This window comes from Panthera uncia, chromosome D1 (assembly GCF_023721935.1).
Source record: "Panthera uncia isolate 11264 chromosome D1, Puncia_PCG_1.0, whole genome shotgun sequence".
Classification (NCBI taxonomy): domain Eukaryota; kingdom Metazoa; phylum Chordata; class Mammalia; order Carnivora; family Felidae; genus Panthera; species Panthera uncia.
The window spans coordinates 49,666,818-49,738,906 of record NC_064808.1 but is presented as its reverse complement, the minus strand read 5'-3'; the positions used below and the strand labels follow the sequence as shown (position 1 = coordinate 49,738,906).

General features: G+C 38.2%; 1 protein-coding gene across 2 annotated transcripts; it reads right to left on the bottom strand.

Annotated features, from left to right (window-relative positions):
• Nucleotides 1–14,220: 14,220 nt before the first annotated feature.
• LOC125936687 (interferon-induced very large GTPase 1-like) lies at nucleotides 14,221–69,971 on the bottom strand. Of its 2 annotated transcripts, XM_049650932.1 has the most exons (3): nucleotides 69,764–69,971; nucleotides 56,955–57,051; nucleotides 14,221–22,898 (listed from the first exon to the last, which is right to left on the bottom strand). In XM_049650932.1, exon 3 carries the CDS (start codon nucleotides 22,894–22,896, stop codon nucleotides 15,604–15,606), a length of 7,293 nt encoding a protein of 2,430 aa, XP_049506889.1. In that variant the 5' UTR covers nucleotides 22,897–22,898; nucleotides 56,955–57,051; nucleotides 69,764–69,971; the 3' UTR covers nucleotides 14,221–15,603. The 2 variants fall into 2 exon arrangements, with proteins under 2 accessions (XP_049506889.1, XP_049506898.1); XM_049650941.1 differs by lacking the exon at nucleotides 56,955–57,051.
• Between the last annotated feature and the right edge of the window lie 2,118 nt (nucleotides 69,972–72,089).

Genomic DNA, 72,089 nt, shown 5'->3' with positions numbered 1-72,089 from the left:
ATGTTTTTTGTTTTTTTTTAAATTTACATCCGAGTTTCTTAGCATATAGTGCATCAATGATTTCAGGAGTAGATTCCTTAATGCACTTTACCCATTTAGACCATCCCCCCCCACAAACCCTCGAGTAACCCTCTGTTTGTTCTCCATATTTAAGAGTCTCTTATGTTTTGTCCCCCTCATATTATTTTTTCTTCCCTTCCCTTAGGTTCATCTGCTTTGTATCTTAAAGTCCTCATATGAGTGAAGTCCTATGATATTTGTCTTTCTCGGACTGACTAATTTTGCTGAGCATAATACCCTCTAGTTCCATCCATGTAGTTGCAAATGGCAAGATTTCATTCTTTTTGATTGCCGAGTAATACTCCATTGTGTGTGTGTGTGTATGTATGTGCATATATATATATATATATATATATATATATATATCTCACATCTTCTTTATCCATTCATCTATCAATGGATATTTGGGCTCTTTCCATACTTTGGATATTATTGATAGTGCTGCTATAAACATTGGGGTGCATGTTCCCCTTCAAAACAGCATACCTGTATCTCTTGGTAAAATACCTAGTAGTGCAATTGCTGGGTTGTAGGGTGGTTCTATTTTTAATTTTTTGAGGAACCTCCATACTGTTTTCCAGAGTAGCTGCACCAGTTTGCATTCCCACCAGCAGTGCAAAAGAGATCCTCTTTCTCTGCATCCTCGCCAACATCTGTTGTTGCCTGAGTTGTTAATGTTAACCATTGTGACAGGTGTGAGGTGGTTTCTCATGTGGTTTTGATTTGTATTTCCCTGATGATGTGTGATGTTGAGGATTTTTTCATGTGTCAGTTGGCCATTTGGATGTCTTCTTTGGAGAAGTGTCTGTTTCTGTCTTTTGCCCATTTCTTCCCTGAATTATTTGTTTTTTGGGTGTTGAGTTTGATAAGTTCTTTACAGATTTTGGATACTAACCCTTTATCTGATATGTCGTTTGCAAATATCTTTTCCCATTCCATTGGTTGCCTTTTAGTTTTGCTGATTGTTTCCTTCACTATGCAGAAACTTTTTATTTTAATGAGGTCCCAATAGTTCATTTTTGCTTTTGTTTCCCTTGCCTCCAGAGACGTATTGAATAAGAAGTTGCTGCGGCCAAGATCAAAGAGGTTTTTGCCTGCTTTCTCTTTGAGGATTTTGATAGCATCCTGTCTTACATTTAGGTCTTTCATCCATTTTGAGTTTATTTTTGTGTATGGTGTAAGAAAGTGGTCCAGGTTCATTTTTCTGCATGTCACTGTCCAGTTTTCCCGGCACCACTTGATGAAGAGACTGTCTTTATTCCAATGGATATTCTTTCCTGCTTTGCCAAAGATTAGTTGGCCATACGTTTGTGGGTCTATTTCTGGGTTCTGTATTCTGTTCCATTGATCTGAGTGTCTGTTTTTGTGCCAGTACCATACTTTTTTTTTATATTCTTATAATCAGTAAATTCTCTTTTTTTTCACATTTTATTTTATTTTTTTCAAAATATGAAATTTATTGTCAAATTGGTTTCCATACAACACCCAGTGCTCATCCCAACAGGTGCCCTCCTCAATGCCCATCACCCACCCTCCCCTCCCTCCCACCCCCCATCAACCCTCGGTTTGTTCTGTTTTTAAGAGTCTCTTATGCTTTGGATCTCTCCCACTCTAACCTCTTTTTTTTTTCCCTTCCTCACCCCCATGGTCTTCTGTTAAGTTTCTCAGGATCCACATAAGAGTGAAAACATATGGTATCTGTCTTTCTCTGTATGGCTTATTTCACTTAGCATAACACTTTCCTGTTCCACCCACGTTGCTACAAAGGGCCATATTTCATTCTTTCTCATTGCCACGTAGTACTCCATTGTGTATATAAACCACAATTTCTTTTTTTTTTTCAATATCTGAAGTTTATTGTCAAATTGGTTTCCATACAACACCCAGTGCTCATCCCAAAAGGTGCCCTCCTCAATACCCATCACCCACCCTCCCTTCCCTCCCACCCCCCATCAACCCTCAGTTTGTTCTCAGTTTTTAAGAGTCTCTTATGCTTTGGCTGTCTCCCACTCTAACCTCTTTTTTTTTTCCCTTCCCCTCCCCCATGGGTTTCTGTTAAGTTTCTCAGGATCCACATAAGAGTGAAACCACATGGTATCTGTCTTTATCTGTATGGCTTATTTCACTTGGCATAACACTCTCCAGTTCCATCCATGTTGCTACAAAGGGCCATATTTCATTCTTTCTCATTGCCACATAGTACTCCATTGTTTTTATAAACCACAATTTCTTTATCCATTCATCTGTTGATGGACATTTAGGCTCTTTCCATAATTTGGCTATTGTTGAGAGTGCTGCTATAAACATTGGGGTACAAGTGCCCCTCTGCGTCAGTACTTCTGTATCCCTTGGGTAAATTCCTAGCAGTGCTACTGCTGGGTCATAGGGTAGGTTATTTTTATTTTTTTGAGGAACCTCCACACTGTTTTCCAGAGTGGCTGCACCAGTTTGCATTCCTACCAACAGTGCAAGAGGGTTCCCGTTTCTCCACATCCTCTCCAGCATCTATAGTCTCCTGATTTGTTCATTTTGGTCACTCTGACCTGTGTGAGGTGATATCTGAGTGTGGTTTTGATTTGTATTTCCCTGATGAGGAGTGACGTTGAGTATCTTTTCATGTGCCTGTTGGCCGTCCGGACGTCTTCTTTAGAGAAGTGTCTATTCATGTTTTCTGCCCACCTCTTCACTGGATTATTTGTTTTTTGGGTGTGGAGTTTGGTGAGCTCTTTATAGATTTTGGATACTAGCCCTTTGTCCGATACGTCATTTGCAAATATCTTTTCCCATTCCGTTGGTTGCCTTTTAGTTTTGTTGGTTGTTTCCTTTGCTGTGCAGAAGCTTTTTATCTTCATAAGGTCCCAGTAGTTCATTTTTGCTTTTAATTCCCTTGCCTTTGGGGATGTGTCAAGTAAGAGATTTATGGCTGAGGTCAGAGAGGTCTTTTCCTGCTTTCTCCTCTAGGGTTTTGATGGTTTCCTGTCTCACATTCAGGTCCTTTATCCATTTTGAGTTTATTTTTGTGAATGGTGTGAGAAAGTGGTCTAGTTTCAACCTTCTGCATGTTGCTGTCCAGTTCTCCCAGCACCATTTGTTAAAGAGACTGTCTTTTTTCCATTGGATGTTCTTTCCTGCTTTGTCAAAGATGAGTTGGCCATACGTTTGTGGGTCTAGTTCTGGGGTTTCTATTCTATTCCGTTGGTCTATGTGAATGTTTTTGTGCCAATACCATACTGTCTTGATAATTACAGCTTTGTAGTGCAGCTTGAAGTCTGGGATTATGATGCCTCCTGCTTTGGTTTTCTTTTTCAAGATTGCTTTGGCTTTTTGGGGTCTTTTCTGGTTCCATACAAATTTTAGGATTGTTTGTTCTAGCTCCGTGAAGAATACTGGTGTTATTTTGATAGGTATTGCATTGAATATGTAGATTGCTTTGGGTAGTATTGATTGCTTTGGGCAGTATTTGTTCTTCCAATCCAGGAGCATGGAATATTTTTCCATGTTTTTGTGTCTTCTTCAATTTCTTTCATAAGCTTTCTATATAGTTTTCAGTGTCTAGATTTTTCACCTCTTTGGTTAGATTTATTCCTAGGTATTTAATGGTTTTTGGTGCAATTGTAAATGGGACTGATTCCTTGATTTCTCTTTCTGTTGCTTCATTGTTGGTGTGTGGGAATGCAACCGATTTCTGTGCATTGATTTTATATCCTGCAACTGTGCTGAATTCATGAATCAGGTCTAGCAGTTTTCTGGTGGAATCTTTTGGGTTTTCCATATACAGTATCATGTCATCTGAGAAGAATGAAAGTTTGACTTCCTCCTGGCTGATCTGGATGCCTTTTATTTCTTTGTATGTCTGATTGCTGAGGTTAAGACTTCCAATACTATGTTGAATAACAGTGGCAAGAGTGGACCTCCCTGTCTTGTTCCTGACCTTAGGGGGAAAGTTCTCTGTTTTTCCCCATTGAGGATAATATTAGGGTTGGGTCTTAACATATATGGCTTATATGATCTCGAGGTACGATCCTTCTATCCCTACTTTCTTGAGGGTTTTTATCAGGAAAGGATGCTGTATTTTGTCAAAGGCTTTCTCTGCATCTATTGAGAGGATCATATGGTGCTAATACATACTAACTAATTCTTGTAGCTCTCTTGGGATGTAATCTCAGTAATCCTTGCAGGTGTCCACTGAGATAGCCCATCCCATGTTCCAGGTTCCAGGTTCCAGGTTCTAGACTTTCCCAGTCAGGGCCCTGACCTTAGCAAAACAGACTTTTCCTGGCTGAACATCTCTGGATATCTGTGACTCTAACTGTTAAGTCCTGAGTCTGTGTCTTAAATGTGCTCATTCTTCCACTGCAGGGGACAATGGCTTCTTTGTAAGCTGCATAAGAGTCCCTTAGACTCTTATACACAGCCTTTAATTATTTGTTAACTACCCCTAATTTCTCATTATTTCTCTGCAGGGTGGCAGTACAACTTTCTAATAACCAGTCAACCTCACTTTCCTATAGGGAGTGTTCTCTCCATATTTTTCAAATATCTGAATCATCACGCTGATAACAATGTTATGAAATTGCCACTGGTAAATTATTTAGCAATTTGGTTGCCATCTTATGTGAGGGACTGTGCTTTACAATCTACTCAAGTTGGGTCCTTCTTGTCAGCTGGGTGGTGAGTGAGCCAATTTCTAAACTCTATTTTATTTCCCATTTCTGGGACCATTTCCGTACCATCTCTGTAACTTTGAGCTATTCAAGAAACATACACTAAAATAAGATTAGACATATAAGAGATTTAATGAGAGACATGCATATGAAGGATAAAGTGGTGGGAGCAAGTAGTCTATCAGTGAGCACCTTGAGATCATAATCAGTAAAGGAGAGGGGGAAGAAGGATAAGGTAGGAAAAGTTTCAGATTACAGCACACTTCTGGCAAACTCTCAGGTCCTGAGCAAAGATCGCTTGCTGGAGGAGCTTGCAGTGGGTGGGAACAGTGCAGCTCTAATAATCCCATCATGCTCAGTCATTGGCTGGGGGTAGCCCACATCTGAACACCATTTGTGACTTTGGTATGAACACCATAGTGGATCCAAAAGGGTAGCACCTTGAAGCTGTCCTTTAGCAGGTTCTTTTGAAGGAGAACTAAGTGGTGCACCTCTATGGCAGCAGTAGGATGCAACATTGGATATGAAGCAGGTATATATGTGTTTTGTTTTGTTTCTGTTTTTGCAGTCAGGCATTGGGTGAGAGGAAATACAAATGGAAGATAATGGGAGCAGAAATGAAAGCAAAATTAATTACTAGAGAGCTTATGAGAATAAAGAAGGAAGCTCAGGGAGGTGACCAGGCAGGTTAATCAATAGAAAACTCATAAATTCTTTAACAGGTTGGGATCAAAGTCAGCATATTCTAAATGGCATTCTTTAGGGGTGCCTAGGTGGCTCAGTGAGTTAAGTGTCCAACTCTTGATATTGGCTCAGATTGTGATCTCGTGGTCATGATTTTGAAGTGGTGAGATGGAGCCCGGCATGGGCTCTGTGCTGGGTGAGGAGCCTGCTTAGGAGTTTCTCTCTCCCTCTTTCTCTGCCCCTCCCCCACTTGCATGGACATGTGTTCTCTCTCTCTCTCAAAAATAAATATTTTAAAAAATGGGATTCTTTTTTTTTTTTTAACATTTATTTATTTTTGAGAGAGAAAGAGAGAGAGAAAGAGAGAGAGAGGATACAAGCAGAAAGAGAGGAAGACACAGAATCCGAAGCAGGATTCAGGCTCTCAGCTGTCAGCACAGAACCTGACCTGGGTGAAGGGGGGTTCGAACTCACAAGCCCATGACCTGAGCCAAAGTTGGATGCTTAACTGACTGAGCTACTCAGGTACTCCTAAATGGCATTCTTAAATCTGTTCCTTAACGATTCCACAAATCTGTACCATTTTAGATGAGTTCTACGTTTTTTTCTTTTTCAAATTTTTATTTAATTTCTAGTTAGTTAACATATAGTGTAATATTGGTTTCAGGAATAGATTTTTTTTTTTACAGTTTATTTATTTATTTTGAAAGAGAGAGAGAGAGTGCATGAGTGGGGAAGAGGCAGAGAAAGAGAGAGAGAGAAGGAGAGAATCCCAAGCAGGCTCCCCACTGCCAGCATGGAGCCTGATATGGAGCTCCAACTCACAGACTGTGAGATCATAACCTGAGCTGAAATCAAGAGTCGGTCGCTTAACTGAGTCACCCAGGAGCCCTGTCCTTCAGGAGTAGAGTTTAGTGATTCAACATTACGTATAATACCCAGTGCTCATCATAACGGGTGCTCTCCATAGTACCCATCACCCATTTAGCCCATCCCCACTTACCTCCCTCCATCAACCCTCAGTTTGTTCTCTATTGTTAAGAGTCTCTTATGGTTTGTTTCCTTCTCTCCTTTCCCCCCACTTCCCATATGTTCATCTGTTTTGTTTCTTAAATTCCACATATGAGTGAAATCATAAGGTATTTGTCTTTCTCTGATTGACATATTTCGCTTAGCATAATATATTCTAGCTCCAACCACATCATTGCAAATGGCAAGATTTCATGGTTTTTGATGACTGAATAGTATTTCACTGTATATATATTCCACATTTTTTAACCTTTTTTTTTTTTTTTGAGAAAGAATTTGCAAGTGTGGGGAGGGGCAGAGAGAGAGAGAGAGAAACAGGGAGAGAAAGAATATCAAGCAGGCTCCATGTTCAGTGCAGAGGCCCAACACAGGGCTTGATCTCATGACAGTGGGATCATGACCTAAACTGAAATCAAAAGTCTGATGCTTAACCGACTGAGCCACCCAGATGTCCCAATATACCATATCTTCTTTATCCATTCATCAGTCAATGGATATTTGGGCTCTTTCCATAGTTTGGCTATTGTTGATAATGCTGCTGTAAACATTGGGGTGCATGTACCCCTTCGAATCTGTAGTTTTGTATCCTGTCCTTTTGCATACGTAGTAGTGCAACTGCTGGATTGTAGGGTAGTTCTATTTTTAACTTATTGAGGGACCTCCATACTGTTTCCCAGAGAGGCTGCACCAGTTTGCATTCCCACCAACAGTGTTAAGAGGGTTCCCGCTTCTCCACATCCTAACCAACACCTGTTGTTTTCTGTGTTGTTAATTTTAGCCATTCTGACAGGTGTGAGGTGGTGTCTCATCATGATCTTCATTTGTATTTCCCTGATGATGAGTGATGTTGGGCATCTTTTCATGTGCCTGCTGGCCACCTGTATGATTTTTTTTTTTTTTTTGAAAAATGTCTATTGATGTCTTCTGCCCATTTCTTAACTGGATATTTTGTGTTTTTTTGAGTGTTGAGTTTGATAAGTTCTTTATAGATTTTGGATACTAACCCTTTATTAGATATGTCATTGCAAATATCTTCTCCCATTCTGTAGGTTGCTTTTTAAATTTTGTAGATTGTTTCCTTCACTGTGCTGAAACTTTATCTTGATGAAGTCCCAATAGTTCATGTTTGCTTTGTTTCCCTTGCCTCTGGCAATGTGTCTAGTAAGAAGTTGCTGTGTGTGAGGTGAAAGAGGTTGCTGCCTGTGTTCGAAGAGGTCTGCTTCTAAAATGGCAGTGTGAGGAACTTCATGGAACCATTTCTCAGTGAAATAGTATAGCTGGTGAAATTTATTTAAAAAATCAACCAATGATAAGTTTCTGGGAATTATCTTAAGGCCATACAGCAAATGAAGGACATTTTATTCAGGAAACTCTATGAAAAGTTGGTAAAAACAGCAAAAGAGTCTGTGGCATGATCCATGACCCACTCCTTCCTTCCACTGTAAGCAGATGTGGATGAGAAGATGGGGTTCCCTCTTCCCTCAGCTCCCAGTGAAGAGGTGTAGGGTATTTTACTGGGAGGGGCAGGTGGCCAGCATTTTTCATCCCCTCCAATTTTGAGTTGTAGAGGCTAATTTGTAAGAGACTGCTGCTGAGAAATTAGGGCTCCCTTCTTCCACCTAGCCCCACCCATAGGTGTGGAGGTTCTACCACAGGGATGGCAGGCTGAATATATTGGGACCTCAGCTCACTTGTAGGGAATGTGTTCTGTGCTGGGAAGGGCAAGCCAAGAAGACTGAAGACTGCTGCCCTTACTCAGTGCCTATGGAGTAGCTCAGAGATTTTTAGGTGAATAGGCAGTTCATAAGAACAGAGAGCCCTGAAGCTCTCCCCTAAAGAATTGACTTTATTTAAAAGAGTGTGAGGGGAAGTTAAAACCTAAGGGTGCTTCTGAAAACAATGGAGATTTTTGTGGTAAGAGTTAAGGAGAGGCTAATAACTCTATGACAGTAACATGCTAAACTATAGGTCAGGAAGTTTGACAAAGAGAATTAGGGAAAGAGACAGGAAGACTCACCCTGGGGTCAGGAGAAAACCCTCAAAGATTGGTCTTAAAAACTAACCCTGCTCACAGTTTATTGGAGCAGACTGTGAAACCTCTTATGCCCCAGGGCACTGTTGGAAAGAATGGAACCTTCGGAGAGGAATTAGTGGAGTCCAGCTGGGTGTCATATTGAAGGTGGTGGTAAACTGAACAGATCAGAGAAAGAGACAAATAGAATCCTGCTAAAACCAGTCACCCCAGGGTGATTGTGTTTATCACTGGCTGCATTCTCTGAGGAAGAGCATCAGAGGCATAAGACTGCAAAAGAGGTAGAATGGGGGGAAGAGAATAGAGAATCCACTTCATTAAAACAGTCCAGCCAGTCACTAAGCACACAAATAATAACAAGACCCATAAAGGGGACCAATATCCACCTTGCTATAATATATTGCCTAAAATGTCTACTTGGCAACAAAAAATTACAAGATGTTAAAAGAAAGAGGAAAGTATGACTCATACAACAGTAAAAAAAAGCAGACAACAGAAACTGCCTATGAGAGCAATCAGATATTAGAATTAGAGTAGAAGACTTCAAAGTAGCCATTATAAAATGTTCAAAGAACTAAATAAAAGCAGGATTAGAGAAGTAAAGTATGATGACAATGTCACATCAAATAAAGAATATCAATAAAAACAAATTATAAAAACCCATTGAAATTCTAGAGTTTAAAAAGTACAATAGAACAATCCACCCCCTTCCCTCTATCCATGCTTTTGCTTTCTGTGGTTTCAGTTACCCATGGTCAACTGTGTCTGGCAGCAGATGATCCTCTTTCTGATACATCAAAAGAAGGTCAGTAGTAGCCTAGTGCTACATTGCAATGTCTATGTCATTCACCTTACTACATCTCATCACATTGGCATTTTATCATCTCACGTTATCACAAGAAGAAGGAGGTAAGTGCAGTATAATAAGATATTGAGAGAGAGACCACATTCACATAGCTTTTACTACAACATATTATAATTTTTCTATTTTATTATTAGTTATTATTGGTAATTTCTTACTGTGCCTAATTTATAAATTAAACTATCATGGGTGTGTATGTATCTGAGAAAACATAGTATATATAGAATTTGGAATATTTGTGGTGTCAGGCATCCACTGGAGGGCTTGGAATATATCCCCTGTGGATAAGGTGGGGGACAAATATAGCTGAAATGAAAAATTCACTAGAGGAGCTCAACAGTAGATATGAACCAGCAGAAGAAAGAACTAGCAAACTTAAAGGTAGACTGATAGAGATTATGCAAGTATGTATAATCTGAGAACAGAGAATAAAAGAATGAAGAAATGTGAACTGAAACTCAGGAAAATGTGGGACACATTAAGCATGCCAACACATACATAATGTGCAAAAAAGTATTTGAAGAAGTATGGCTAAAAACTTTTCAAATTTATTTATAAATATTAATTTACATGTCCAAATGCTGAAAACTAAAAAGGAGGAGAAAATTTTGAAGGCAGCAAGAGGAAATGGATTTATCTTGTATAAGGGAACCCTGATAAGATTAATAGTCAACTTCTCACCAGAACCAGTGGAGGCCAGGAGGCAGTGGGATGGTATGTTCAAAGTGCTAGAAGAAAAAAAAAGGTATTTATCAAGAATCTTATTCCAGAAAAACTGCCTTTAAGTAAATGAAGGCAAACTACATTTCCAGGTAAACAAACGTGAGAGAATCTGTTGCTAGAAGACACATCTTAAAGAAATACTAAAGGAAGTTCTTTAGGTTGAAAGCAAAGAGCCTGAGAGAGTAATTTGAAATCACATGAAAAAACAAATCTGTTCAGTTTTTTTTTGTTTTATTTATAATTTTGAGAGAGAGAGAGAGAGAGAGAGAGAGAGAGAGAGAGAGAGAGAGGCACTGAGAGAAGGAGAGCAAGAATCCCAAACAGGCTCCACACTGTCAGTGCAGAGGCCGACGTGGGGCTCAAACTCACAAACCATAAAATCGTGACCTGAACCGAAATCAAGAGTCAGACGCTTAACTGATTGAGCCACCCAGGCACCCCAACTCTGTTCATTTTAAAACAGATTGATTCATTTATTTATCCATTCAGCAATATTTATTGTGTACCTTTATTGAACTAAGTATACATTGTGGTAGGTGCCAAGGGTGTCACAGTTAACAAAAGAGATCTCTTGCTCTTATGGACCTTATATTCTAGACAATAAAATGAAATAACAAATGAGTATATGATAGAGTCCAGAAGATGGTAAGTTTAAAAACAAAAAAGTCATACATAAGGACCTGGATGCCAGAGGTAAGGTAGGGGTGCAGACTGTTTTATTAATTAGGGGGTTCTAGGAAAGGTCTCATTCATAAGATGAAGTACGAGCAAAGACTTAGAAGTATTTGGGAGCATAAGGGAGTTTTCACATTGGATATCTGGGGGAAGAATATTCCTTCAGGTAGAGGTAAGACCTACAGCTAAGGTCCGAACAATGAATGTTTGAGGAATAGCAAGTAGTATGGTTGGAGTGAGTGACCAAAGAGGATAGGAGTAGGAGAGTAGATCAGAACAGTAACCAGGAGCCTTGATGACTCTTGTGACTTTGGCTTTCACACTGAATGAGAAATGGAGCTATTTCAGGGTTTTGAGCAAAAGATTGAAATGATCTAGCATAAATTCTTAAGAAAGCTTTCTGACTGCCTTCTGGAGAATAGGCTATAGATATGGCAATCTGTTAGCAGGCTGTTGAGCCTCAGTGCTTGCAGTGGAGTGGTGATAAATGGTTAGATCTTGATATATTTTGAAAGTAGATCCCACAGGATTTACCAATGAATGAGAGGGGTGAGATGAATTATGGATGAATCAGAGTATTTTTTGGCCTGGGGGATTGACACAATGAATTTCCCTTTAAATGAGATGAGGAAGGCTGTGGGTAGAGCAGGTTTCAGGTGAGGGGAGATTTAAAATCCAGTTTTGAGCGTGTTATACTTGAGATGTCTTTAAGACTTCCAAGTGCAGGTGTTGAATAGGCAAGTGTTTGACATTTGGAAAGAAGTATTGGTGAGACATATATATTAGGAGTCGTCAATGTATGGGTGCTCTTTAATGCCTTGGGGACAGGTGACACATTAAGAGGGAGAGAGAGTCTAGATATAGAAGGAAGACCAAAGATTGAGTCCTCAGAGTATGCTAGCATTGAGAGTTCTAATAGTAGAGGAAGAACCAGTAAAGCAGAGTGACTGGAGGAGGAAAACAAGGGTGCAGTATTCTCAAATCCTAGTGGAGAAAGTGTTTCAGGGAGGTGAGAGTGATAAAAGGATGTTGGTAGATCAAATAAGATTATTGAAAGTAAAAAAAAAAGTGGATTTAACAAAGCAGAGGCCATTGGTGACCTTTATTTAGTTAATTTAGCTGCATTATCACTTTGTGAAATATTAGAACCATCTTCAGTTTCTTTCTTTTCCTTCCACCTGTCATCACCTTCACCTCCAATATGTAGAAACCTTGTCCATTATATTTAAGAGTCATTATTTATCACCGACACTTGTGGTAAGTACCATTCAAGATACTGAGCATATGGAAATGAGCAAGACATGGACCCTCTTTTTTCAGAACTTAGAGTTCAGAACAAGTTACAGGCATAACTACATTTTAGTAGAATAGCAATGATAACAATAATGTTAATAATTACTGTAATTCTATTAATGTGACTTATGCTGCTGCTGTTGCTGCTGCTGCTGCTGCTGCTAATGCTACTACTACTGCCACCGAATGTCATTAGAACGTGTACTGTGTGCCAGTCATGTACGTTGTCCCAAGTCATCCTCGCACCTCCGTGAGCTGGCACCCTTTTATAGGTGAAGAAAATAAAGCAGAGACAGGTTGAGGAACTCATTCAAGATCACACAGCCAGGAAATTGTGGAGGCCCTATGTAAAAGCAATCTAACTTCTGATTTTGTGTTCTTAACTACAACTGCAAGCTACACTCCCTAACTCTTAAAACTTGACTTAAACCTACTTATTTATTTATTCCCTCACCTTAAATTACCTTTCCCTCATTGCTTCCCCTTATTCATTTTTACTGGGATAAGTTTTGTAATTAGTCACTTTTATGTCAGTCTATGCCTTAGGCCTGCTTCTGAGGAATTTAAGACATATTGTTTTCACATTGCTAAACAATTTTGGCAGTGACTCCTCTAAGTTTTTGATTGGTTGATTAGTATTTGAAATCATTGTAACTACTCATAAAGTATCAAAGGACATTGATATCTTGAGATGCATTTTGAGCTATAAGTGATAATCACATTTATTGAGAACTTACTATGTCCTAATTATGATTTCCCAAGGAGTCCTTGTTAAATATTCCTGCCAATGAACCTTAGTCACATGAGGCTATCTTAACCTATCAATGTGATTCTAATAAAATGTTACGCAAAAGCAAAGGAAGAAGGAACCTGAGAGAGGGAGTATAACATAATAATTACTTATAGGGTACTTACTATGTATATGCCATTGTCCTAAATGCTTTATATACAGCAATTCATTTATTTCTCTCAACAACTGCATGAGAAATGTACTATTTTACAGATAGGGCACTTGAGCACAGAGAAGTTAAATTACATGCCCAAGGCCTCACAGGTACCACTGCTACAAAGATAGCAGTATTAGTAATTATCATGATAATATCAATGGTGATACACACACTTTCCTTCCCTTCCTTGTTCACTCATGTACCACAACACTCCCAGACCTTACTAAAGGGTTAGAATGATTCAAGGGAATTACAATTTTGAGGCAAGGGGAAAAAAAATAAAAATTGTATGATTCATGTGTCTTTTCTTATAGTCCAAGGGAGGAGTCTGCCAGAACTTTAGGGGGTGAATTTTTAGGCACACACTGTCTTGGTTTGGGCTGCTGAAACAAAATAATCATAGACTGTGTATCTTAGAAAACAGAAATTTATTTCTCAGTTCTGGAGCATCTAAGATCAGCGTGCTACCTGGTTAGATTTGTGGTAAGCAATATTCCTGGCTTGCAGGTGGCTGCCTTCTCACTGTGGGCTTACATAGCCTTTCCTTGGTTCATGACACGGGGAGAGAGAGGTCTCTCTGGTGTCTCTTCTTCTAAGGGCACTAATCCCATCATGAGGGCCTTGCTCTCAATAAGTTATTTTACTCTAGTAATCTCCCAAGGAAGAATCTCTCACTATAATCTCTTTAATCCTGACTACACCTTTATGGCAGCTTTACACTCTCCATTACTATCATAGAAAACTCCATTCCTATACAGTCATCTTTTCCCTATCCCAATTTACTTCTTGCCAGTTTATCTGGGATTTCTTGAGCATAGTGTCTGAATCTCATTGAATAATCATACTGCTTAAATGCCTGAGGAATTTGTCAAAGATCTTCTTTATTTACACACAATTTTGGCTTGAAAATCAAAGTTAATACATGACATGTAATACTTCTTAAAGGTGATTTTGGATTCATTAAACAAATACAAAAAACATTCAGCAAATGTTAACTGAACATTGCAGTTTTTGAGGATGCAGTGATTTGCGAGACAGGAACCATGCAGGGATTCTGTTTCCATCACCATTTCAACTTAATCATATTGGTAGGTCCTTCCAACTCTTAAAGCGATTATTTTCCAGAGAACAAAAGGAAAATTGTGCTGTTCAAGAATACCTGTTTCCTTTATCCTTTATAATTTTTCTGTTCCAGGATTTCTTTTGGAGACATGGGTCATTTTACCTGAAACTGATAGTATTCTGGAAAAATTTTTGAGTAATAAAACAGCAGAGTCATTACTCCTATCTTCTAACTTTAAAGATTCCAGTCCTTTGACTATGGTTCCCTGTGCTGTTTGTTTTCACTGGCTATGGAGGGGTTGATAGTGTGTCTTAAATAGAAGCCAATGGATGCCCTTATGTCCGACATAAATTTTCTTCTTTGTATCAGGATTCCTTTAGATCATCAGCTTTGAGAACCTAGTGTAAGTCATTGTTTTAGAAGGTGTAGGTTTGTAGAATGGCTATTTCTTTCCCCTCTCACGTCCTTGATTAGCTTCAGAGTGATTGTCATTTTTATTCTGATCATGACCCTATGACTTAAACAGTATGAAAAGTTACTTATCACCTAATGTGGAGATGAGTATTTCCTTATACTTGAATGTATAAAAAGAATTACTTATTAAAATATTAGAACCAAAAAACTGTATAGTTTTTGGTATTTTATTCTTAAAGGAATAGTTGATATTTTATTCTTAAAGAAATAGTTTTTTTAAAAAAAATCATCAATGGCTTAATCAGATTTGACCCTATCCACAGCTTCAATTAAAATGGCCCTTTTTAGCTGGTCATAAATTATGTTAGCTGGTCATAAATTATGTTCCAAAAGCCAGTTTATCTTAGACTTGTATATAGCACCAAGCTTTGAATACCTAAGCTCTTGTGACCCCCCCCCCCCCGCTTTTTAACATATATAGGCAAGATGCCAGGGAAGAAGAGGGTGAGGATTAAATGAGAAGAACAGTTATTTGATTTCTGTTTTCTATATTTGCTTGATAACATTTCTTGAATTGATGCAGACTTTGTTCTGGTAAAGTCTCTGTTTTATTCCTCTCCAGAACAGTATTCTGTTCTGCCTAAATATTGCTATGCTTGGGGATCATGAATTTTCCATGAATGTTTTTCCATTTGAGGATTAGTAACTTTTTCTCACAGTTTCAGAGGATTAAAGAAAAAAAGGCTTTTGGTAGCTTCCAGTCAATATTGTATGAAATATCCATATATTTATTCTATAGAAATTTGTAAATTTGTAGTAGTCTGCAATGATTTTGTTTTCCTCCTATGAAAATGACTTTCTCTGAGACTTTATATAACATTATATATTTCAAAATAAAAACATTCTGAATAATAGTTTAAAATGTACAGTAGATATTTTAAATGGGTTTTATTTGATTTTATCATATGTTCATATATTTTAGAAATATGTTTTTGAGCCAGAAGGAATTGAGGCAATGAAAAATGAAGTCTTTTCACAAGACTTAAAGTTAATTGATTGATTTTTAGGTTTTTCATTTGAAAAAATGTAATAATGAGGATTCTTACTGTGAGGAGGAGGTATTTTAGGATTGTCTGAGTATTGGGGTTCATTGAGTTTTACTGTTTTTTCAAGTCATCGAGCACATCCTGCTTTTTTATATTGTCCCATGCATCAGGGATTTTACCTTTATTTATAAATTTTTTCTGATATTTTTCTTCTAGCTTTAATCTGAAGTGAGAGACAAACCATTTCCAGTATGGCTGGGTAGATGAGTCTGGGGTGATGCTCCACATGGCATACTCCCCTCCTGCCTGTCGATAGTTCTTATATGGGACTTTCCAGTCATCTCTCAAAACCAATAGAAGATCGCTTGCTACCAAATTAGTACAGCAATCAATGACAAAATTGTCTGTTTTGTAAAAATACCCTCCACTAACAGCGTGAGGACGGTGGAAGGGAACACTGTGGTCTCCTTCATGTTTAGGGATTGTGTTTGTACAAATTGCTCCACAGCAGGGACACTGTTTCCAGCAGCCAGAGAGATGTTCAGAGAGCATTTTCTGAACTGCCAGAACCATTTCTTGTTCAGACATATTCAAATAGTTCTCTTCTACTCTCTTCATTGTGGGATCCAAAGCTTCACTCATAGCTTCTTTGAGAAACTCAATATCTTTTATCTCTTGGTGTTCAATGCTTATCAAGTCTTTTCTTGGAAAGATCACATTACTCCCCAGGTGATCACAGAACAAATCCAACCACCCAGACACAGTGCTGCTTTTATCTTTGGCTATTACTGTGGATTTATGAATAGCTGAGAGGATGGCAGTCTTGATGTCACCTAAAGTTGTTTTTAAAAAAGTCTTTATTTTTTCACTTCCTTTGTCTGAACAATATGTTTTAATATGGTTTTGAATGTAATTCCTAAAAAATGATTCTGAATTATGAAGGTAATCCCAGTAATTATCAAAATTTTCTTCTTCTGCCAGAGAGATGAGAATATGTTTCTCCAGGTTAGACTTGTTTCCGTTGAATGCTGGGCAGTTAGCTCGCATGTCCCCAGCAATTTTGAGGACCATTTGTTCCCATATGGTGGTAGAGACAGCAGGAGTGAGTTTGTGCCACAGAAAATCAACAAATGTTTTGACTGAAGTTGCTCCTTGACAAGATATCTTAAAACTCATGAAGAAATCCTCTTTCTTACTTTCCAGATAGTTTACAGGATCATTTGCTCTCTTGAATGCCCTGTGCATCTTCTTAAAAGTCTCTGATGCTTTTTGGAATAAACACAAAGATAAATCAATTTCATATTTACTTGTAAATGTGTATCTTCCATCAGTGTTTGCAGATTTCACTTCCTCATCTATTATTCTCAGGATTTCATGGAAATAATTTGGATTGTAATCACGCTGTTGTGTCCAAATATTCTTAATAGTTTCAGTATATCTTGAAATAATGTGGTCAGTAGTCTTATCTATGGACATTTTATCATAGCCCTCTAATGTCCTTGTAATTATGTAATATTTCATGTTCATTTTGACATGTTTGTCATATTTGATTTGAAACTTTTCTCCAGGATTTTCCTTCAGTGTGTCTACAATATTTCTCTCCTTTTTGAAATACTCCAAAAGGATGTTTTCAGAATCCACATCAATGTTAGGCTCTGTGACTGGAGGGAGAGTTGAGGACACAGCATAGACCCATTTTTGCCAAAGTTGATTGAACTTCTCATGTAGCTCTTCCTCACTCAATTCTGTGCCTTTGACAGTTAAAGCCAACCTTCGGCTTTTTTCTAATAATTCCTTTTCATAACCTGACTTTTTGCTGTCCAGTTTTTCTTGACTTTTCTTAAAACTAATAAGTTCATCAGCTTTTTTTTGGCTTTCTAAAATAAGTGCCTCTGTAAGGATCATTAGCTTATTTTCAAAATTTGCTTTCCACTGAACCAGTATTTCACTATCTGGATCTTCATTAAAATATTTTTCAAGTTCTTGCTTGATGGCTTCATATTTTTCTGTGACTGGAGCCTTAAATGTGCTTTTTCTGAATGTTTCGATTTTCCCATTCTGAATCTGGTTGATTAGCTGGTTCTGCAAGCCCAGCACATGACTCCTCAGCTCCCAGGTCCAGTAGTTATACATTGTTTCCAATTTGCTCATGGCCATGACTTCTCGTGTGTTCCTGAAACTGAAAATAAAGTTCTCATTGACCAGGGCTCTCCACAAATCTTGGACTCGGAATTTTACATCTGATATCTTCATGATGCCTCCCCTAGATTCCTGTTTGGCTGTCAGAAGAATTCTACTCTTCAGTTCCTGGACATTGTGGCTGTAGCGAGGATTGGGAGGGGCCATTGGAGGATTGCCATCCCAGAGGTGAGCAAAGTAGTAGACATGAGTATTGACATCAAACTTAATGACATCACTAAATCGGGTTACATCTGAATACTGTTCTTGTTCAGCTGCTTTTGCTGCCATTTCATCTAATCTCTGCTCTAGCCGCCTTCGTCCTTCCATAGTTTGGTCTTTAGCTGTAACTTCCCCCACATTCTGATGGACAAAAAGGCAGCTAGGAGAGATTTTTACTTGTTTCATCCTCAGAAAGGCTTGGACAACTATTTGTAGAATATCTTGCATTTCTGATGGATTTTCCCCAAAAATGTTAATCAGAGTCAAGTTTCCAAGTCCAATAACAAAGGTTGCCAGCTCATTGTCACGATTCTGGGATTTGCTGCTGAGTTCTGGGGCCCGAAGTCCTTCTGTGTCCAAAACAAGCACAAAGTCAAAGCCCAGTTCCTCTGTGAATGTCTCCTCCACCTTCAGGAGCTGCATGTAGGCACCCCGGGTACACCTCCCAGCACTGACAGTGAACTGCAGCCCAAAAAGGGCATTCAGCAGGGTGGACTTCCCTGAGCTCTGCAGGCCAAGGATAGAGAGAACAAACAGTCGTTTGTCTCCAAGTTTCTCAGAGACCTTGTCAAAAATAGCTGCTACCCACTTTAGAGGCACATATGAAGCATCCCCATCCATCAGCTCAATGGGAAGACCAGATATCATTAGATCTGCAGCAATCTGGGGAAGGGAGAGAAAAAGGTTATCTTTTGTGGAGAAAGTTTCTTCCAGAACTTCATAGATCTGGCCTATTTCTCTGAGAAGTTGTTCAATTCCCAAGGTGCAGTCAGTAATCTCTGTAGAAATAGCTTCTATCTCATTTTGCCAGTGTTTCAGGGAGGTGTTCTTTGGTGCTTTTTTCTTTTCTGTTTGTACCAGTGACCACAAAGCCTTTTTCTTTTCATTCAGTTTTTCCAAGTGTCCTGCAGTCAGGTTGTCCAAAGACACACTCAGCCATTGTAAGAAGTAGAGTTTGGTATGAGTTTCTGAATGGTTTTGGATAATTTCAAGGACAGATTGCATTAACTCATTGAGAGGAAAGGCTCTGGTCAATTGTTGCTGCCGTATTATTTGTTTTTCTGCCTCAATCTCACTCTTGTGTTGTTCAATGCTCCGATTTCCCTTTTCTCTCAGATGATAGAGTTCTTTGTCCTTTTTACACCAAAGATGCCACAGGTGTCCCTGAAGGGGTAGTAAGTTTTCCTTCATCTGAGATATCTGCATTTCTCCTAATAGGGCCATGAGAACCTCTGCCTTTTCTTTGGCTTCCTTGCAGTCTCTCTGGTCTTCATCAATAAGGAATCCTTGCTTATGAGCAATCTGGGCACAGTCCTCTAAGCTAAAAGTAGTGTCAGAGAGCTCTAGCAAATGTCTGATTGTAGTTTTGAGCTCCTCTGTTAATTCTGCCTCATTTCTGTTCCTGATCCCAATTCTCACTTTTTGGCCAGAATTACTGGCTGTGGTTTTTTCTTTGTCATCAAGCAGACAGATCAAAGGTTTGGATAGCTCACACAGGCCACGGATAATTTTTCGGTTTTCTTGATTGCCATCAGAAGTTGCCATGAGGACTACAATGAGAGAAGAGATCTCCTGCAGGAAGGTGAGTTGCTTCTCATGTTCCTTGGCATCTCCATGAAGATTGGTGAAGGTCAGACAGTTGTCAAATCTGTCCTCATCTTCACCCCCAGGACAGAACCAGCAGATTTCCACTACACCCCCCATCAAGAGACAGTCTTTGCTACTCCCTCTGCAGTGGCGATGAAAAAAGATATCATGTTTACGTTTACTGAGAATACAGTTCATAATCTGAGATTTGGAAGCGGAGAAGCCATTTCCAACCCTAACAAAGGACACAATGGGGGTAGAGACACGACACATTTGCTGATTCTTGTAATTGTTCTTTGCCTCTTTTGTTGATTTCCTTGCTTGCTGCCAGCTTCTCCTAATTTGACTGAGAGACCAAAGAGAGAATTCAATTTGAGAATTGCAAGGATTAGGTATAAGAAGAGGGAGGGCAAACTGGCAAATGGAAAGTTTGGCCAGAATATATTGTCTAGCAAAATCATCAGCACAGTGAAGAATTGCCATCTGAATATCCATAGGGTGAATATGGGGTCTGGAATTAGTATCTGAAGGATTAGTGGGACTATCATTGTCTTCAAAAAAATCATCATATGGATCAAAAACCTCATTTTTCTGTTTTGAGGCACTTAGATAGACTTGATTCTCTGTGTTTCCATCATCTTTGAAGACCAGATATCTCAGCCCATAATCCAACATCAGTAGCTTCTGTAGGAAGTAGAAGGGAAGCTCCCGTTCAGAGCTGGGCTGGGTGTTGTACACAGAAGTCTTGTAGATCAGATGGAAATTAGCTCTGCTCATCCTCTTTGGGTAGTAGTGTTCTAGGCCTAGACGCTGGAGCAATTCTAAGAAAGCTCCATTTTCTGTGGCCTCCCATTTGTTGTTTTCATTATCATGTGGTTCATGAGGCAGTTCCTTTTCATGGAAGATACTTTGCAAATGTTTTCTCACTTCATCCATTTTCAATGAAGGGGTGGTGGCTTCATAATTCCCATCAATGAGCAGACTCAAGTCTTTCTCTAGGTTTACCCAGTCATGATCTGCTCCAGGTTTGGTGAGGACATCTACAACTTCTTTAGTCAATGATTGTCCCATGTACTGTCTTATAAATGTCAAACGTTGTGTTTTCTCCTTTGGAGAAACAGCTGTAACTCCAACAGTGGCTGTCAGACCTGTGAGCACCAGGAATGCCTGAGCCCTGTGGCTGCAAATATTTTTGAGCTCCTGGTATTTATCTTGGGCAGTTTGCATTTCATGCACTAGAAAGTCTAACTCATCACACCCCAGGAGATACTGAAAAGTCTTATTTACCATGTGGTAACCTGCGCCAGTTGCAATGGAAAGTAGCAAGAGCTGTATGTCTGGCTGCTCTGTTTCTTGGAGGTAATTCAAGAAGCATCGAAGAGACAGGCTGACCTCATACGTGGCCTTTCTTTGTGCTTCCTCCACTATTTCCGGGGACTCGGACTTAATCTTCACTTCCATGAAGTCATTTTTGGTTTTTTGAAAGATTTTAATTAATTCAGAAAATTGGGAGATTTTGATATACTCCTGCTCTGACTCTGACCTGAAGATCCACTGCATGATGGAATGAGCCTGAGGAAAGTTTGTCACGCTATAGATGTGAGGATCCAAAAGGCTGCGCAACTGAGATTTAATAAATTTTGTTTCATAAATGGAATACCTTTTGCAAAAGTTGACAGTGTTTACCAGAAAATTCTGCAGATCCCTATCTGTCAGGCATATGTGAATCCAAGTGTCATAACTTTTTAGTTTTTGACTCAACATTTGCATGAAATTTATCAGTTTTTTAAGCTGCTCTTCAGGGTCAGATACCTCCCAGGATTTCACATCCTCTAGGAAAACCCTGGCCTTCTTCACAACACTGAGTAATTCTTCTCCACTCTGGATCTGGGTAGTGAGGCCAGTCAGAGCAGTGTAGCTGTCTTTCAGGCACATAGCTACCTGAAGAGGATCTTTAAAATCACTTCTGTGGCTGGAGAGGATGATGTCCCAGACGGGCACCAGTTGAATTCCCCGGTCAATGACACACCAGGTTCGATTACTGGCAACTAGGCCAGCTTTCCACTGGAAAAGGTCATTTGCTTCTGGTGGGCCACCTGTCTGGGCCACAGATAATTGGATTTTGGTTTGGAGATTTTGGGAGCTTGTGCTCTGAGAGTCTTCTTTTGAATGAGAGTCTGTCACAGCCACGTCTGTAGCAACTTGAATTCCAAAGCCACTGTAGCTGCCCCTTATGTAAATATCCAGGGCCTTGGCTGACTGCTGTTTCACTTCTGCCAGCTGTTCACTTTGGAAACCCTCTGAAATGGCTTTCCACCAGTAGATTCCTCCCAAGTGCAGAGGGCCCTGGTTAGCATGAGAGCCAAACCTGTGGAAGAAGGCTTCACTCCTGGACTTTAGCAAAGGGAGTCTGTCTGAGCCTGCAGACTGACCCAGAAGGTCTTCGATGCATTTTAGTTCCTGGAGAGCAGCCTTGGATAACTGGAGCTGATCAGTGGGAAAGTGGCAGGAAGCCAGCGGGATGTAGCTGAACTTGGTTGAGCAAAAATAAGAGTGCTCAGAATGTGATTGTTGGGTTTTCTTAGATTCTGAATGTATGCTGTGATGTACACTCGCTTTCAGGCTAAATCCCCAACCTTTACCTTTGGCTGAGGCAGTTGCACTGAAGCCCAGCTTCTCTATAGTCTGGGTGAATGTGGATTCTGCTTGAGAAGATGTAAATTCTCTTGTTTCCATCCGTGTGCCCTGCTCAGGGCCAAAGAGTGAGAAGTTCTTTGGGACACTGAGTAGCTCCTCTCTCTTCTCTATCAAACCCCTTTCATCGCTAGTTTTGTAAATTCCCTGCAGAGCCAACCCTCCAGATGCCCATCTCACCAGATCTCCATCTGGGAGGTTCTGCCTGTGAGACAATGTCCCCTCCATGAGGTTGAGTTGTTTCTGAATGTTTTCCATGACTTCTTGTAGGGACTTTTGGGGAGGTGGCCAGTATTCGTCAGGGATCCCCATTGCCTGCCTCAGCTCTGCCTGTTTTTTCCTCACTGCTTCTTCCTCTTGCTGCCTCCCTTCTGACAGCAAGTCTCTTAGCTCTTGCAGTGTCTGCTCTGCATGCTTCTGCATTTTCTTCATCATCTCCAGCCGAGACTCCTGTAACTCTGAAAGACTATTTGAGTGTGACATGTTAAGAAGCATCTCCAGGGCTTTTTTCTCCCAGGAATGTCGTGCTTGAGATTTCAGCTTCTGGAGGTCTTTTTCTTCCAGGTGTTGTAAGGCCTGGGCACAAGTCACACCTAGGTGTTCCTGCAACTTGGGCAACCAGTACTCGAGTGCCAGTCCTACTTCTGTCAACATCTCCTGGAGATCATGTGTTCTTTTGCCTCTGAGCAGGGGCTCATCAGGGGTGGACTTCGCTGTGGCCATGGCTGTGGAAAGAAAAGACACTGTTAGCCTGTGTTATGACCTTAGAAGTCACATAGCCAAAGGGTGAATGTACTAAAGATCCAAGTCTCCAAGGCTTTCTCATTTCCTCCTTTCATTGTTCCAATGAATATATTTTGTTAAAACAACAACTACTACTTCTTCTTCTTCTTCTTCTTCTTCTTCTTCTTCTTCTTCTTCTGGCAAGACATCCTTGTGGGTGTTCTCAACATGGATTGCCTTTTAGTTACCAGGGTGAGTTGCACCTTGAAGCCTGGCTTTTGGCATTTCCTATTACACAGAATTGATTGCATGGAAAGCATTAAGCTGAGGGTTGGAGTTTGGAAATATGCATGAGTTTGATAGCCTGATGTTTGTTTTAAAACCAAGAGTGGCCAAAAAAAAAAAAAAGGAAAAAAAGAAAACAAAAAGAAAAAAAGATGGAATCTTGCCATTTGCAATGATGTGGTTGGAGTTAGAGTATTATGCTAAGCGAAATAAGTTAGAGAAGGACAAATACCATATGATTTCATTCATATGGGAATTTAAGAAACAAAACAGATGGACATAGGGGAAAAAAAGACAGGCAAACCACGAAACATACTCTTAACTACAGAGAACAAACAGAATTACTGGAGGGGAGGTGGGTAGAGGGAAGGGTTAAATGGGTGATGGAGAGTAAGGAGACCACTTGCTGTGATGAGCACTGGGTGTTGTATGTAAGTGATGAATCACTAAATTCTATACCTGAAACTAATATTATACTGTATCTTAACTAACTTGAACTTAAATAAAAACTTGAAAACAAAAAGAAAAAAATTAAAAAAAATTATTCAATAGCAAACAAAAAACAAGAGTGGCACCACCAATTATATTTCCTCTCAAGTTTCTGTGAAACCTGTGTTGAGTGGTTTCTTTCCTGTCTTTCTGTCACTTCTTCTTAGGCCATTTTATGATATTTATTTACTGTCCTGTCCTTTAACTTACTTGCAGATATCAGCATCATGGTGGTATAAGATGTTCCTCTTTTTTGGCTCCCTTTTAAAACAACTTATTAGACATCCATCTGTGAACAAAAGTGCCTCAGTGGGAGTTGTGAGATACAGCACCATAGGCCAAGGGACATGGGAGTAGTCTCATCCTCCTGTGAATCTGGTAATAGGCAGAAGACCTCAGTATGGGCCATGGAACCAGCAAAACCAGCAAGTCTGCCCCAGCCCCCTGGCCACATTCCGAAAAAAACCTGGAGTGTGCTGTCCTGGGCAGATACTCACAGATGAAAGAATTTGCAGAAATCCAGCCCTCTTGATGGGAGATACCTGCACAAATTTGCTGACACTGGTGGACTGGAACTGTCCATTGGCAGTGACCTCTCCACTGGGGCTAAAGGATAGTAGATAGCCCATCTACTCCCAATTGTGTGGGACATGGCTGGAGAAATCCATTTCTGGGTATTCATCCCAGAGTATCAAGTCAGGACTGGGAGAAGGGAGAAGAGATTGGGAAAGAAGAATATCAAAGGACTTTAAAGGGACATGGTCCCTGTTGATTACACTCAAGAATTCAGCAGGAAGTTCCCCCCCCCCCCCACCATGAGCCTCTTGGGAGAACCTTACCCAAGGATCTCCCCAGCAGGTCCAAGGGCACCCTCAATGACCAAGTGCTAAGCTGACACATACACCCCACCTCCCATTGTGGCTGACTTCCTGTGCATGCTCCTGAGTTCAGTGGTGAGAGCTAGTCTTTTAGAGTGCTGTGAGCAAAACAGATCAGGATTTGTGAGGAAGAGAGAAACCATACAGTTGAGCCATAGCACCACCTTCTGGAAAACAAAAGAGAAGTTTCCAGTAGCCAATCTGCTGAATTGTAACAACCAGACAAGACCTAAAAGATTAATAATTCTGCCACAAGAGAGAGCAAGACAATGGAGCAGTTGTATCCATACAAAGGTAGAGAAAACCCCAGATATAATAGTACCAATACACAGAATACTCTGACTGAAGGGAACTAGTAAAGATTTAAGGAAGTGTCTTCCAACTTAGGATGCAAAGCAGCAAAACTACAAGGACATGAAAAATGTCATTAACATGTCATTAACAAAAGATAATAATTCTCAATTATCTAGTTCAGAGGCATGGAATTTTGTGACCTTCCTGATAAAGAATTTGAAATACCTGTTTTGAAGAAAATCAGTGAGCAACAAAAACTCAGAAAGACTATTTAAGGAAATCAGGGGGAGATACGTAAATAAAATGACACTTACCAAAGATACTAGATCATAAAAAAGAAACAAGCAGAAATTCTGGAGCTGAACAATTTTTATCTTATTTTATTATAATTTTTTAAATAAAATATTGTGTTTCTTTGAAAATAATTGTTTATATAGAAAAGCCAAAAGAATCTACAAATTACTGAAATTAATAAAGTTATAAGCTGTAATTTATAAGATTAAGAAACATGAGTAATAAACATTCAATATTATTTTTACTTATTTTATTAAATTTAATAAATTATTTATTAATAAATACATTTAATTTATATAATTAATATATATTTATATATAATTATTATAATTTAATATATATTTATTTAAATAAATAAATTTAATAAATTATTTATTTAATTAAAAAATTTTTTATTTTTTAAATTTTTGTTTAAATTTCAGTTAATATACAGTGTAATATTAGTTTCAGATGTACAATTTAGTGATTCAACACTTACATACATCACCTGGTGCTCGTCCCAACAAGTGAACTACTTAATCCCCATCAACTATTTAACCCATCCCCACACCCATCTCCTCTGATGGCCATCAGTTTGTTCTCTATAATTAAGAATCTGTTTCTTTGTTTGCCTCTCTCTCCTTTTTGCTCTATGCTCCTTTGTTTTGTTTCTTAAGTTCCACATATGAATGAAATCATATGGTATTTGTCTTTCTCTGACTTATTTTACTTAGCATTATACTCTCTAGTTACATCACCATCCTTGCAATTGGCAAGATTTCATTCGTTTTTATGGTTGAGTAATATTCCGTTGTATATATATACCACATTTTCTTTATCCATTTGTCAGTCAATGGACATTTGAGTTCCTTCCATAATTTGGCTGTTGTAGATAATGCTGCGATACACATAGGGGTGCTTTTATCCCTTTGAATTAGCGTTTTTGTATCTTTTGTGTAAATAGCTAGTGCAATTGCTAGATCATAGGATAGTTCTATTTTTACCTTTTTTTTTTTTTTTTTAAATTTTTTTTTTTAACGTTTTTTTATTTATTTTTGAGACAGAGAGAGACAGAGCATGAATGGGGGAGGGGCAGAGAGAGAGGGAGACACAGAATCGGAAGCAGGCTCCAGGCTCTGAGCCATCAGCCCAGAGCCCGACGCGGGGCTCGAACTCACAGACTGTGAGATCGTGACCTGAGCCGAAGTCGGACGCTTAACCGACTGAGCCACCCAGGCGCCCCTATTTTTACCTTTTTGAGGAAACTCCGTACTGTTCTCCAGAGTGGCTGTACCATTCGCATTTCTACGGATAGTACAAGAGGGTTCCCCTTTCTCCACATCCTCGTCAATACTTGTTATTTCTTGTGTTTTTGATTTTAGCCATTCTGACAGGTATGAGTTGGTATCTCATTGTGGTTTTGATTTGTATTTCCCTGATGATGAGTTATGTTGAGCATCTTTTCATGTTGGCTGTCTGTGTGTCTTCTTTGGAAAAATGTCTTCATGTCTTCTGCTCATTTTTAAATTTGATTATTCATTTTTAAAATATTGTTTTATTTTTTAAAGTAATCTGCACCCAACATGGGGCTCAAGCTCACAACCCCGAGATCAAGCATCACAGGCTCTACCGACTGATACAGCCATGTGACCCTAAATTTGATTATTCATTTGTTGAGTGTTGAGTTTTATAGGTTCTTCATATATTTTGGATACTACCCTTTATCAGATAAATCATTTGCAAATATATCTTCCCCCAGTCCATAGGTTGTCTTTTAGATTTGTTTCCTTTGCTGTGCAGAAGCTTTTTATCTTAGAGAAGTCTCAATAGTTTATTTTTGCTTTTGTTTCCCTTGCCTAAGGAGACATATCTAGTAGGAAGTTGCTATGGCCAATGTCAAAGAGATTACTGCCTGTGTTCTCCTTTAGGATTTGAATGGTTTCATGTGTCACATCAGGGTGTTTCATCCATTTTGAATTTATTTTTGTGTATGGTGTAAGAAACTGGTCCAATTTCATTCTTTTGCAAGTTGCTGTCCAGTTTTCCCAACACCACTTGTTGAAGAGACTGTCCTTTTCCCATTGGATATTCTTTCCTGCTTTGTCGAAGATTAATTGACTATAGAGTGTGGGTTCATTTCTGAGTGTTCTATTCTGTTCTATTGGTCTATGTGTCTATTTTGGTACCAGTCTTGAAAACTGCATTTTGTAATATGACTTGAAGTTTGAAATTGTGATGCCTCCAGCCTTGCTTTTCTTTTTCAAGGTTGCTTTGGCCATTCAGAGTCTTTCATGGTTCCATACAAATTGTAGGATTGTTTGTTGTAGCTCTTTGAAAAATGCTAGTGGTATTTTGATAGGGATTGCATTGAATGTGTACATTGCTTTGGGTAACACAGACATTTTAACAGTATTTGTTCTTTCAATCCACATGAACATGGAACGGTTTTCTATATCTTTGTGACCTCTTCAGTTTCTTTCATCAGTGTGTTTTACAGTTTTCAAAGTGCAGATCTTCTACCTCTTTAGTTAGGTTTATTCCTAGGTATTTTATGGTTTATGGTGCAGTTGTAAATAGGGTTGATTCCTTAATTCCTCTTTTTGCTGCCTCATTATTGGTGTATAGAAATGCAACAGATTTCTTTACACTGATTTTGTAGTCTGCAAGTTTATTGAATTCATGTATCAATTCTAGTAACTTTTTGGTGGGGTCTTTCAGGTTTTCTGTATAGAGTATCATGCCATCTGCAAATAGTGAAAGTTTTACTTCTTCCTTGCCAGTTTTGATGTTTTTGATTTTGTTTTCTGATTGCTGAGGTTGGGACTTCCAGGACTGTGTTGAATGAAAGTGGTGACAGTTGATATCCCTGTCTTGTTCCTGATGGTAGGAAAAAGCTCTCATTTTTTCCCAATGAAGGATGATATTAACTGTGGGTTTTTCATGTATGGACTTTACTATGTTGAGGTATGCTTCTTCTAACCCTACTTTGTTGACAGTTTTTATCATGAATGGATGTTGTATTTTGTCAAATGCTTTTTCTGCATCTGTTGGAAGGACCATATGGCTCTTGTCATTTCTTGAATTAACATGGTGTATCACATTGATTTGTGAATGTTGAACTACTCTTGCAACCCAGGAATAAGTCCCAGTTGATCATGGTGAATGATTCGTTTAATGTACTGTTGGATTTGGTTTGCTAGTATTTTATTGAGAATGTTCGCATCCATGTTCATCAAGGATATTGGCCTGGTGTCTTTCTTAGTGGAGTCTTTATCTGGTTTCGGTATGGTATGATTTCAGTCTTTTTGTATGTGTTGAGGCCTGATTTGTGACCTAGTATGTGATGTATTCTGGAGAATGTCCTGTGTGCACTTGAAAAGAATGTGTATTCTGCTGTTTGAAGATAGAATGTTCTGAATATATCTGTTAAGTCCTTCTGGTCCAGTGTGTCATTCAAAGCCATTGTTTCTTTAGTGTTTTTCTGCTTAGATGATATATCCATTGATGTAAGTGGGGTGTTAAAGTCCCCTACTGTTGTATTATTGTCAATGAGTTTCTTTATGTGTATTATTAATTTTTTGATGTATTTGTGTGCTTCATGTTGGGGGCATAAACATACAATTGTTATACCTTCTTGTTGAATTGTTTTCTTAGTCACAATAAAGTGCCTTTCTTCATCTCTTGTTATAGTCTTTGTTTTAAATCTCATTTTCCTTATGTAAGTAAGTATTGCTACTCTGGCTTTTTTTTTTTTTTTTTTTTTGATATCCATTTGCGTTATCAAGGTTTCTTCATCCCTTTACTTACAAGCTGCAGGTGTCTTTAGGTCTAAAATGAGTCTCTTGTAGGCAGCATATAGATAAGTCTTCTTTCTTTCTTTCTTTCTTTATTATTTATTTATTTATTTATTTCCATTTTCATATCCTATATCTTTTGATTAGAGAGTTTAGCCCATTTTCATTTAGAGTAATTATTGATAGATATGCATTTAGTGCAGTTTTATTACTTGCTTTGTAATTGTTTCTGGGTATTTTCTCTGTTCCTTTCCTGTCTTTGTCAGTTTTGGTCTCTCCTTTGCACTAAAGAGTCCTCTTTAATATTTCTTGCAGGGCTGGTTTAGTGGTCATGAACTCCATTAGTGTTTGTTGGTCTGTGAAACTATCTCTTCTTCTGTTTTGATGATAGCCTTGCTGGATAGTGTATTCTTGGCTGAAGATTTTTACCATTCAGCACTTTGAATATATCATACCACTACCTTTTGGCTTGTTAAGTTTCTGTTGAGAAATCTGCAGCTAGCCTTATGGATTTCCCCTTGTAAATTAAGGACTTCTTTTGTCTTGCTGCGTTTAGGATTTTTTCTTTATCACTCTATTTTTCAAATTTAATTACAATATGTCTCGATGTTGGCCAGTTTTGTTGATTTTAAGGAGTTCCCTGTGTCTCCTGGATGTGGATGTCTGTTTCCTTACCCCAATTAGGAAAATGTTTGCTCCTTGGTCAGAATGTGGCAAGTTTTAACTAGGTGGGGTCTGGTCTGCTTGTTAAATGAGACCTGATAATATTTCCACTAGAACTGAGACCCTGCAGAACTCTGTGGTTAGGAGATGTGTTGGTAGGGGTTTCTGCTGGTCTTCTGGGGTAGGCACCCACTGTGCTGGGACTGAGTCAAGCTTGATTGAGAAGGGCAGTCCCGCCAGACCACAGCTGTGTGGGACTAGATGTAAGCAAGTTAGGCAGCTAGTGTCAGTGCTGGACTGCTACCCAGGGTAGCTTTTTGTTTATGCTGTCGGGTGGGGAAGGGAAATGGTTCCAGCCAGTTTCTTTGTCCCCTTAGAAGCTTCTCCATGAATGCTGCCTCTTAGGGAAGCACTCTGAGAAGAAGGAATAATTCCCCCGTGTACATTTTTCCAATCACTGTTTCCACACTGTGTGCCCCTATGTTGTTTACCTGCCTTCTCTCCAGGAGCAGGACAGTGCCCTCTGAGCTCTAGCCCAGCCTGATAACTTTTAAAATTTCAGGCTTTAGGGAGTGGCATGGACAGGGGTTTGTACTAGTCTTCTTGGGGAGGGGCCTGCTGCACTGGGACTGAGGCAAGCTTGACCAAGAAGGTCAGTCATGTCAGAGCACAGGTGTTTGGGGCTTGGTGTAAGAAAGTTAGGCCCCAGTGTCTGTGCCGTGCTGCCAGCAGGTGGCTCTGTGCTTATGCTGAGGGGTGGAGGAGGGAAATGGTGCCAGCCAGCTCCTTTGTCCCTGTAGAGGCTTCTTCATGAATGTTGCCTTTAGGGATGTGCCCCAAGGAGAGAAAATAATCTCCCTCCTTGTGTGCCCCAGGTATTCTTCAGGTCACTGTTTCCAGGCCATTTCCCCTAGGTTGTTTGCCTGACCTTTCTTCAGGAGCAGGGCAGTGCCCTCAGGGTTCTATCCCAGTCCAGCCTGCTGACCTTTAAAACTTTGGGCTTTAAGACTCACTGGTTGCAAGAACGTATAGAAAGCAGCCCTGTCATTTTCTCACCCTATGGCTTTGTGGAAATCTTGTCTTTTTGTGTTCCCTTGTGTGTTCTGACCTCTCTCACCCTTCTCCACAACCATGGCTCCCTACTCTCCACAGCACCTGTGATCCTTTTCTCCCCTGAACCATGTCTCCACACTCCCTACCTTCTTTGATGTGGCTTCTTCTCCCCTTTTAGGTATGGAGTTTGTTCTGTCAATCTTCAGATTGGTTTCTTGGGAATTTAGAATAATTTGATAGTTACCTAGTTGTATTCCTGGGATGAGACAAGCCTGAGGTCCTCCTACTGTGCCCCCATCCTCCTCTAGGTGAATTTTTTAAAAATATGAATGGACTCCCTTTTGATTGGCCGAAGACAATGGAGGCAATTGCCTGTTCTTTCACAATGGCGCTTGCCCATCTCTCAGGACCAACTGACCCATGTTCAATTGCTGTTCACATGGAACCTTTCTCCACTTCAGCCTTCAAAGTCTTTTTTTTTTTAAGTTTTTAAAAAATTTATTTATTTTGGAAGAGAGCGAGAGAGCATGCTTACATGTGCATACATGAGAGCAGGGGAGGGGCAGAGAGAGAAAATTACAAGCAGGCTCCATACTGTCAGCTCAGAGCCCAACATGGGGCTTGATCCCACGAACCATGAAATCATGACCTGAGCTGAGATCAAGAGCTGGGAGCTCAACCAATGAGTCATGCAGGTGCCCCCAGCCCTCAAAGTTCTCATTTGAATATTTGCTACTATCACCAAGATCTGCACCAGTGGCAGCTCCACCTGGGCCCATGCCCAAGGCTTCAAGTCTCACCACAGTGGCCTTCCTACTCATTGTGGCATAGTGGCTGTGGTGGCCCTGGGGGGAACCCATGTTCCCTGCCCCCACTTGCTTCCATCCTTCTTGCATGCATCACCAAATGCCAGCCATGGCTGTGTATGGGCCTATCACTCCCAACATTTTCAGGGCTAGGTCATTCAGCAAGTGGGTGTTTACATACTTCTTAGTGGGTTCCAACTTCCATTGACATTATCCTGTTTATATCAACCAATATCTTTTCTGGGGTCTAATCAGTTTTGGCATTGGGTACCTTAACCAAGCATTTGATTCATCTTGTAGCACTACTTCTGCTTACCAAAAGTAGCCCACTAGGCACTTACATTCCTCTCCCGGCTCCATGCTAGCAAGGCAGGCTTCTTAGCCATTTGAAGTTTGAGAATAGGTTGAAATAGTTGTGGTTGAAGACCCTAGTCATTCACTTTACTAGATAAAACTTGTAGGTTTGTGTGTGAGCATGCCAGCTATCCTGAGGGAAACTTTGGAGGGAACCAGTTACTAAATGGTTCGATTAGTCTTTTGCCCCTATACACAGGTCAGATAACCAATTTGCACATCAGGACCATTACAGACCATTACAGACATTACAGACCTCCACCAAGTTTCCTTTGGCTTCACCCTTCAAAGACATAGTTCACCATCTTTCAGTCCTAGTACGTGTGCTCGTGCTTTACTTCCCTGGTGGATGAGATGGTCTGGTGATACACCCTCAACAGACTAGAGAGTAGAGCTGAGGAACTTAATGAATGAAATGGAAAATGCAATAGAGAGCATGTACACAATAGTAGAACAAGTGAAAGACAGAATAAGTGAGTTAGAGGACAAGAAAATTAAATAACCCAATGAGTAGAGATTAAAGAAAAAAGATTGAGAAAAGAGTGAAATCTGTATGATGCATAGGATTTTATAAAAAGAAAAAAAAATCAGAATAATAAGGATTCCAGAAGGAGAAGAGGGAAAGTTGCAGAAAGTTTATTTAAATGAATAATAGCCAAGAACTTCCCACACCTGAGGAGAGAATTGGACATCCAAGTTTATGAAGCCAAGAGATTACTCTATTATCTCAGTGCAAAAAGACCTCCAAGACACATTATAACGAAACTGTCAAAAATCAAAGATAAAGAGCAACTCCTAAAATCCAGTGAAAAAATGATGGTAGTCTACAAAGGAACCCCCATTAGGCTATTAGTGCATTTCTCAGAAGAAACCCTACCGGCCAGGAGAGACTGGAATGACCTATGTGAAGTGTTGGAAGAAAAAAATTGTTAATCAAGAATACTCTAAGTGGCCCCCAAAATAAGAGTTATGGACCAGATGGCTTCCCAGGGAAATCCTACCAGACATTTAAAGAACAGTTTAATACCTATTCTTCTCAAAGTGTTCCAAAAAAAAGAAATGGAAGGAAAGCTTCCAAACTCATTCTGTGAAGCCAGCCTTACCTTGATTCCAAAACCAAACAAAGACCTCACTAAAAAAGAGAATTACAGGCCAAATACCTGATGAACCTGGATGCAAAAATCCTCATCAAGATACTAGCAAATTGAATTCAACAGTGCATTAAAAGAGTTCTTCACCATGATTAAGTGGGATTTACTCTGGGATGCAGGACTGGTTCAATATTTGCAAATTAATCAATATGATACACATAAATAAAAGAAAGGATAAGAACCATATGATCCTTTCAATAGATGTAGAAAAAGCATTTGACAAAAATACAGCATCCTTTCTTGGTAAAAACCCTCAAGAAATTCGGGATAGAAGGATCATACCTCGAGATCATAAAGGCCATATACAAAAGACCCACAGCTAATATCATCTTCAATGGGGAAAAACTGAGCTTTCCTCCTAAGGTCAGGAATGTCCACTCTCACCACTGTTGTTTAACATAGTACTAGAAGTCCTAGCCTCAGCAATGAGACAACAAAAAGAAATAAAAGGCATCCGAATTGGCAAGGAAGAAGTCAAACTTTCACTCTTCTCAAATGACATACTCTGTGTGGAAAACCCAAAAGACTCCATCAAAAAACTGCTGGAGCTGATACATGAATTCAGCTAGTGGCAGAACATAAAATCAAAATACAGAAATTGGTTACATTTCTATATGCCAATAATGAAGCAGCAGAAAGAGAAATTAAGGATTCAATCCCACTTACAGTTTCACCAAAACCCATTAAATACCTAGGAATAAACGTAATCAGAGAGGTAAGAGATCTGTACACTGAAAACTATAGAAAGCATATGAAAGAACTTAAAGAAGACACAAAGAAGTGGAAAAACATTCCATGCTCATGCAGTAGTAGAAGAACAAATATTGTTAAAATGTATATATTACCCAAAGCAATGTACACATTCAATGCAATCCCTATCAGAACAACACCAGTATTCTTCACAGGACTAGAACAAACAATTCTGAACTTTGTATGGAACCAGAAAAGACCCTCATTAGCCAAAGTAATGTCAAAAAAGAAAACCAAAGCTGGAGGCATTACAGTTCCAGACTTCAAGCTGTAATCATCAAGAGTGGCAGTATGATATTGGCACAAAAATAGACACATAGAGCAGTGGAGCCAAATAGAGAACCCAGAAATGGACCCACAAATGTATGGCCAACTAATCTTCAACAGAGCGGGAAAGAATATCCAATGGAAAAGTCTCTTCAGCAAATGGTGCTGGGAAAACTGGACAGCACCATGCAGAAGAGTGAAACAGGATCACTTTCTTATACCATGCACAAAAATAAACTCAAAATGGATGAAAGACCTAAATATGAGATAGGAAACCACCAAAATCTTAGAGGAGAAAACAGGCAGCAACCTCTTTGACCTCAGCTGCAGCAACTTCTTACTAGACATGTCTTTGGAGGCAAGAGAAAGAAAAGAAAAAATGAACTATTGGAACCTCATCAAGACACAGACTTCTGTATAACGAAGGAAACAATCAACAAAACTAAAAGGCAACCAATGGAATGGGAGAAAATACTTGCAAATGACATATCAGATAAAGGGTTAGTATTCAAAATCTATAAAGAACTTGTCAAACTGAACACCCAAAAAACAAATGATCTAGTGGAGAAATGGGCAGAAGAAATGAATAGACACTTTTCCAAAGAAGACATCCAAATGGCTTACAGACGCATGAAAAGATGCTCAACATCACTCATCATCAGGGAAATACAAATTAAGACTACAATGAGATACCACCTCACACCTGCCAGAATGGCTAGATTAACAACTCAGGAAACAACAGATGTTGGCGAGGATGTGGAGAAAAGGGAACACTTTTGCACTATTGGTGGGAATGCAAACTGGTGCAGCCACTCTGGAAAACATTATGGAGCTTCCTCAAAAAATTAAAAGTGGAACTACCTTACAACCAAGTGATTGCACTGCTAGGTATTTATCAAAAGGATACAAACGTGCTGATTTGAAGGGACACATGCACCCCAATGTTTATAGCAGTGCTATCAATTATAGCAAATTATGGAAAGAGTCCAAATGTCCATCAACTGATGAATGGGTAAAGAAGATGTGTGATATATATATGTATATATATGTGTGTGTGTGTGTGTGTGTGTGTGTGTGTACATATATATACATACACACACACACACACACAATGGAATTTTCCTTGACGATCAAAAAGAATGAAATCTTGTCATCTGCGACATCATGCATGGAATTAGAGTGTATTATGTTGATCAAAATAAGTCAGAGAAAGACAAATATTGTATGATTTCCCTCATATGTGGAATTTAAGAAACAAAACAGATGAACGTAGGGGAAGGGAAGGAAATATAAGATAAAAACAGAGAGGGAGGCAAACCATAAGAGAGTCTTAAATGCAGAGAACAAACTGAGGGTTGCTGGAAGGGAGATGGGTGGGGGGAATGGGCTAAATGGGTGATGGGCATTAAGCAGGGCGCTAGTTGGGATGTGCTCTAGGTGTTCTATGTAAGAGAGGAATCACTGGGTTCTACTTCTGAAACCAATACTACACTGTATGTTAACTAACTTTAATTTAAATAAATAAATTAAAAAAAAAGAATGCTTGGGGCACCTAGTGGCTCAAAGTTGAGTGTCCAACTTTGGCTCAGGTCATGATCTCATGGTTCATGAGATCGATCCCCATATCAGGCTCACTGCTGTCAGCCTGTCAGCACAGAGCCTGCTTCAGATCTTCTGTCTCCCTCTTTCTGTCTCTCCCCCACTTGTGGTCTTCCGAAATATAAATAAATATTAAAAATATTAAAAAAATAAAACAGAATACTCTATCTGGCAGTTAACCTTTCTATATGAAGGAGAAATAAAGGCTTTCCCAGACAAACAGCAATGAGGGATTTCATCACCACTAGCCCTGCCTTGCAAGAAATACTGAAAGGAGTTCCTCAAGCTGAAACAAAATTCTAATTAGTGGCATGAAAACTTATAAAAAATATAACATACTGGTAAAGATAAATATTTAGAAAACTCTAATTCTCTAACATAATGTGTTTACCACTGAATGCTATAAGAGTTAAAAGAATATTAAAAATAACTATAGCTATTATAATAATATATACTATAAATAGAGGTAAATTATGGTATTAAAAATGTAAAAGAAGGAAGAAAAAGGGGGGACCCTTTGTAGGCAATGAAAACTAAATTGCAACCAACATAAAAGACTTTTATTTATGAGATGTATAAGCCTCATCATAACCACAAATCAGAAACATAGGGTAGATTCGCAAAAGATTAAAGGGGAAACAGAGTATATCACCACAGAAAACAACAAATTTACAAAGTACTCGGAAACAGAAGGAAAAAGAAACAATAGAAATATAAGGCAAACAGAAAGCAATTAATAAGATGGCATTAGTAGATCCTTACATATCAGTAACATTCCTAATGTAAATGCATTGAACTCACCAATCAAAAGGCACAGAATGGCTGGATGGATTAAAAAACAAGACCCAACTATATGATGCCTACAAGAGATTCACTTCAGCTTTAAGGAGACACATAGGTTCAAAGTGAAGAGATGGAAAAAGATACTCCATGCAAGTGGAAACCAAAAGAACGTGGGGGTAGCTTTACTAATATCAGACAAAATAGACTTTAAACAAAAAATGGTAACAAGAGACAAAGAAGGTAAATATATAATATATGATAAAAGTGTCTGTTCATCAAGAATATATAACCGTCATAAAAAGATAAGCACCCAACCTCAGAGCACCTAAATATATTAAGCCAATACTAACATATCTGAAGGCAGAAATAGACAATAATGCAATAATAATGGGACATCAGTACCCTGCTTTCAGCAATGGGTAGATTATCCAGACAGAAAATCCACCAGGAAACAGTGGGTTTGAAATACACATTAGACCAAGTGGACCAAACAAACGTTTATAGAACATTCTATGCAACAGCAGCAGAACATATTCCTTTCAAGAGTACATGGAACAGGATACATCATATGATAGGACACAAAACAAGTCTTGGGAAATTTAAGATTAAAATTATATCCAGTATCTTTTCTGACCACAATGGTATGGTACTAGAAATCAATAAGAGGAGAGTTGGAAATTTCCATATATGGAAATCAACCAACCCATTCCTGAACATCTGATGAGTCAAAAGAAAAATTGAAAGGGAAATAGAGAAATATCTCAAAACGAATCGAAGAGGAACACAACATACCATAACCTATGGAATGCTTCAAAAGTAGTTATGAGAGGGAGGTTTATAGCTATAAATAGGTATATTAAGGAAATATAAAAATCTCAAATAAAAACCCTGCCTTTACCCCTCAAGGACTGTAAAAAGAATAAACAAAGCCCCAAATTAGTAGAAGCAGGGAAATAACAAGATCAGAGTGGAAATAAATGAATTAGCAGAAAAATAGTAGAAGAATCAATCAAATGAACAGCTGGTTTTATGAAAAAGACAAAATCGACAAGCCTTTAGTTAAACTAAGAAAAAAAAGACTCAAGTAAATAAAATCAGAAATAAAAAAGGAGTCATTAAACCTAACACCACAGTAATGCAAAGAACCATAAGAGATTATGATGAACACTTATATGCCAATGAATTGGATACCTGAGAAGAAATGAATATATTCTTAAAAACAAACCAACCACCAAGACTAAATAAATGAGAAATAGAAAATTCTGAACACACAAACAATGAGTACGGAGATTGTATTGATAACCAAACTCTCTAGACACAGTACACCCCAGGACCAAATGTCTTGACTGGTAAATTCTACCATACATTTAAAGAAGAATTAACACCTTTTCAGACTCTTCCAAAAAAAATGAAAAGGAAGGAATACTGTCAAACTGATTTTATGAGGTCAGCATTATTCTGATGCCAAAGCCAGATAAAGGCACTACAAGAATACTATAGACCAATATCTTTGATGAATATAGATGCAAAAATTCTCAACAAGATATTAGCAAACTGAATTTCAGAACACATTAAAAGGATCAAGAAAAATTAAAGATTAAAAGAAAATTAAAAGGCTATAATGTCATGTCAATTATACCTCAATTTAAAAATGGAAAAAAGGCAAACCAAAGAATGGAAGAAAATGTTTGCAATGTATATGTATGACAAAGGACTGGTATCCAGATTATATAAAGACTCTTTCAGCTCAACAGTATGTAAGAGAATGTAATTAAGATGGGCCAAAATCTTGAACAGTTAACAGAATAATACATTTAATGTTCAATAAGTAAATGAAAAATTGGTCAACATCAGTCATCAAGGAAAGGCAAACTAAAACTGCAATAAGGTAGTACTCCTCATTAGAATAGTTAAAATTAAAAAGACTGACAATATCCAGTGTCAAGGAGAATATAGAGCAACTAGAATTCTCATTACTGTTGGTGGTAACTATTTTAGAAAATTGTTTGGAAATTTCATAAGAGGTTACATATGCACCTGCCACACAACAATGAAATTTCATAGGTATGCATTTAAGAGAAGTAAAAATCTATGTTCATACAAAGATTTTTGTATAGACTTCATAGCAGCTTTTTTCGTAATAGCCCCAAACTGGAAATACCCTAAAATATCAGTCAGTAGGTAAATAGAGAAACACAATATGATGTGCAATGAAATTCTACTCAACAATACAATTGAATAATTACTTATACTTGCAACAACATGATTGAATTTAAAAATTATGCTGGGCGGGGGGGTGCCTGGGTTGCTCAGTCTGTTACATATCTGACTCTTGATTCTGGCTCAGGTCATGATCTCATAGTTCATGAGATCAAGCCCTGTGTTGTGCTCCATTCAGTCAGTGCAGAGCCTACTTAAATTTCTCTCTCTGTCTTTTTCTGCCCCTCCCCCACTCGTTTGTTTTCTCTCTCTCTCTCAAGATAAATAAATAGGGTTGCCAGAGTGGCTCAGTTGATTAAGTATCCAGCTCTTGACTTTGGCTCAGGTCATGATCTTATGGTTGGTAGGTTCAAGCCCCACATCGGGCTCTATACTGGTATTATGGAGCCTGCTTGGGATTCTCTCTCTCTCTCTCTCTCTCTCTCTCTCTCTCTCTGTCTGTCTCTCTGTCCCTCTGTCCCTGCCCTGCTTGTGTGCTCTGTCTTTCATTCTCTCTCTCTCTCAGAAAAAAAAAAACAACCTTAAACATAAATAAATAAACTTGAAAAAGTAAAAAAAAAAAATTAGGCTGGGCAAAAGAAGCCATCAACAAAATAATACATAATGTATTATTCCATATATATAATACATAGTGTATTACACATAAATATAAATATAAAATATATAAAAATATATAAAATATATATGTATATCGAAATAATTTATAGTAACTAAAATCAGTGGTTTCCTAGGGGTGGGACAGAGGGAAGGATGGACTGCAAAGGAGCACTGAGAATCTTTTAGGAGGATGAAAATGTTTTTTGTGCATTGATTGTAGGAATGGTTTCAAGGTTTCAGTGGTTTCAAGTTGGTAAAATTCATCAAAATATGGAAGGATGCATTTTATTGTGCACAAATTATTTCTCAATAAAGTTGACATAAAAAATTTCTGTCCTCTAAATCCTGCTCATACTTATCTCTATTTCAGTCTTGATTTTTATATCTGGAGTGTACAATATCTTGAGTATCTTACATTCATGGTTGCTTTGCTTTGGACAAGAAAACCATTCTTCCCATTCCATTTAAATGAAAATTGGATCCTGCCTCTTCCACAAGCTTTTAGCTTCCTCATTTTCTTTTTAATGATAGATTTCTTAAAGAAAAATAGGAAGGAAACTTGAAATTTAGCACTTCTGGCTCAATAAATATTTGTTGATGACATAAACTGATGAGTGCATCCCATGCACTTATTATTTAGTCTCACTTCTGCCCTCACAATTTTTTGGAAAAATTCTTCTTAAGCCGTATTGATACATTCCAATTACCCAGTCTAGGGTGTATCTCCAGTGTATTCATCCTGCTCAGTCCTGTCTAGGGACCTTCTCTTTGTTGACTATCTCTCCTCTCCTACCCATCATGATAATGTGCCTTTAAGTGAACTAGATCATATAAGTACCATGGATCAGAGGCTTAGCAAAGATATGTTTAAAATCCCAGCATCTATTCCACAAATACTTATTGAGGTTTTTCAGTATGCCTGGAAATGTTCTGGTGCTGTGGGTTGATTGATGAATAAGACTCCTTTGTGGAGTTTACATTCTAGGTGAAGGAAGCAGACCACAAATTTGTAAAGGCTTGAATAGGCAAAATAACTTCAGATTTTTTTAAGTGCTAAGAAAGAAATAAGCAGGTAATAGGAGGGAAAGTAACTTGAGGTTACATTCAATCATGTGGTTAGAGAATATGTATTTCAGGAATTGTGTCCCTACTGCTCATTATGAGTTGCTTTAGGCTCTTTTTGCAGTGTCCATCCTATTCCAGGTTCTATAAAATTTAATGATCCAGCAATCCCACTTCTGTGTGTTTATCCAAGGGAAAATACTAACTCCAAAAGATCTATGCCATTATGTTCATTGCAGCAAAATATGGAAACGACCAAGTCTCCATTGATGGATGGATGGATAAAGAATGTCTGGTATATACATAATAGAATATTATTCAGCTATAAAAAAGAAGGAAATCCTGCCGTATGCAGCAACATGGATGGACCCTGAGGGCATTAGGTTAAATGAATTAAGATAGAGAAAGACAGGTATTTATGATCTCACTTATATGTGGAAATTAAAAAACAAAGAACTGAACTCATAGATACAAAGAACAGATTGGTGGTTGCCAAAGGTGGGGGTGGGGTGGGGGATGGACAAAAGGGTGAAGGGGGCCAAGAGGTACAATCTTCCAGTTATAAAATGAATGAGTCCTGGGTATGCAAAGTATGTATAATATGGTGATATATATATATATATATATATATATATATATATATAGTTGATATATATATCAACTATATAGATATATAGTTGATAATGCTGTATTATATATTTGAAAGTTAAGAGAGTATACCTTAAAAGTTTTCATTGCAAGAAAAAAATTATAACTATATATGGTGATGCAATGTTAAGTAGACTTATGGTTGTGATCATGTTTTAATACATACATATATTGAATCATATGCAACTGATACTAATATAATGTTATATGTCAATTATATCTCAATTTTTTAAATCTGGGAGTGTGATACTTTTAGCTTTTTTTTTCCTTAATATTGCTTTGATTACTTGGCGTCTGTTTGTGGTTCCATACAAATTTTAGGATTTTTTTTGGTTCTAGTTCTGTGACAAATACTTGTGGTATTTTGAAAGAGATGTCATTGAATCTGTAGGTTGCTTTGGGTGGTATGAACATTTTAACAACGTTAATTCTTTCAATCTGTGAGCATGGTATGTATTTCCATTTGTGTTGTCTTCGATTTCTTTAATCAATGTCTTAGGTATTTTTCAGAGTAGATATTTTACCTCTTTGGATAATTTATTTCTAAGTACTGTATTTTATTCTTTTTGATACAATTGTAAATGGGACTGTTTTCTTAATTTCCCTCTCTGCTCTTTCGGTAGTTGTATTACAGCAGATTTCTCTATGTTGATTTTGTTTTCTACAACTTCATTGAATTCATTTATTGGTTCTAATAGTTTTTTGGCGGAGCCTTTAGGATTTTCTACATATAGTATCATGTCATCTGCAAATAGTGACAGTATTACTTTTTCCTTACTATTTTGGATGCCTTTCATTTTTTTCTTCTGATTGCTATGGCTAGGACTTCCAGTACTATAATGAATAAATGTGGTGAGTGGACATCCTTGTCTTGTTCCTGATCTAAGGAGAAAGAACTTCCAGCTTTTCATCATTGAGTATGATGTTAAGCTGTGTTTTCTTATATATGGCCTTTATTGTGTTTTTGAGATATGTTCTCTCTATACCCACTTTGTTCAGAATTTTTCTCATGAATAGATGCTGAATTTTATCAAGTGATTTTTCTGCATCTATTGAGAGGATCATATGATTTTTATTCTTCATTTTGTTAATGTGGAGTATCACACTGATTGATTTGTGTATATTGAGCCATGCTTGCATTTCTGGAATAAATCCCACTTGATTGTGGTGAACTATTTCTTTAATGTATTGTTGAATTTGGTTTGCTAATGTTTAAAAAAATTTTTTTTAATGTTTATTTGTTTTTGAGAGAGAGACAGACAGACAAAACGTGAATGGGGAAGGAGTAGAGAGAGAGGGAGACACAGAATCCAAAGCAGGCTCCAGGCTCTAAGCTGTCAGCACAGAGCCCAACGTGGGGCTTGAACCCACGAGCTATGAGATTGTGACCTAAGCTGAAGTCAGACACTTAACTGACTGAGCCACCCAGGCACCCCGGTTTGCTAATATTTTGTTGAGGATTTTTGCATCCATGTTCATCAGGGATAATGGTCTGTAATTTTCTTTCTTTCTTTCTTTCTTTCTTTCTTTCTTTCTTTCTTTCTTTTTCTTTCTTTCTCTCTCTATTTTTCTTTCTTTTTCTTTCTTTCTCTCTCTCTCTCTTTCTTTCTTTTTCATTTTTCCTTCCTTCCTTCCTTCCTTCCTTCCTTCCATAATGCTTTTGTTTTTCTTGGTATCAAGGTCATGGTGGCCTCATAGAATGAATTTTGTAGCATTCCTTTCTCTTCTATTTTAGAATAGTTTTGAGAAAGGTTATGTATTAACTCTTCTTTTTTTTTTTTTTTGTATTAACTCTTCTTTACATGTTTGGTAGAGTTCACCTGTGAAACCATCTGATCCTGACTTTAGTTTGTGCTGACATTTGTTTGTTTGTTTGTTTTATTTGTTTATTATCAGTTCAGATTTGCTACTAGTAATGGGACTGTTCATATTTTCTGTTTCTTCCTGGTTCAGTCTTGGAAGATGTATGTTTCCCTGAATTTATTTTTTCTAGATTATCCAGTTTGTTGTTATATACTTTTTCATAGTAATCTCTTACAATTTTTTGTATTTATATGGTGTTCGTTGTAACGTCTCCTTTTTTATTTCTGATACTGTTTATTTGAGTTCTCTTTATTTCTTGATTAGTCTGGCTAAAGGTTTATACATTTTGTTTATCTTTCAAAGAATCAGTTCTTGGTTTATCTTTTCAAAGAATTAACTCTTTTGAAAAATCAGCTTTTGATCTTTTCTAATTTTTTAAAAAATTTCTCATTTATTTCCTCTCTAACCTTTGTTATTTCCTTCCTTCTACTAAATTTAGGCTTTGTTTGTCATTCTTTTTTAGTTCCTCTATGTGAATGGATAGATTGAGTTTTTCTTCATTTCTTGAAGTGGGCCTTTATTGCTATAAACTTTCCTCTTACAACTGCTTTTGCTGTATCCCAAAGATTTTGAATGATAGTGTTTTCATTTTCATTTGTCTCCAACAATTTTATAAATTTTCTCTTTGATTTCTACATTAATCCATTGATTGTGTAGTAACAGGTTATTTAGCCTCCACTTTATGTTTCTTCTAGGTTTTTTCGTTGTAATTGATTTTTAGTTTCAAACCACTGTGTTTAGAACAGATGTTTGATATGATTTTAATTTTAAATTTATTGAGACTTGTGACATATTATGTGATCTATTTTGGAAAACATTCCATGTGCACTTGAAAAGAATGTGCATTCTGCTGTTTTTGGGTGGAATGTTCTCTATGTATCTGTTAAGTCCATCTGGTATAAGGTGTTGTTCAAGGCCACTATATATTTTTTTTTTTTTACTGATTTTATATCTGGATGATCTATCCCCTGTTATGTAAGTGGTTGTTAAATGCCCCTACTATTACTGTGTTATTGTAAATTTCTCTCTTTATGATTGTTAACATTTGCTTTATATATTTAGGTACTCCTATGTTGGGTATATAGATATTTATAATTGTTGTATCCCTTTGTTGGATTGATCCCTTTATCATATGTAGTTACCTTTTTTTGTCTCTTGTTATGGTCTTTGTTTTAATGTGTATGTAATCTGACTATTGCCACCCCACCTTTTTCATTTCCATTTGCATGGAATGCCTTTTTCCATCCCTGTATGTATCTTTAGGTCTGAAATGAGTCTTTAAGCAACATTAGATACATCTTATTTTTTATCCATTTGCTACCCTATATATTTTAATGGGAGCATTTAGTCCATTTATATTTAAAGTAATTTTTTTAAAAGTAGGCTTCACATCCAGCATGGAGCCCAATACAGGACTTGAACTCATGACCCTGAGATCAAGACCTGAGCTGAGATTGGGGTGCCTGGGTAGCTCAGTTGGTTGAGTGACCAACTTCAGCTCAAGTCATGATCTTGTGGCTTGTGAGTTCAAGCCCCACATCGGGCTCTGCGCTGACCGCTCTGACCCTGAAGCCCATTTTAGATTCTGTATCTCCCTCTCTCTCTACCCCTCCCCCACTCACGCTCTGTCTCTCTTTTCTTCAAAAATAAATAAACACTAAAAAAAAAAAAAAAACCTGAGCTGAAATCAAGGGTCAGATGTTCGACTGGGCGACCCAGGAGCCTCCTCTTCAATTTTCTTTCACCCCCTGGCCCTCCTGGAGTTGATCCCCACTATTTTTCAAAGTCAGTTGTTATGGGGACATACCTTCCAAGTGAGGGTCTCCAGGGCTGGGGTGCCCGGTATGGGATTTTTATCACCTTGCTCCTCCATGCTTATGATATTGCTCCTGTTTGCAGGTAGTCCCACTCAGAGTTTGGTACCTGATTGCATCTCTATCCCAAAGAAGGCCAAAGTGGCCTTCTCTCTATGCCTAGCTATGGAAGATCTGTTCACCAGTCTTCAGATCATTTTCAGAGTGAGTTGCAATACTATAGTTGTTGCCTTGTTGTGTCTTTAGGAGGAGGTGAACCCAGGATTCTCCTAGTTGGCTATCTTTTCTGTCTTCCTTTCCCAGTTATCATCTTAAGGTGTATGCCACAGAAATAACCAGGTTTCCTTTTCAATTGCATTATAATGAACTCTCATCAGATCTTTAACCATAGCCATTTATTTTTCTTTTTAAGTTTATTTATTTATTTTGAGAGAGAGAGAGAGAGCACAGGAGGGGTGGAGAGAGAGGGAGAGAGAGAGAATCCCAAGCAGGCTCTGCACCGCAGGGCTTGAACCCATGAACTGTTGGACACTCATCTGACTGAGCCACCCAGGCATCCCTAACCATAGCCATTCTTAGTCTTTTGTCATTTACAGACACTTACTGTTTTATTCTAATGCTTTGCAACATGTTCCTGTAAAAGCGGTTCATCTTCAAGGAGACTAATGGAAACGACTCTAACAAGTACAGGTCTCTGAAACCTTTCAGATCATACCAGTAAATTGGGTGTGAATTTGTAGAGCTCTAATGCAGAAACTAATGACTTATGAAACTGCTAACAAAAGATCAAGATCAATAAGAATTAATTACATGGAACTGAAGAACTGATGAGGATAGTTATAACTTTATATGATTTTTTTTTTTTTTTGGTTGGAAACATTGGTTCTTTGTGTTTTGTTTTCCCAGATTTAAGGAAACCCTTTTCTCTTTTCTCCCAAGCTACCAGCAGTTTGGTAAAATATACCTTTGTGAACAAAGGTGAAACATTTATCTTTTTCTCTCTTTCTGATACCTTCAGAATTTAGAAGCTTTCAATATGGTGTTAAGTATACTCTTAAGTATTCTTATTTCATGGCAATATAGTTATGCTTAAGTTTAATAAGAATCTATTGTCCTTCAAACTGATGTTTATCAGAGGGGAAGTGGGTAGGAGGATGAGTAAAAGAGGTGATGGGGATTAAAGAATACACTTAACATGATGAGCACTGAGTAATATATAGAATTGTTGAATAACTATATCATACACTTGAAGCTAATATAACACTGTGTGTAAACTACACTGGAATTAAAATCTAAAACTTTAAAAAAAAAAGAATCTGTTCTTCTTATAACAGGACACAATTGGAAACATTAGTTATATTACCAAGGCTTTGATTGGAATGTCATCTTTGGGAGAGATGTAATACTCAGATATGTAATAGACCCAGATATGACCACACAGCTTTAAGGAACTAAGGTTGACTTTATGGAACCAATAAACATTGGCCTAGTACCTGCTTACATGGTTCCCAGAAGCTTTAGCAGGTAAGTAAGGAAATTCGCTTCCTGGCAGTCCCAGGAACCTCAGGTTATTTAAAGATAGTTTGACAAGAGAGGAATTCACCCAAATCTATAGGTATTACAGGTAAAGTCTAATGGCTAGCACTTGGCTTGGCTTCCTAGCCTTGAGAGGCTTTTAAAAGTCTAGTCTGAGATTCTTTATGAAAAGTTCTAGCAAAGCAGACCTAGAAGATCCTATATGGTTAATTACTATTCTTGCTGCATTTACGTAAGTAATCAGGTTAACTTAATGAGACTAGACTTATTGTGCAAACAAATTAGTTTTACTTTGGTTATTTCTGATAGAAACAGGGGTGCCTGGAGAGAGAGAAATTACGTTTTAGCAAAAACCATAGTGCACCCTGGTGGGTATCAGATTCTAGTTCTGTTAGTTGTCTTTGAGGTTCTGTTTTCTACCTGTAAACTGGACTGGACTCTGAATTCTTCTAGTTTCCTTCAATATTTGGCTACAGCTCTCTAAACTAACATTTCCAATTTTCTCTCACATTCCTGCCTTGGAATCATTGAGAAACTACCCTTTTCTAGAGGCTCTGCAAGGTTAAGTTGGACAACTTGATATAAACTTCTAAGAAATCACCCCAACCACTCATGTATAGGTAATTCCATTCTGGTTGCTGTGTGGGCCATTCAGAAAGACCATCAGAGACCTTCAAATTATAAACCAGGAAAACCTGGCAGACTGCCACAGCCTGCCCTCACTCCATTTGAAGATGTTTTGAGCCTGACATCTAGAAATGTTCTTCACTGGCTGCCTTCACACCTCAGAAACTGGAATTATAGTCGATTCCAATCAACCATTGTTTCCGTTTTGTTTCCACAGAAATGCCTCATTAAATATTGGGTTGCTTATGCAATATAAGCCTAATTTGGGGAGCCTACTGTCTCCTGAAATGGGTTTAATGAAAGTGATCCATTGTCAGAACTAAGAGACTGGTTCAGGGAAATGGAGCAATCTACCAACTCAATTTCTGGACTGTGAGACTTCTTGGGGAAGTTTCAAAGGCAGGACTGAAGGGGAGTAGAATATGCCACCCCAAAATGTGCCACTTTGGCATGTGGATTGTTTTGAGCTGAAGGCAATTAAGAACCAGTAGATTCCAGAAAAAGCTTTTTACCTGTTTCTTAATTGCTTAGAGAATTTAAATAGGGGATTTGTCCCAGAAAGAGAGCTATTATCAGAAATAACTTTTTATATCAGAAAGACTTATCTGCATTGCATGGCAAGCATTGTTTACCAAACATTTGTTGTCATATTCCTGTGAGTTGTCTTCCTTTCCTTTGAAACCCTAGGCCCCTAATTCCTTCTCATTAGCTCAATAGCTTTAATTTCCTGATTGCTTTGAGTCTTCATGTCTTTGTGGAACTCCTGTATATACATAATTAAATTTGGTTTTCCTCTGTTAATCTGTCTTGTGTCAATTTAATTATTAGACCAGCCAACAAATCTAAAACTGGAAGGAAAGAAGAGAAAATTTTCCCTCCCCTACATCGTTATTTACATGAACCCTTCCCCATCTTCTCTGCCCAGGACTCTATGCTCCTGACCCAGTTCAAGGTTCTCCTTATTTGTGAAGACTTCCATTATACTTCTAGGTTGAGTTAATACCTAGGCTGAGTTTACAATAGCATCTGATGCTTACATGAATCATAATAACAATATTAAATTTTTTTCTGAGTCCTTCTGGAAATGTGTTCTGGTAAAGGCTTACTGCAAAGAACCACTCTTCTCTGTATGACTTAGTTAAGACTCATGGATGGAGGTCTCCCTTTTTAACTTACTAATAATGAGGACAGACATGGACCCTTTAAATTCCCATTTTTGTCTCATAAAAGGTTAGCTGAGCTGTTTGTCCACACTGATCAATCTAAGTAAATTGTTTGTAATTTAACTAAACATTAGTTAAGCTTCTCTCCTTTCTCCAGGGCTCTGAACTTTGATCAACTCTTATCTTGACTCAGCACACAACTACTTAATCAGGGAAAAACATTACTGGATTATTCCACTCCCTCTATAGCCTGTTCTTTCTAGCCTTGTTGACATTTCCCCATAGAAGAAAATTCCTTTCTGCCTGACCTTTGAGATTCTTGCACCTCTGTGGTTAGATTGTTTTCCTTATTGCAAGTTTCCTTCTCCTTATTGCAATAATACTTTCAAACAGTATTTTTTTAACCTAAGTTCCTTTTTTGTGTAGATAATATTCTGCCTCTGTAGCTGCTTATCAGAACAGTGACAACGCCAGATTCATATTTGTGTTCTTAGTATGTGTTAGTATGTTCTTAGTAGGTTCCTTCCTTGAGTCTGGTAGGATGGTGATTAACCTCCAGCCCAGACTCTGTCTCCCTCTGTGTCAGGGGGCCTGAATTTATGAAAAACTGTTTCACTTTTCTTTTTGTTGGTTGTTTTGCTTAAAAAAAATCAGTGGAATGCAACAAAAGTAGTTCTGAAAGGCAAGTTTACAGTAATAAATGAATATATTAAGACATTATTATAAATATCTCAAATAAACACCTAACATTACACCTCAAGGAACTAGAAAAAGAGAAGCAAATTAAGCCCAAATTTAGCAGAAGGAAGGAAATAATAAAAATCAGTGGAAGTAAATGAAATAGATACCAGAAAATAATAGAAAAGATGAATGAAACTAAAAACTGCTTCTTCAAAAAGATAAAATTGGCAAACCTTCAACTAGACTAAGAACAAAAGAAGACCCAAATAAATAAAGTTAGAAATGAAAGAGGAGACATTACAATTGATACTATAGAAATATAGAGAATAATTAGACTCCTGTGAAAATTACATACCAACAAATTACATAACCTAGAAAAAATGAATACATTTCTAGAAACACACAACCTACCAAGACTGAATCAGGAAGAAATAGAAAATTTAAAAAAATTTAATGTTTATTCATCTCTGAAAAAGAGAAACAGAACACGAGTTGGGGAGGGGCAGAGAGAGAGGGAGACACAGAATCTGAAGCAATCTCCAGGCTCTGAGCTGTCAGCACAGAGCCTGATGTGGGGTTCGAACCCATGAACCCTGAGATCCTGACCTGAGCCAAAGTCAGACACCTAACCGACTGAACCACCCAGGCACCCCAGAAATGGAAAATTTGAAAAGACCCATCCATACCAGTCAAGAGATTGAGATAGTAATCAAAAAAACCCTCCCCACACTAAAACTCCTGGACCAGTTTCCCTAGAGCATTCTGAACATTTCTAGAATTGACACCACTTCTCAAACTCTTTCAAAATATTGAGGAAGAGGGAACACTTCTGAACTTATTCTACAAAACCAACATTACCTTGATACCAAAACCAGATGAGCATATCACAAGGAAACTATAGACCAGTATTTCTGATATAGATGAAAAAATTCTCAATAAAATATTAGGGAACCAAACTTAACACATTAAAAGGATTATACACCATGAACAAGTGGAACTTATCCCTGGGATGTGAGGATGGTCCAACATATGTAAATCATTAATCACATCAATAACTAATCACATTTTCACATCAATAAAATGAGAAGCAAAAATCTCACATTTATGTGACTCACATTTATCTCAATAGATGCAGAAAAGCATTTGATAAAATACAATATCTTTTCATAGTAAAAATCCTTAACAGATTGGGTATCAAAGTAACATACCTCAACATAATAAAAGCCATATGCAATAAATCCACTGCTAACATAATCAATGGAAAAGAATTGCAATGTTTTTTTCAGCTCTGGAGACAAGATTGCCTTACTCTCAGTACTCCTATTCAATATAGTACTAGAATTCCTAGCTACAGCAGTTGGGCAAAACAAGGAATAAAAGGCATCCAAATCAAGAAGGAGGAAGTGACATAGTTGCTGTTTGGTGATAATATGATCTTGTATGTAGAAATCCCAATGAGTCAATTGAAAAGGTATTGGAACTAATGATTGATTTTAGTTAAGTGGCAGGTTACAAAATCAGTTTACAGAAATCAGTGGTATTCCTTTGCACTAATGATTAAGCATTAGGAAAAGAAATAGTTTCAGGGGAGTTAAGAAGGCAGTGTAGTAGGAGGATCCTTGGCTTGTCTTGTCCCTTGAACACAGCTAGATAATTATCAAATCATTCTGAATATCCAAGAAATCAACCTGAGGATTGACAGAACAAACTCCATAACTAGAGGGAGAGAAGAGGCAACACTGAGGAAGGTAGGAAGTGCAGAGATATGACTTGGGGGAGACATGGATTGTGGGTACTGCAGAGGGGAACGAGCCCTGATTGCAGAGAGACCAGAGAGAGTGGGGTGCACAGAGATATGCCCAAGAAAACTTCCCCAAAGCCATTGGCTGGAAAAACGAGAGGAGCTGATTTTTGTACTTTTGCAACCAGTGGGGCTCAAAGACTGGAGCTTTAGAGGTTGGCATGCGTGACTGGAAGAGAGACCTGAGGGCATTGCCCTACTCCTGGAGAGAAGGCAGGCAAGCAACCTCGGGGGTAGATGATGCAATCTGAGGATCACCTAAGGCACACCAGGAGAGACTGTTGGATCTTCTTGGAGCGCATCTGTGAGAGGTGGCATTTGCAGAGATGCCACTTTAAGGAAAACAGAGCCAGTGAGCACCATTTCCCTTCCCTACCTTCAGCATAGGAGCAGAGATGCCTGCTGAGGGTGGTTAACCCAGACACTGGCTCCTTAGATGGTTTTGCTCCAAATCCTACACCTTTGCGATCAGGTGCAGCTGTTGTTCTTGGTCAAAACTGCCTATGTCCCAGCACAGAGAGACACTCCCCCGGAAGACCAAGGCAGGCCCCCACCACAGCACATTCCTAAAGTTTAGAGTTTTAAAAGTCAGAAGGCTTGGCTTAGGATAGAGCCCAAAGTACACTGTGCTGGTCCAGGCAGTCAAGAAACCTGAAGACAGACAGCATGAAACATGATTTGAGGAACATTAGGGGACACATGAGGGGAAATTATTCACTCTTCTGGAAGTTCTTTGAGAGAAGATAGCACAGAGACCCCTCTTTGGGGACAAAGGAGCTGGCTGGCACCATGTCCCTCCCCACCCCCAGCATAAATAGACTTCAATAACAGCACAGCCACCACTGACTGCCTAACTTGCTTACAACATGTCCCTTCACCCTGCACCCTGCTGGCTCTGCCTTTCTTGGGCAAGTGTGCCTAACACTGGTGCAATGGGCCCCTTCTGCAGAGTCAGCAGAAACCCCCGCCTGCACCCCGTTCTGCAAGGCTTCAGTTATAGTGGAAGTGGCATCAGATGTCATTTAATAAGCTAACCAGAGCATGCCTAGTTAAAACTCACCACACTCTGGCTAAGGTCCAAACACTGCCCATTGCAAGCAAGGTAAGCCTCTTAGAAATGACTGATTTGAGGTATAAAGCATGTACGTGCAGGGATCAGATTGTGTACAGTAGAAAAAAATAGGGCTTTTACACTAAAATCTCTAGGGTAATAACCTTCTATATTGACCTCATTTTGTAACAACTGGACCCTGGCGGATACTTCTCTGCCCTTTGCTGACTCTGCTTCCATCCCCTTGTACTTTTCCCATTGCCACAGGCAGAAGCCTACATGGAAACCTGGTATTTTGATTTTGAAAATCTCTGGATCTAGAAACTGAGATGAATATGACAGCTTTTGAGGACTTTTGTTACCGAAAGACCCAATACTTTGCTCTATCATCTCTGTCACAGTGTACATACTTTACCCTGATCTCATGCAGAAGGTAAAGTGGCCAACTGGTAATTTTCTTCTTGAGTTCAAGGTAGGAAGAAAAAAAAAACATTATTTGTGCAACTTTACCTACTCCAAGCCTAGGTGAACATGCCTTATTTTTCCTACTTTCATGCTTTATGGTTCCTGGTTGTATAAGTGTTTATGTTTGGGAATATAAGTAAAAATATGTATAAAATGTGTGGTAATATGTGCATGGGATATACGCTTATTGATTTCTTAAATAGATATTTATTGAAAATGTTATCTGTGTCAAGAGATGAGGATAAAGTCACTGATAATCTTTGTCTTAAGAATTCATAAACTAGAAAAAAACAGCGACTTGAAAGTAAAGATATATTGTATGACAGAAAATATGTGTTAATAGTGGTAGGTATAAAACCTAGAGAAAAAGAGAGATGGAAAATAACAGCTCAGCTTAGTAGACTTCTAGAAAGATTGGGTGAAGAAGTGTCAGAGGAGAATACTGAAGGATGACTAGGAGTTTATCTAGATGTTAAGGCAGAAATGAACTTCGATAGAGGAAATGGCACAGGCAAAGACACAGATTCCTGTACCTTTGGGTATAGCAGAGATATGAATTAGCAGTTAGGATGGAAGGGGAAAGATGGATGGGGAAGGATGGAAGGATGGCCTTTCAGACAGTCGTGGTCAGGTAGAGATGCTGTAGGATTTGATCAGGCATTTGGACTTCAGTCTATAAGCAACGGAGAGTCACTGAATTGATTTAATGGGGGAATTGAAAATGATACGATTGTCACTTTCTATAGATTATTCTATTCTATTTTTAAAATTTTATCTTGAGAGAGAGAGAGAGAGAGAGAGAGAGAATGAGAGAGAATGAGAGAGAGAGCATGAGCAGGGGAGGGGCAGAGAAAGAGGAAGAGAGAGAGAATCCCAAACAGCCTCTGCACTGCCAGCACAGAACCCAAACTAATGAACTGTGAGATCATGACCTGGGCCAAAATCAAGAGTTGGGCACTTAACCAATGGAGCCACCCAGGTGCCCCTCTTCTATTCTGTTTTTTGAAAGAGCAATACAGGAGGCAGAGAGATCATAGAAGTATAACAAATAGAAAGTATAGGGTCAGAAAATAGGTTGATGATAACTGGGAATAGAGAGGAGGAGAGAAATTTGAGATCTGAGATACAATCTAGTGACTATTTCACCTGTCTAGTAGGTAGAAAGGAAAGGAAGGGAGAGAAATGTCTCCCCTTTTCAGCCTGAGAGACTGTCTTAGTATTTGTGTCAATATAAGAAAGAAAGGGAGTATTTATGTAGAAAATAAATTACGGAAAAAACAGAGGAGTATAATAGTTTCAATTTTTGTTGTCCTAAATTGAAAGTTAAATGAGAAAATGTGTGTAGAGTGACTGGTTCATATTTGTGCGTTAAGTAATATTTATTTGTTATTATTACAGATAATTAATACTTGTCATATACCAAATAATAACTGTTTATATAAGTTATTACATTTAATTCTTACAGCAAATGGAGAAATTAGATACTAATATCCTCATTTTATAGATGTGGAAACTGAGGTTTGTGTAACTGAAATTACTTACTCAAGAAGATCTATATATTAATTCATAGAACTCAGATTCAAACCAAGTTGTTCTGAAAACTTATACTACCATCATCATCATTATTTCTATTATATATGTAAGGAAATTGTCAGTGAGGTCCTGTAAGATGTTTGATGTGTAAATCAGAACTCTGAAAAAAAAAAAAGCCTCAGTTGCTTATGGAGATTTAGAAGTCATCAACAGTTAAATGATAGCCAAAGTCAGAAGAAATGAGGTCATGCAGAGAGTGTAGACTCAGAAAGTGAAGAAGTGAGGGAAATGTCAATATTAAATGATGAGCAGAAGGAAAAAGATGATAAAGGAAAGGATGTCATTAGAGAAAAAAAAGGAATAAGAGAAAGCAAGGGAGAATACATCTTCAAGAGTATCCATAGTTTTAATTATGACTGAGAGATCAAGCAAGATAACCAAAAGCAAAATCAGTAAGTTTGGCCATTGAAAGGTGGTTTTGAATTGTGCAGAACAGATTCATCGAAGAGATGAAAAGCACACTACATGGAGAAGCTTAGAGTGAAGGGTAAGATGATAAATATATTTATTCTTTTATTAGAAAGAAAACCAATAGTATAGGAGATAGGGAAGATAAAGGGAGAAAAGAAGTTATAATTGTTAGAGAAATAACCAGAGAAGTATGTGAAGTTTTGAGCACAGGGAATACCCTTATTATAGCTAAGACAATTTTTTTTATTTAAAAAAATTTTTTTTGATGTTTATTTATTTTTGAGACAGAGACAGAGCATGAACGGGGGAGGGTCAGAGAGAGACACACACACACACAGAATCTGAAACAGGCTCCAGGCTCTGAGCGGTCAGCACAGAGCCCGACACGGGGCTCGAACTCGCGGACCGCGAGATCATAACCTGAGCGGAAGTCGGATGCTTAACCGACTGAGCCACCCAGGCGCCCCAATTTTTTTTTAAAGACAACTCTCCCCTGTGAGGAAAGGATAGATTGCTACAGGTTTGTAGGTATGTGTGGTCAGAGAGGTGAGTGGTTTAATTTATTTATGTTGAGGCTTTTAATTTCTCTGTGGTATGGTCGGAAAGACAGAATCCTGAGAGTGATGAGATGGAACCGGGTTGGGTTAGTGTGGGGACTGGGAAAGAATTCTGTTCCCCCAGCTATGGAAGGGGTATTGGAAAGACACAAGGAAATAGTAAAGAAGGGTGCCAAGGTTTGTGGAAACACTGGCTGTAATAAGAAACTTTTGCATTTGTTGTGATTATTCTGTAGTTTAACCTAGTGACTGGTATATAAGTGAGACAAAATCAAATATTAACTGACTTTAGGTTCAGGAAATTAGACTTAAAAAAATCAAATGGAGAAGAATTGTGATAAAGAGGAGTGTCAACTTGCCAAAAACTCTAACTAATGAACGAACTAACTAACCAACTAATGAGGATGCAGTTGGGGGTGCCTGGGTGGCTCAGTCAGTTAAGCATTCGACTTCAGCTCAGGTCATGATCTCGTGGTTTGTGAGTTCGAGCCCTGCATCAGGCTCTGTGCTGACAGCTCAGAGCCTGGAGCCTGCTTCAGATTGTGTCTTCCTCTCTCTGCCTCTTCCCCGCTTGCGCTCACTCGCACTCTCTCTCAAAAATAAATACAAGAAAAAAAGAAATAATAAAATTGATGAACCGCTATCAGACTTATCCCAAAAGAAAAGAGAAAGGAACCAAACAAATAAAAGCACAAATGAGAGAGGAGAAATAACAAACAATACCACAAAAATATAAACAATTATAAGAGAATGTATTAAAAATCGTATGCCCTCATATTGGACAATCTGAAAGGAATGGATTAATTTCCAGACACATATAAACTACCAAAACTGAAACAGGAAGATATAGAAGACTTGAACAGACTGATAACCACCAAAGAAATTAAATCAGTAATTAAAAATCTCCCAAGGAACAGAATTCCAGGACCAGATGGCTTCACAGGGAAATTGTCCCAAACATTTAAAGAAGAGTTAATATCTATTCCTCTTAAGCTGTTCGAAAAAAGAGAATGGGAGGAAAACTATCAAACTCATTCTAGGAAGCCAGCATTATCTTGACAAGGACTCCAGTATAAAAGCGAATTACAGGCCAATATCCCTGATGAACATGGATGCAAAAATTGTCAACAAGTACTAGCAAATCAAATTCAATAGTATATTAAAAGAATCATTAACCACGATCAAGTGGGATTTATTCCTGGGCTCCAAGGTTGTTTAATATTTACAAATCAATTAACATGATACAGTACATTAATAAGAACCATATGATCCTCTCAGTAGATGCAGAAAAAGCATTTCACAAAGTACAACATCCATTCATGATAAAAACCTTCAACAAAGTAGTGGTGGAGGGAAAATACCTCAACATAATAAAGGCCTTGTGAAAAAACCACAGCTATTATTATCCTCAGTGAGGAAAAAGTGGAGCTTTTCCTTATGGTTATGAATAAGACAGGGTTGTCCACTCTCACCACTGTTGTTAAACACAGTACTAGAGGTCCTAGCCTCAGTAATTAGACAATAAGAAGTAATAATATTGTATCTAAATTGACAAGGAAAAAGTAAAACTTTCAGTATTTATAGATGATATGATATTTATAGATGATATGATATAGAAAACCCTTAAGACTCCACCAAAAAATACCCACACAAATTCACTAAAGTTTCAGGGTACAAAATCAACGTACAGAAATCGGTTGCATTTCTATACACCAATAATGAAACAGCAGGAAGAGAAATCAAGGAATCATTTCCACTTACAATTGCACCAAAACCTGTAAGATACCTACAAATAAACCTAACCAAAGTGGTAAAAGATCTATACTCTGAAAATTATGAAACACTAATGAAAGAAATTGAAGAGGGGCCTCCTGGGTGGCTCAGTTAGTTAAGTGTCTGGCTCTTGATCTTAGCTCAGGTCTTGATCTCAGGGTCATGAGCTCAAGCCTCACTTTGGACTCCATGCTGAGCATGGAGCGTACTTAAAAAACAATAAACAACAGCAAACATCAAACAAACAAAAAAGAAATTGAAGAAGACAGAAAGAAATGGAAAAACATTCCAAGCTCATGGATTGGAAGAACAAATACTGGTAAATTGTCTGTACTACCCAAAACAATCTACACATTTAATGCAATCCCTATCAATATACCATAAGCATTTTTCACAGAGGTAGAGCAAACTATCCTAAAATTTGTATGAAGCAACAAAAAACCCCAAACAGTCAAAGCAGTCTTGAAAGAGAAAAGCAAAGCTAGTAGCATCACAATTCTGGACTTCAATTTATATTACAAAGCTATAGTGATCAAGACAGTATGGTGCTGGCGCAAAAAAGACACATACATCAATGCAAGAGAATAGTAAACCCAGATATAAACCGAAAATTATCTTTAACAAAGGAGGAATAAGTATACAAGGGGAAAATCTTCAACAAATGGTGTTAGGAAAACTAGAAAACAACATGCAAAAGAATGAAACTGGATCACTTGTTACACAATACATAAAAATAAATTCAAAATGGATTAAATACCTAAATGTGAGACAGAAAGCCATCAAATTCCTAGAGGAGAACACAGGCAGCAATCTCTTTGACATCGGCCATAGCAACTTCTTTCTGGATATGTCTCCTGAGGCCAAGGAAAGAAAAGCAAAAATGAACTATTGGAACTTCATCTAGATAAAGAGCTTCTTCACAATGAAGGAAACAAGCAACAACACTAAAAGGCAACCTATGGACTGGGGTAAGATATTTGCAAATGACATATCTGATAAAGGGTTGGTATCCAAAGTATATAAAGAAGTTATAAAACTCAACACCCATAAACCAAATAATCCAGTTTAAAAAATGGGCAGAAGACACGAATAGACATTTTTCCAAAGAAGACAAACAGATGGCCAACAGACACGTGAGAAGATGCCCAACATCATTCATTATCAGGGAAATGCAGATCAAAACTACAGTAAGATATCACCTCACACCTGTCACAATGGCTAAAATTAACAGCATGGGATACAACAGGTGTTGGTGAAGATGGGGAGAAAAGGGAACCCTCTTACACTGTTGGTAGGAACGCAAACTGGTGCAGCCACTCTGGAAAACAGCATGGAGAATCCCTCAAAAAGTTAAAAATAGAACTACCCTATGATCTAGCTACTAGATATTTACCCACACTACTACTAGATCGCACTACTAGATATTTACCCACAGGATACAAAAATACTGATTTGAACAGATACATGCACCTCGATGTTTATAGCAGCATTGTCAACACTAGCCAAATTATGGAAACAGTTCAAATGTCCATTGACTGATGGATGAATAAGGAAGATGTGGTGAGTACACACACCACACACACACACACACACACACACACACACACAGAATATTAGCCAATTAGCCATAAAAAAGAATGAGATCTTGCCATTTGCAACGACATGGGTAGAGCTAGGGAATATTATGCTAAGCAAAATAAGTAAGTCAATTAAAGCTAATACCATATGATTTTACTCATATGTGGAATTTAAGGAACATAAAAAGTGAACATAGGGGAAAACGAGGCAAACCAGGAAACTGATTCTTAACTATTTGTAGGGAACAAACTGAGGGTTACTGTAGGGAGGTAGGTGGGGGATAGGTTTTGAGGGCAGTTGTAATGAACACTGGGTGTTGTATGTAAGTGATGAATCACTAAATTCTACACTTGTATGTTAACTAACTGGAGTTTAAATAGAAACTTCAAAAAAAAAATAAAGAAAATTATCCCAATCACAATAACTTCAAAAACAATACAACACTTAGGCATAAATTAAACTAAGGATGTGAAAGATCTGTATAATGGAAACTAGAAGGCTTGGCTGAAAGAAATTGAAAGAGACATAAAACAAATGGAAAGACATCTCATGCTCATGAATCCCAAGAATAAATATGGTTAAAATGGCCAATCTATTCAAAGCTATCTACAGATTTAATGTAATCCTTATCAAAATGCCAAAGGTATTCTTTACAGAATAAGAGGAAATAATCCTAAAATTTGTGGTGGAACCACAAAAGACCCTGAATAGCTCAAGAAATCCTGAAGAAAAAAAGAACAAATCTGGAGGTATCACACTTCGTGATTTTAACTATACTACAAAGTCATAGCAATAAAAAACAATGTAGCTCTAGTGTAAAAATAAATAGACTAAAGGAACAGAATAGAGATCCTAGAATTATATCATGGCATATATACTCAAATAATATTTGGCAATGGAGCCAAGAACATTCAATGGTGGGAAGGATAGTTTCTTCAACAAATGCTCCTGAGAAAACTGGAGAAAGGCATGTAGAATAATGGAATTGGTCTCCTATCTCACACCACTGACAAAAATTAACTTGAAATGGATTACTTAAACATAAGCTCTGATACCTTAAAACCCCTAGAAGAAAGTATAGAGAAGAAACTCATTGAAATTGGTCTTGGGAATGGTTTTTGTGGGAATGAGGCCAAAAGCACCAACAATAGCAAAAATTCTACGCAATGAAAGAAACAATTAACAAAATGAAATCGCAGCATGCAGAATGAGAGAAATTTTGCAAACCATATGTTGGATAAGGGGTTAATATCCAAAATGTGTAAAGAACTAACACAACAAAAGAACAAACAATCCAGATAAAAAATGGGCAGAAGAACTAAATAGATATTTTTTCAAAGAGAACATCAAAATGGCAAATGGACACATAAAAAGATGTTCAGCATCACTGATCATGAGTGAGATGCAAATAAAAGCCATAGTGAAATATCACTTCACATTTATTGGAATGGCTATCTTCAAGAAGGCATGACAATTGCTAGCAGGGATAGGGTTAAAAGGGAATCCCTATACACTACTGCTGGGAATTAGTCTTACTATTGTGGAAAATAATATGGAGGTTTTTCAAAAAATTGAAAATAGACCTATACGATCCAGCAATTCCACTTTTGGGTATGTACCCAAAGGAAATGAAAACAAGATCTTGATGAGATATAGGCACACTCGTGTTTATCGCAACATTATTCCCACTGGTCAAGATATGCAAACAACCCAAATATCCATCAATGAATGATGGATACAAAAGCTGTGGTGTATATTTGTAATGGAATATTATTAAGTCACAAGAAAGGAGGTTATCCTGCCATTTGCAACAACATGAATGGACCTTGAACACATTATGCTAAGTGAGATAAGTCAGAGAAAGACTAGTATTTATGATATCGCTTATATGTTGAATCAAAAAAAGTCAAACCTACCAAAAAAACAGAGTAAAATGGTTATCTGGTGATAGCTGGCATGGGGGAATAAAACTGATGCTATTTAAGAATACAAACTTGTAATGACTGATAAATAAGCCATAGAGATCTAATGCATAGTATAATGAATATAGATAATAATATTGTGATACAATGATGTATAAATGTATTTATACATCATATTGAATGGCAATCATATTACAATATATAAATGAATCAAGTAATACACTGTACACCTTAAATTTACAAAATGTAACATATCAAGTTTGTAAAATAAAAAATCCAGCTGATTAAAAGGAATCTGTTTATTTTTTTGTTTATATTGTGATGCCTGGTGTCTGTGTGTGTGTGTGTGTGTGTGTGTGTGTGAGAGAGAGAGAGAGAGAGAGAGAGAGAGAGAGAGAGATCCTGGGTTTAAAAATTACTGCAAATACGGGCACCTGCGTGGCTCAGTTGGTTAAGTATCTGACTTTGGCTAGGGTCATGATCTTGCGGTTTGTGAGTTTGAGCCCTGTGTCAGGATCTTTGATGACAGCTGGGAACCTGGAGCCTGCTTCAGATTTTTGTCTCCCTTTCTCTTTGCCCCTCTCCCATTCAGACTCTGTCTCTCTCAAAAATAAATAAACATTAAAAGAATTTAAAATTACTGTAAATAGAAGACTAAAGTTGATGTGTATGTGTGTGTGTACCAATGGTGGGGGGCGGTGAACGCATGATAATAAACATAGCAGAAACAGGATAGGTAAAGAATTAGGGAGAAAAGATATGGGCACATTAGAGTTTCTTCCTCAGGAAAAGTGCTTTAACTGCTTTACTGTTCCAGTTCACAAGTCACTCAAGGACAGAGAGAGAAGCAGTTGTAATAAAATTTGTTACTTTTATTTTCTGTGAAAGACCTTTATGTTAGATTTAGTTTTTATTTCCTGTAAAATACTTTTTTTTTGCTAAAGTTGTTTTTCTACAGTTGTTGAGTTGAAAATTAACAACATTCCTAACATTGTGTTGGCTCATTTGGATGATTCAACACTAAAGCGAGCTTAAACTGTTAAACACATATTGTGTGTTTATGGTGAGAAGGAGAGAATTTCACTGTTCTCTATCTTTTATATTAGAACTTTTTAGTAATGTTATTGCTGACAGTTTTCCCTCAAATGTAAATCCCATGGAAAGTGTTTTGTTTTCTAATAAGCAAGAGTTTTGATATCAGTTACAGACAAATTTGCGTCCAAGAACCAACAGTAACTAGCTACATTTACTAAAGTCTTGGGTGAGAGGAGGGTGACCTAAGCAGTGAGAAGGAGCTGAGTAATGGAAAGAAGTTGTTCTGGTAGTACTACCTCACATTACATTAATGACAATAGATTGATATAGGTTATATTATAAGTTTCTTGGCCTGAAGAAACATTCAAATAGGAGTTATTTTCTCCCCAGCACATAATTGGTTTTAAGATCAACTCTATGAGAACAAGGGGCATCAAGGGAAATGTCTCTAGGTGCGGTGTTCCCTTGTGTTTAATTTGAATCTGTGAGAATTTCTATATGAGTGCTACCATGTTACAGTTAGTTCTTAGCGGATTTTTTTTTGCACTCTTCTGCTGAGTCTTGTTTCAGTGCTTATGTCTTCTCTATTGCTATGCTATGAGTATATAGATGGATGACAGAGTGTGTTTGATCCACTTCAGATTCTTTCATGGTATGAGCACATTTTCTGTATATGGTAAGATCTCAGTAAATGTTGTATAAACTAGTGAAGAGGGTGAAGAAATCCCATGACCTCAAAATCAAATTTACAAGCAAATTCATTCCACCATACAGCTGGCTCCTGTTACGTAGGTCAACCCCCAATACTGAGAAAGGACTGGGTTTCATTTCTCAACCTCATGTCAACTCTCATTCTTTCTGTGAAGGATACCAGTCTGTTTGTCTTGAGCAAGGCTGAGGGTCACCCTTTAGGTTTGGCATATATCTAGTGGACTATGGAGCTGCTTTTGTGGAATGTAGGCTGTGGACACCATCTTGGCACTCTCCCTCTGCCTTGTTCCAATTCACTGGTATCTCCCAGAAAAGAGCTTATACACTCATCTCCAGTTCAAGATTACAGCATAGGAAGAGCCTGAACTTACCTCCTTCCATGGACACACTGAATTTTATAGCTACATATGGAATAATTTCCTCTTAAAAAAACCAAGGTTGGCTGAGTGATGACTACACAATGGGCAAAAAGAAGAAACCACACTGAAGTGGGGAGGAAAGGCTGGGACACAGTCTTGCCATAATCTCTACCCCTGTTGTGACTAACCAGAAATGGGAAAAGAAAAACCTCAAAACCAGAGCTTCCCTTGAAGAGTGAAGTGGTTGAACCCATCACAGGCACCTCAACTTTTAGACCTGCCCTTGAGAAATGAACCCCCAAATACATCTAACTTTGAAAACCAATTAGACTTGTGAGCTGCGACCCACAAAGTTGTAGTGCTCTGGGGCACAACTAATAAAAGGCCCACACACTCAGAGTTACCTGCCCTAGGGTCCTGCTCAGAAGTAGCTGACCACGTCCAGGCTTAAAGTGAAGGAGACTCACCTGCTCATATTAAAGCATTGGCTTAAGGGGTGGGCATCTAATTTAACTCACATACTTGGGAACTTGCTGGAACACATTCAGGGGATGGAGACTGGTGGGCACCATCTTTACACTCTCCCTTTACTGTGTTCCAGAGCACCAGTATCTCCTGGAAGGGGGATTTTATATATTTCTGGTCCCCCAATCTTTGTGGCAGTTTTTCTCAGGGGATGCCTCTTGACTACCTGTGTCTGGAGTCAAGGGGAGCTTCAGGCCCTGGTCTCATGGGATTGTGGTAGTCAATGTCACCCAGAAGGGAGCTCATACCCCTAGCCAGCACCCTGATTTTTGTGGCTGTTGCCAGAGGACAGCTTTACATCACCTGGCTCTGGAAGCCAGTGGAGCTTATGCTTGTTGGTCCCAAAGGACTATAATCAAAGGAGAAAGGGTTTTTAAACCCCTGTTACCCCTAGGGCACAGCAAGAGGCCACAGACCTAGGAGCTCAGTCTTTCTGTGAAGGAGGCCTGTTAGCTAATCATCATGGCTGTAGCCTGAGGATCAGACTTCTAATGAAACATGCACCTAAGAGCTGGCTGTAATCCTTTCCAAAAAACATGGAGGTCAGGAGCTATTGTTGTGCTCTCCTGCCATGCTCCACAGGGCCCCTTGATTACCTTGCTCTGGTGGCCAGGAGTTCCATGGGACTGTGGCAATCAGAAAGGTGATTCTTGATAGGCTACCACCCCGGGACTGTATTCAGATAGCAGCCTGAGGCGTACTCCACCCACTCCCCAGTATTTCTGTGAAGGAGGCTTCTTACTTGTCCTTAAGTTTGGCCTGAGGGGCAGGCTTCAGGTTTGGCACACATTTAGTGAACTGTGGAGCTTCTCCCAAGGAATATAGGTTGTGGATGCCATATTGGGGCTTTCCCTCTGCCTTGCTCCAGCTTGCTGGTATTTCCAAGAAAAAATGTTACATACTCATCTGGAGCCCCAATTGTTCAGACTGGCACCCTGGGGACACCACTAGATTATCTGGCAAGTGGGGCTTATATTTGTGATTCTACAGAACTGTATATATTTGCATTCTTTTAAAATCTGCTGTATGAAGGTTTGGCTTCTAAAAATCCTGAATTTAGGTGTTTAGATCATCCCTTTAGGAACAGTGACAGGTCTTGGCACGTCTTCAACTACTGGAAACTATTAAAAATATAATAGATTACTTGGACAAGCACAAAGGTTTGAGAGACAACAAAGGCCTGAGGAAGGGTTGAACAACAAGGCTCACCTCTAACCTGAGGCCATTCCTTCAAAACTGGGAGAGATAGTTGATTCATCTACTATATAGAAACCAACATAGAGAATCAAGAAAAATGAAGAAATAAATGAATAAGTTCCAAATGAAGGAATAAGGTAAAACCTCCGGAAAAAACTTTAATGAGACAGATACATAATTTACCTGGTAAAAAGTTAAAAGTAATGGTCATACATATGCTCATCAGACTGAGGAGAAAAATGGATGAACACAGTGAGAACTTCAACAAGGAGATAAAAAGTATAAGAAAGTACCAGATAGGGGAAACAAGATGGCAGAATAGAAGGACTCTAGGCTTGCCTTGCCCATGAACACAACTAGATGACTATCAAGTTATCCTAAATACCCCAGAAATTGACACGAAGACTGACAGAATAAACTCCTCAATGAAAGGAAGAGAAAAGACCACACTGAAGAAAGTAGGAAGTATGGAGATGTGGTTTAGGGGAGAAATGGGCCCTGGCTGTTGCAGAGTGGAGGGAGACATGGTTACAGAGAAGGTCGGGGGGGTGGGGGGAGAGAGAGAGGAGCACACAGTGGGGAATGCACAAGGAGAACATTTCCCCATGGCCATTGGCTTGGAAAGTGAGAGGGGCTGGATTTTGTGAGTTCTTGCAACAAGTAAGGCTTAAAGCCTGGAGTTTTAAAAGTCAGGGGGCTTGGCTGGGGTAGAGTGTGAAGGGCACTGTGCTGCTCCTGGACAGAAGGCAGGCAAACAACCCAGGGACAGATAGAGTGGAAGGAGCAAGGTGAACAGCACCTGGAGCACACAGTGGGGAGATTATTTACTCTACTTGAAGTATTTTCCTGAAAGACAGCTTTCATGGAGACATTTCTCTAAGAAAAAAGGAGCTGCCTGGCATCATTTCCCTCCCCTGTCCATCAGCATAAATACAGAGCCACCTACAGGAAGCAGTACACAGAGCATGGACACTGGCTGCCTAACTCTATCCACCAAGCCCCATCCTCCGTGCTCCAGTAGAACTGCCCTTCTCATTCATGCTTGCCTCAATGGCAGCATGATGAGCCCTTCCACTAGAAGAGCAGCACAAACCCCTGTGCACACTACATCTCTCAGAGTTTTGCAGGGCTTCAGTTCCAGAAGAGGTGGTGACAGGTCTCATTTCATAAGCAGACCAGACACCTAGTTAAAACTCACCACGTTCAGACCAGAGGTGAAACATTGCCCACAGCAGACAAGGAGAGCCTCTGCAGAGGACTGGCCTGAAGGATAGAGCAGAGAAACACAACAGCACAGAGCATGCAGCACACACCGGAGACACTCCCTAAAGCACTGGGTCCTGGGCACTGCATGACCTCTTCTTCATAAAGCCATTACTTTCAGGAGCAGGAGAAATAACTAGCTTAGATGAAACACAAAAACAACAAAGGGTTTTATCACAAATGAAAGAACAAGATAAGGTCACAGCCAGAGATCTAAGTGAAACAAATGTAAGTAACATATCTGATGGAGAATTTGAAGCAGTAATCTCACTGGACTTGAGAAAAGAATGGAAGACATCAGTGAAACCTTACCACAGAGATAAAAGAGTTAAAAAAGAATCAATCAGATATGAAGAGTGCAAGTACCTCCCCTTTATTTTTTTTTCTTCTAGTAGTGTTGGTTACTTTTGACTTTTTAGATAGATTTTCATATTATTTTAAGGTAAACTTTTAACCTTGTTAAGCTTTTGTCTATAATTACATTGAGTTTGAGAATTTTTTGGGGGGGGCAAATGCCATCATTATTGAGACTTGTCTTTACAAATATGGTTTGTTTCTCTATTATTTAGGTGTTTCTTTATGTGCTTCAATAAAGTTCCATAACTTTCTTTGGTGAAGTTCTTATACACTTGCAGTAGATTTACTCTTAGATTCTTTATTATTCTATTGTTAGTGTTAATGACATGGTTTTAAAATTACATTCCTTTTTTAATGCTTCTACATATATATTTATTTTTTTCTGCAAATTTTTATGTAAATTCCAATTAGTTAACATATAGTGTAATATTAGTTTCAGGTGTAGAATTTAGTGATTCATTATTTACATACAACACCCAGTGCCCACCACCACAAGTGCCCTCCTTAATCCCCATCCCCTATTTAACTCATCCCCCCACCCACCTCCCCTCCAGTAATATCAGTTTGTTCTCTATAGTTAAGAGTCTGTTTCTTGGTTTGCTTCTCTTTTTTAAAAAACTACATTCTTGAAATCTGGCCATTTGTAGCAACATGGATGGAACTGGAGAGTGTTATGCTAAGTAAGCTACCATATGTTTTCACTCATATGTGGATCCAGAGAAACTCAACAGAAGACCAGGGGGGAGGGGAAGAGGGAAAAAAAAGTTATAGAGAGGGAAGGAGGCAAACCATAAGAAATTCTTAAATACTGAGAACAAACTGAAGGTTGATGGGGGTTAGGGGGGAGGGGAAAGTGGGTGATGAGCATTGAGGAGGGCACCTGTTGGGATGAGCACTGGGTGTTGTATGGAAAACAGTTTGACAATAAATTTCATATAAAAATAAATAAAAATAAAAACTACATTCTGTATGGTTTCTTGCAGGCATACAATTTTGTAAATTTAGCTTCTATACAGACATGAAAGAATAATATAGGTGATATTTAGTTATATATTCACATGCAAATGTACTCATATGTGATAGATACAACGAGTAGATTGTTGTCAGTGAACAAACTGCAAAAACAGATTTGTAAAAGTCTGGGATTACTTAAATCTTGCTCTTTTTTTCATTGATAAGCAAATTAACTTTTAGCGAGCAAAGAGGTAAATCTAGACAGCCTGACCTTGAGCAGACTGGCTGGAATCTTCAAAATGATTTATGGATTCTCTGAAAACCCTGTGAATTTAATTATGGAGTATTTGTGACAAGTGTCTTCCATGTCATTCTGTTAACACCAATTTCTTAGGCTAGGTTTATACTTTTTCATCAGGATTTTCTCCTAACAAACTTGTTGACCCTTCTGTTAATCATAACAATGTGGTTATAGATGTTATGGAATTCTTTAGGCAGGCAGTCATACTGTCCGCTGATAATAGACATTTTATTTCTTTTAAAAACTTTATTTTTTTAATGTTTATTTATTTTTGAGAGAGAGAGAGAGAGAGAGAGAGAGAAAATGAATGAGTGGGGGAGGGGCAGAGAGAAAGGGAAACACAGAATCTGAAGCAGGTTCTAGGCTCTGAGCTATCAGCACAGAGCCTGACATGGGGCTCGAACCCACGAACTGTGAGATCATGACCTGAGCCAGAGTCAGACGCTTAACTGACTGAGCCACCCAGGTGCCCCTAGACATTTTATTTCTTATCTTTTAATCCTTCATGTTGTAATTGTTATCTTACTGTGATCACTGGAGCTGTAATTAAATGTGGAACAAGAACTTGGATACAGGGTATATTTTAATGTTCTTGACTTTAAAGAGAATATTTTTAGCATTTCACCATTAAATATGATATTTCCTATATATTTGTGGGAGATGTTCCCGATTAAACAACTTTCATTGTATTGTCAGTGTGCTAACTTTATTATGAATCTGTGTTGAATTTTTTTTTTAGTTAAACAATGATTTTGTTGCTTGAGATTAGACAAATGTATGCAACCAGGGCAGAAGCTGTGGATGACTCATATTTCTAGTTGGAGAGGAGGACTCATATGATTTTACAATATTGGGCCAACTAGTGAATATGGCTCTTGACCAGAAACAGAAAAATGTAAGACACTTCATGAATTTGCCCAGAGGCCACGCTAATCTCTGTATTATTACAGTTTTAGTATATGTACTGATAAATCCTAATAAATGTATTGAGATAAATTCACATAACATAACATTCACCATTTTTTATCCATTTTAAAGTGTATAATTCAAAAGTTTTTACTATGTTCACAATGTTGTACATCAAAGGACACTACCAGAAGAGTGAAGAGACAATCCAATGAATAGGAGACAATTTTTTCTTTCTTCCTTCCTTTCTTGCTTTTCTTTCTTTCTTTCTTTCTTTCTTTCTTTCTTTCTTTCTTTCTTTCTTTCATCTCTATCTGTCAATCATCTATCTAAATCCAGAACATTTTTATCACCCCAAAGAAACTTCATCTCCATTCAACAGTACCTCCTCATTTCCCCTCCTCACTAAAGTAGAGATCACTAATGTACTTTCTATCTCCATGAATTTGCCCATTCTGAACATTTCATATAAGTAGAATCATACAGTATGTGGCCTTTTGTGTCTACCTTCTTTCATTTAGCATGTTTTTTCCAAGGTTTATCCATGTTGTAGCATGCATCAGTACTTCATTCTGTTTTATGGCTGAATGACATTCTATTGTATGGGTCTACCACATTTGTTTATCCATTCATCAGTTGATGGACATTTGGGTTATTTTTGCTTTTTGGCTATTGTGAATAATGCTGCCATGATCAATTTGTTTACAAGTTTTTGTGTGAACGTCTCTTGGAATTGAAATCTAGAAGTGGAAAGGCTGGGTCATATGGCAATTCTGTGTTTAAGTTTTTGAAGAGCTTCCTGTTTTTCACAGCCATTGCACTGTTTTACATTTTTACCAGCCATGTAATGGAGATTTCAGTTTTACCACATCCTCTTATTTGTTTATTCCCTTTTATTTCCATCTCCACTTTTATTCTCATTTCCTTCATAGACACCCACTTTAATGGGTTTGATATGTATGGTAATGTGTGTGGCCATGTAAGTATACTGGTAAAATGTATAGTCCTTTTTTTACGTGAGTATATATTATTAATTTATATAAATAGTTGTGTAATATAGACTTTGTCCTATTTCTTTTTGCCCCCTTTCTCTGTGTGATCTCTTCATGTTGTCTCCTACATGGTAACTTTATTGTAGTTGGGCTTCTTTTATGGTGGCTAAAGACCCCATAAGATAGTGTTCCTAGCAAACAAGGTGGAAAATACATGGCATTTTTATGACCTAGCAATGGACTGTATAGTGTCACTTCTGCAGTGCTCTGTGGTTGAGGTAATCAAAAAACCTGCTCAGTTTCAGGAGGAGAGGACAGAGACCCTACTTCTTGATGTGAAGAATGTCAAAGAATTTGGATATCTATGAAAACTTTCATGGATATTTGATCTGTTATTAAATAAGAATAGCTGGTTATGGCAGACCTTACTTGATTATGAGAAATATGACTTTGTTGTCAATCATTGACAAAACTAGCTAAATCATATTTTTTAAATCATATTCTCCCTTACAGAGGTTTATTTCTGTCTCTTTATGCTGTGTTTTACCTAGAGGACAGCCCAGTAATATAGTAATAATAGTTCATATATTTTTAATTCCTTGCTAACTGTGGGATACTAAGCATTGGGATTAATGTTCTTAATTGTAATTTCTACAACAATCCTTTGAAGTAAGTGCTGCTGCTGCTGTTATTGTTGTTATTATCATCAACTAAACTGGTGCACATTCAGCTCGCTGGTTATGAAAATGTTGAAATACTTTCATACTGAGTGGTAAACAGCTGCTGCTTCAAGGGTGTCTTTGCTGTCCTGGTCATCCAGACTGTATACCCTTCCCCACAATCCAACAGCACCTAAAAGGCTAATTCTGGGTGCTATAGAGAGCCAGACTCCACCCAGAATGTTCAGTGCTTCTGCCTTTCCATTTACCATTTTGAACACCACTCCTAGATAGTGTTATTTTGGAAATGGAAGAAAAGATCAGACACAGAGAAGTTAAATGACTTGCCTGGACCACATAGCCAGGATTCAGCTTAGGAAATCCTAGACCCCCACCTGTGCTGTTAACTACTCTCCTGTAATGTGAAGTCTGTGAATGTTTGTGGAATAAATCGGCACAATTAAGATTCTGTGATCTTTTCCCCCCAAATGACAAAGAAGGAAGTTTGGAAAGAGGTAAGGATGCTTCTATGAGTCCTAGAGGCTAGAATAAATAGATTTTCCTAGGATGCTTGGTATGGCTATCAGCACACACAGATGGACTTCCCCTCCAAAATCTGGTTTGGATGTTATGACTGATAACATGTTTCTTCCTCTCTCCTTCCCTCCCTCCCTCTCCTTCTCCCTCCCTCCCTCCCTCCCTCTGTCTCTCTCTCTCTCTCTCTCTCTCTCTCTCTCTCTCACACACACACACACACACACACACACACACACACACACACATTGAATGAAAACGTTCATTACTTACATAATTGAGGTCTCTGTGGAGAATAGGGAAGAACTTTCGAGGACGTCTGAAATGTCTGAAGAGCAAGGAAAGGAAGTGGACTGGGTTTTTATTGTGGTGAGGGGTGGGGCTGGGTAAAACTTCATGTACTTTGGGAAGGGTGTGTGTGGTTTGCATTTGTGCTGATGCTAAATATGGGAACATCCGGGCTTTCTCATTAGTTAACCCAGATGTGGATACAAGGGGAAGAGTGAAAGAGGAGTTTAAAAAGTTGTTAGCAGTCAAATATCAACCACCCAAAAAAGGAGTTGTACTCCTCATTATAGTGCTTTATTCCAATGTCCTTTTTCCTTTCCAGCCTAGAGTTAGTGCAGCATAGTAGAAAGAGCACAGGCTTTCATATCTGAAACTTTAGAAATCATGTCTTAAGGAGTACATCTATGAGAACTGGCAAAAATGAAGCTCACAGTCAGCTCTACTCACAGGATTTATTGTTTATTTATTTATTTATTTATTTATTCATTTATTTATTTTTATATGAAATATAATTTATTGTCAAATTGGTTTCCATACAACACCCAGTGCTCATCCCAACAGGTTACTCATAGGATTTATAAATCATTCAAAGGATGACTAAGAGAATTGCAGAGATAAGAGATATATTTGAGTTTATTAGGCTGCTTGACATTCCCCTTAGGTTTCTTATAGGAAATGTGTTCAATGTGGTAAGGATGACTGGTGGTCAGGTGAGGAATTCACCAGGTATAAATTGTACCCAAGAAACAGTGTAAAGTTTATCTATGGCACTCAGCAACCTTTGACCCATCAACTCCCTGAAACAACTTCCTGATAGAGGAAAAACAGTAATTCTGCTGCTCAGCAAACCACACAATCTAGGTTCAGATATCTGAACAATTTGCTACACTATAATCTATGATATTTTCCTGACATTTGTACCATAAATAAATCAACATCACCTCACTTGCATTTGCGTTACAGGTCCTAGGATTTTCCTTTTATGTTTGTTTTATATGTTTGGTTTATGTATAGTCCCATGGGCAAGATGGGGCATGGTTAACCTCTGCCTGAAATAACTACCTTTGGATTTTTTTCTGTGAAACTTACTAGGAGATTGGATGATGATGAGTTTGGGGTGGAGTTAAGAAATGGGAGTCACTTAAGTCTTAGAGTTCAGTGACAAGATTGTCTTTCCTCAGGACATTTCTTCTACATCCTCCCACTATGTCTTTCCTCCAGCCTCTCAATCTAGTCATCTAGAAGAAAGAGAAAGGACAAAGGAATACTTTAGCCATGCTCTCTTTAGAGGCATGAATGGAGGTCAGGCTTGTGGAAACAAACTTTCGCTTCCCTTAAAGTAATTCCCTCTGTATTTTTTTCTTACCACTGTCTGGACATTCATTCCATCTCAGCATCTTGTTTGTCTCTGGATTTTCAGGCCTACAATGGGGAGATAACTGATGTATTCTAATCTTCCTTGCTCCAAGGTCTTCTGGCTTCTTCCTTCTTACTTTCTCTTCAAAAGACTCTTCCATACGCAGATAGGGAATAAGAAGATTAATAATTCTTTTTCCTAAGACTTCAGTAAATCTTTACTGAACATCTACTAAGTGTGAGGCCTTATGCTAATATTACAGAAATATGTGAATAAATTGACCATTGCCCGTACAAACTGTGTTTTATGGGGCAGGGGTAGGAAACAGATATGCAAGTAAATAATGAAGTTAAAAGATGCTAATCACAAGAGATGAGGAATGTCACCCCAAGTCTTACACTGAGAAAAGAGCTTCTAACTTTGCCTAACTTGTTCTTCCAAAGCTAGTTGAAAGGCTACCTCCCTGTAAAGAGTTCTTGGATGAACAACCAGTTGCGTTCTCTATTTGACCAGTTGACCAACTGTCACATTTCATATCTTCAGTGTCACTTAACTCATTGTATTTTTGCTCCCTCCTCGATTGTGAGCTGCTTGTGAACAAGAGCTGTGTCTATTCCATTTTAGGCATAGTTGGATGTGATTTGCAAACATTATCATAAAGAATTTTTGCATCTTCATGAATAAGTTTGGGTTATACTTTTCTTTCCTTGCAGGGTCCTTGTCCAATTTGGTGGCTCGATGAAATACCCTTATAAAGGAAATCGATTGCTCTCTCTTTTCCCCCTTCTCCAAACTATTTTATGAGATAGGCATTTGTTTTTGAGTATATAGTTATGCTGCAAAAATGAGTCTGGAGTCTTTCAGGGATGGAGAATTGGAAAACAAATTTGGTTTCAGTTAGCTACATTTTCTTTTTTTTTAAACAATTTTTTAATGTTTATTTATATTTGAGAG

Excerpts from the sequence above, each read along its gene's own strand:
- LOC125936687 (XM_049650932.1), bottom strand. The coding sequence starts at position 22,896 with ATGGCCACAGCGAAGTCCACCCCTGATGAGCCCCTGCTCAGAGGCAAA.